At 40.2% G+C, this 67971-nt stretch overlaps 3 long non-coding RNA genes across 6 annotated transcripts; 1 reads left to right on the top strand and 2 right to left on the bottom strand.

The window, feature by feature from the left end:
• The first annotated feature begins 20528 nt into the window (after positions 1–20528).
• On the top strand, positions 20529–63481 carry LOC127353216 (uncharacterized). 4 transcript variants are annotated; one of them, XR_007881252.1, is made up of 6 exons: positions 20529–21020; positions 27066–27101; positions 45462–45752; positions 54250–54343; positions 60249–60337; positions 60946–63481. It is a non-coding gene; the product is annotated as an uncharacterized LOC127353216 (long non-coding RNA). The 4 variants fall into 4 exon arrangements; XR_007881250.1 differs by lacking the exon at positions 27066–27101 and having other exon boundaries at positions 20533–21020; XR_007881253.1 differs by lacking the exon at positions 27066–27101 and having other exon boundaries at positions 20539–21020; positions 45686–45752.
• Positions 21923–27127, bottom strand: LOC127353218 (uncharacterized). The gene is made up of 2 exons (XR_007881255.1): positions 25533–27127; positions 21923–22509 (listed from the first exon to the last, which is right to left on the bottom strand). It is a non-coding gene; the product is annotated as an uncharacterized LOC127353218 (long non-coding RNA).
• LOC127353217 (uncharacterized) lies at positions 36070–43063 on the bottom strand. The gene is made up of 2 exons (XR_007881254.1): positions 42698–43063; positions 36070–38375 (listed from the first exon to the last, which is right to left on the bottom strand). It is a non-coding gene; the product is annotated as an uncharacterized LOC127353217 (long non-coding RNA).
• Positions 63482–67971: the final 4490 nt, after the last annotated feature.

Genomic DNA, 67971 nt, shown 5'->3' with positions numbered 1-67971 from the left:
GTTGTAATAATGATGGCTTAAACTAAAATTACAGACATGAGCTATCTGAGCACATAGACTGCCAGGCTGTTGTTGACCACGAGAAACAGACAAAACCGCAGAGACCTTTGTTTCAAGACATCCCTGCATTGTGGTTTCAAGGCCTTTTCCTTCAAAACATGCCCATCAAAATTCCAGATGGATTTTAGAAATAATGAAAGTCAACATGCGGGCCCAGGGTGACATAAAAAAGACATGTATTTGATGTCTACCCTGTAACAGATGGTCTTGTTTGTCTTCAAATGTACATAGCTCATCGTCGAGGCCTGGGTGGGGATGGTCCTGTTTAGTTTAATTAAAATGTTCAAAGAGCCAACACTTTTTTATTAAAGCAGGATCAAGACCAGGGACAGTGTGCGTCAGCGTTATTTGTCACCCGCCATTGTCATTATAGACATGTCACACACATCCACGCTCGCTCGTTGTCGACGCACACATTCCTGTGCACGCTAACAAACATTATCTGTCTCTCTGCGTCCACACATACAGTAAGTATGCATACGGACACACAAATCAAACTGTAGACACAAGCACTGCGGACACACACAGAGACTCTCACACACACTGTAGCACTTGGGTGGTATGTGGAAGATCTTGTGACACACTGTTTATTTAACTTCAAAAAGCTGAGGCAGGGATGAGAGCATTTGGGTCAGCGAGGACATATCAATCTGAGTAAGTCATACGCCACATCACTACTTGTGCTTTATGCTGCATTACAGGCCATTGTATTTGAAATATTTCCTCTTAGAGTCTCCTGAAAGGCGGTCGCTGTCCTCCTTGCTCTGTACTTACACTCTTCTCAGTCTGCTCCATTACTTTAATGACTGTCAGGCAAACCTTTTTCAAGATTGCACCATTGTGTATCTGTTCCTTTTCATATGCATGTACTCTTCCCAAAAAGTAGAGGGGAAAATGTTGGGAAGAAAGGGGGGAAAAAAGGAGGGGATCGTATTTTGGCAAGCACTGGATAATATGTCGCACTGTCTTTTTGAATATTATTAAGTACTCTTGACCGACAACTAAATAAGAAAACCCACCGGTTGCCCATGTGTTTGCATAGGAGCTGGTTCAGCTGGAAACAGTGAGACGGCTGAAATGGAGAGCTTGCCAAACCATGGAGTGGCGTCTGGGGCTGGGTCCACCACATCTACACTGGGCCCCAGGCAAGAGGGGGGAAACGGCTATTATGCACTCGCAAAGTCCCCCTCTCTCCATCTCCATCAGCCATCTCCCTGTAACTCTCTGTTTTTCTTGATCTTAACACTTCCCTCAATTAACCGAGCTCAGATTTAGTTAGAGAACATGTCGCAGTGAAAGGAAGCAGCCCCAAAGGAAGGAAGAGGATTCACAGAGGTACGCTGAGAGAAAGTGACCTTTTAGACCTGGATGTCACATGTCTCCTCGTACATCTAACTGTGGGGTCAGAGGTTAAACCAACTCTACCAGTCCTCCCATCCTGACCAATGGGTTTGACCTTTTCCTCTCTCCTGTTCAGTCACAGCTGTGGATAGGGAAACAGGGTGTGATCTGATTAATTCCTCACCATGTTCACTGATACGTAAGATCCTTATTTGTGTGCATGTGTGTGTGTGTGTGCACACGCATGCGAGCAGATTTGCCAGGCTGGCTCCGTGTGTATCCTAGCCTGTTTGTTACCGAGTGATTAACCCAGGCTGAAATGCTGCACCATGCCCTCTCGATGGAAAGCAGGTTTTCTGTGGCCTGGCCTCACTAGGGTCCGATACCAATTGGGGAGCTTGTATAAAGTTTGAACTGAAACTCAAAGGGAGAGCAGTGTTTTTTCTCATGTTAAAACCTTTAAACACTAATTTGCAATGTTGCTATTTTAAATAGGGCTCGCTTCTTAGCAAGGCTGCTAGCCAAACTGTCATGGGAGTTTTTCTGATCAGGCCAGGGCTCCGAGACAGAACAGGGAGGTGGGATCAATTTACCAAAATCTGACAGTCTGGGACACCACGCCAAAGCTGTAGCCTCTATTCAAGAGCACACTCAGTAAAGTGAATGAAATGGCTTAGAGGAAAGAAAAGAGTCTAGTTTCAAGTTGGAGAGGCCTGAGAATGACAGAGATTAGGATTTGTTGCTACTGTGCCATGTGTCTAGACCTGGCTCTTGAGTATATGAGTGGGACTGTAGTTGGATATTTTCACTGAAGTAATATACACTTAATAATGACTGTATGTGATAGTTCAGCAGTAATAAATGCTGCTAGAACACGCCACCATTGGCAATCTTTGCTACATAAGACAACATAATTGATGTTTTGTTTTTCTGACTTTATGTCTTCTGCTAAAACACTTACAGGCTAATATTTGCTAATGAGCCGAAAGCACAATAAAGTACAATGTGAAAAATGTGTCTTTACAATAGGGATGCATTGGTTCCATTTTTTTCCCATTTGTTCAGACCAAGTACAATTACATACATTTGGATCCTTACCGATACCAAGTATCGATATGAGTACTTAATAATACCTTTACAGCTCTAACAATGACTTTTATTTTCATCAGATGTTCCTCATTTGTGTTAAAGGAGCTACTTTTCACCCCTCCCCATGACAGTTTAGCAGAGCATAGTTTGCAGTCTTCTATACTTTTGTCATTTTTTAAATCTTTTTTATTATATGGCTTTTTTATTATAATACGTCCAAACTGCTTACCTTAAAGCCGCAGAGATTAAAATAGCATTGCCATAAAGTGGTACTGGGTGCAGTGGTATAGAATAGGTTTATGATTACGATTGTGAGTACATGAGCATAGTATCAGACCCAGTACTTGATACTGGTATCCCTGCTGTACACTTCAAAACTTCATGTTAGTTTATTGAATATGTTAAAAAAAAACAAAAAAACAACAACATTTGATTCATCTTTGCAGCTTTTCCTTCCCAAATAACAGAAACAACAAACCGGAAGAACAGATTAGTTCTTTGACTTGGTGTGGAGGATTGCACGGAAATTGTATTACTTCCAGAGATCACAATATCATGGTTGTACCCACATCAAAACTTTGATATGTAAAAGACTCAAACTTATAGTCCCCTAAATCCCAATGAGAAAGTCATCTGCAATGTCAATGCTCCCATTTCATCCTCAAATCAGACTGGACTTGCCTGACTGCTCCAAAGAAGTGATTTGTATGCAGGTGCTTGAACTGAAATCAGATGGACAGGAATTGTGCCACAGTTTGCACATGAGCTTGTCAGTTTTAATAAGAGCGGGACATCCACAAAGGGCCATATGTGTTGTGTAAGGGTACGTTACTGCTGTTTTTAAAGTGTTATGAATACAGCCCAGTTTGACTTAGTAGAACACTAAATGCAGGAACAATGAATTTCATCACTAAAAAACAAAAAACAACAACAAAAAAGACTGATGATACAATAAAAAATACATAAACCACATTCAGTCTCCTTGGTCAGAGAATGGAACCCAGGCATTTACATTCACAATAAAATCTGACAGGCATATGGCTTGTGTCTGTACCAAAGGCCCCAGACCTTGTGTGCAGTGGAGCGAATATAAGCAATACTCTCTGTTGGCCTCTAATAAGCCCGAGGATATGAGAAAAGGTCTGAGAACAGACAGAGTCCACGTCAAGTTGGCACTTTGGATGGGATTTCATCTGAAATATTAATATCATGACATGTTCCCTATGTCCAGAAGCAACAATTCAACTGGATAATTGCTGTTTTGTTTTCAAAAAGGCAGCTTGACTATGAAAAAAAGACATTAATAAAGCATAAATGACATAAAACAGTAAGTTTGAGGTTCATTTTATGACATTTAGAGTGCTCTTAGCACTCCAACATGGCCTATAGTTCTTTAAATAACCATCTTGCATCACTGATTCCAGCGCACATTGGTCTCATTGGCTGAGAGCTATTAGTGAATGTTCTGAGCATGTTTTGCCTCAATAGGCAGGAATATAGACGAGATAACATTGCAAAACTGAATTAGGTATTAACTTTCCTCTCCTTTTGGGTAAACTTTGCGGATACATCAAATGCATGCTTTGGCGTTGGAGTTTACATACCTGTGAAAGTTAAACAGAGCGCATTGACTTAAGGTGTGGCCCCATATTTGGATCTGACCGCAGTTATGGACGGGCACAAGTGCATGGACAAGTGCACACACACACACACATACACACAAACCTCACTCTGAACAGCTGGGAGTGTTTGCAGTGTGAGTGGGTCATTCATTCTCCTCTCTGTCTCACACAATGACCCATGCACTGTCTGTGTTTGCGCTGCACCTAGCTCAAACAGCCTTCGTTCCTGTCCCCTCGCCATTCAAGCACACTCTGAGGCTTGCTTTTGTGAAGACACACACAAACCGGCAAGGCTTGGCCTCAGGTCGCACTGGGAAAACAGGGGCCAAGTTCATTGAGAAATCAACTAGAATTTCAGAAATGCACCTGATACATTTCGCTCCGTGTTTTCTCTTCCGGCAATTGATAATGTTTTGGCATTCCAATCAGGGTCACAGAGATATTAGTCGTGCACTATTTCATTTCCTTAACAATGGCAGTCACAAAGACAAACCTGCTTTCGGGAAGAAGCTGGTACACCAAGTTCACAAAGCCAGTGGAAGCTTGTCCTCACATTTTCTCTCTGCTCCGCTATAGAAAAGTTAATAAAAGACATGAACTCCATACTGTCTTTACAAAATGAACAAAGGCCATTTTCAAAAGAGCAATCTCTTTTATTGTCTTAAATCACATCATGCATTACATGTACAGTTAATTGTTTTGAAGTATGATCAGATTCAGTAAGAGCAGGCCCTTCTATTGCCTGCTTCTAATTTTCTCAGAATTTCATTATTCTGCTGATGAACCCAGCATAAATCACTCACTGGATGAGTGCATCAGCTAAATGTCTAAAACGTATTTGGCCATTCTCAATCGACTCCATCTCTGCATATGCCATTCCCCTCAATCCATCCATGCTGTTTATCTTCAGCATTACATTTGGCAGATTGGGGTTTCTATACCAATGGCCTGATATGTTTGGATATAAGAAAGCGGTTTTCCTGTTTTGGCACTGTCAGAGTGTCTTTTCATATACCATCCTGACATCAAACACCGGGTATGTAATATGTAAAGGCCATCTGTGGCATTCTCTCCTCCTCACGGATGGCTTGGCAGCTGTGTAGTGAGGCCTAATAACACTGGCCTGATAGACTGCGGTATAAAGAAATGGCACAAAAAAGTTTCCTTACAATGCAGCCTTTTTCACGAAGGCTGATGTGAAATGATATTCAACCTAGATTTGCTGTTGATATAAGGGAGCAATTAGCTCGGCCAATCATCCTTCAAATTGCATTGTGGCACATGCCCAAGATTTTGTGTTATGCAATGTTTAAATTTCTCCCTGCAGGTTTAAAGGACCAGTGTGTAGGGTTTAGTGACATCTAGCCACTGAAGTTGCAGATTGCAACCGACTGGATGACCGCTTGCCTTCCAAGTGTGTGAGAAACTACGGGACCCACAAATCTCCCTTCTTCCAGAGCTTTCAGTCGCATCTGGTCCTCAGCAGATGGAGTTTGCCCAGTTGTCCAACTTCGGTCATGTGTTAACAGGTGATATGTGAGAGAGATTGTAACCTTGAAATCATGTGACCAACCGTCCATCTGCTTAGGAAGACCATGAGCATGAGAGCTCTGGAATAAGCTAGTAAGGGTTGTGCATGAGCCACATCAGTGGTGGCTGTAATTGCTCTGGTAAGCACAGTGATTGTCTGCATTAAACAAGGATGATAGTAGTATTTAGAGTATGTGCAGTATGTGTGAAACTGAGCTACTGTCTGCAAGTTAGTAAATGTAACAGTCATCCTTAAGTTTGATTTTTTTGTAAAACTCCTTTCAAGGACAAGAATGAAATGTCAGTTTTGAAATGATATTGAAAATAGTAAATAAATAGTATCTTAACATCCAAAGTTTCAAATGAATTGTGCACTGGTTAGCAGAAGAAGAATAAAGGAAGATACTGCTAGAAGACACATTTTTTATCATTATAATGGTGTTATTTTCTCATTTCCAGGCTTTCTTTGGTTAAATTGTTAACTTCTGTTTATCTCACCAAACAAAATAATGCAGTGTCCTCAAGTTAAAAGATTAATAAAACAAAAAGGAGCTCATAATCTAAAGGATGAGTCCACTGTTTTGCTTCCAGACCAACATACATTGTTCAGTTTGAGCACCAAGTGGTACATCAAGTACCAGGAACTAAATACTAAAGTTTCTACATTATACATTATATAAAACATAATTATCTGTACTTTATTCATTCATCATCCCAAATGTATGCAGCTGTCATTAGCCCAGTTCTCTTTACCCTAGGCAAACTTATTGGACACATACAAATGTCTCACTTCCTTTGACCATCCATTTGAATTTCTCCCAACTGAATATCCCTGCAGTGACAAAGAATTACAGACTAACAACACAAAAGAGCAAACACAACATATGTCACAAGATTAGAAGTAGAAAGCAAACGAGTGGCCGCAATCACTCCATAAATTTGAGTCCATCCTGAACTTGTTATCTGTTTGTATGTCTGTGTCGTGTCTATGAGCTGGACATCTCAGGTGGTTTCAGAATGTCCTGGGCTTCTCTGGCAGCACTAGGTTGGGCCTGGCATGGGGCTGCTTGTCAAACACAGGTTCTCTTTGTTGTGTCAGCCACACACTGAACCTTGCAGGGGCCTCACATACACAAAGGAATGTTTGGATAGATCTGTTACACAGCCACACACACTGCTTGTTTGCCTGTTTGACTCCACAACAGTAATCTGACATCTAAATTGGGTCAGGGAGGTTCTTGTAGAGCTTAGACACTGGACAGTGGATAAGAAGGCAGCCAGAGGAGAGGAAATGCTAGTAAGACAGTTAAATTGTTCTGGGTCAGGAGGGTCACAGTCAGAATCACTTAAATTGTCAGGAACAATATATGAGACGTCGTCCTGGTGACATTGGTGTAAAGGCACTGACTATGAGTTTGCATACCAACACGGGTTGCAAAGGGCAACCAGACCGTACAGAGACTTGTATGAACAAAAATAGAAATTAACTCCTTATGATTACACTATCTAAGGCCATTTGTCTATTAAAACTGTTTACTTCAACTTCACTTCTTTCCAAGCTGCTTTAAGGACATGAATCCCACATAATTTGCATGTACAGTCAACACATACTCTGTTTCAACTCTCATCCTGCTCCTGGCCTCCGGTTAACCCTGCACTTTTCTCCCTGTGTGTTTGGGTCTGTAAAAGCCTACTTTGTTGTGTCTGAGCAGTGAAGCATCCCAGTGAGCAACGACTTCCTGTGAGAAGTGACTGCTATTTCAACTCCAGAGCGCTGGGCTGCCTGCGGTTTGTCTGTCTGTTGGTCTGGGTGTCTGCCCTCAAGCTTCCCCTCGGCGCATAGAGGAAGAAGACATTTCCGTGGAGACAGAGGAGTGACAGCCAGTGCTGCCAAATCCAGAGCACCCTGTCGGCAGGCTCAACTCCACTGGAACTGCAAACAGAGAGCATTCTGGGTTGTCTGACAGCAGAGGTCAAAGGGCACTTTAGCGTTCCATTGCACTTGGACTGTGGCCGCTCTGAGGGGGTTCCTCCTTTCTTCGTCTTCTTCTTCCTCTAAGTGTCTTCTTCACATCCTCCTTCGTTCTTCTGTCTGGTGTCAGGGTTTTGGATGAAGATGACAACAACGGCTGGCCAGAGCCATTACCTCAGCCGCCACCAGCATGACAATGATATTTTCAGTCATAGCATAAACCCTGTTATAAACTAAAGCTGTAGAGACATGAAAGGCTTCCCATTTGGTTTTATTTTGCTGCGGCACAACACTTTTTTACAACATGCACTCCCTCAGAGAATTAAAAGAACGTCTCCTTTGTTTGGACTGTCTTATGACAATTAGGCCAAGTGCAAGAGTCAAAGTCATTATCAGCTTCTGATGAGAGGCTGTTGTAAGCGTGGAATGGCAATGTAATGGTCTTATAAAAGGCATTTATATGGAAGCATGACTCTTAAAAATTCCCAGATGACATTGTAAGTTATAATTAGTTAATGAACAAATGTAACTGCTTCAATATCTAGCACTGATTTTTAGAGCTAATCAGAGGGGACAAAGAAGGCCCACATCTTCATAGCAGCACTTTCTAGTCTCTGTAACATAACCAAAAGTGACTATAAGAAAACAGAGAGAGAAATGTTCTTCCGTTCCCCACATGCTGTTCTTCTGCGTATTTATTTTATTCTTCACAGAATTTATTTGTTTTTGGTCAAATCGGCCACCTCCATATCTCCTGGAGCCAATATTACACTCGGGAGTGGTTGGCCTATGAGTGGATTAGGACTTTTCCATTGACCAGCGGTTTGCAGAGGTTATAATCTTGCACCCTAAAGACAGATTTCCCGTTAAGCCCAGGAAAGCTGTCTGACACCACTTACTGGAATCTTGTGGAATTTGTAGCAAACGCTTGCTGGCAGAGGCGCAGACGCACAGAAAGCTCACAGAAAGTGGCAGATAGTAAATGTGGACAAAGCAATTCCTCCTTTTCGACCAATGGTGCACGAGGGTAATAAATTTGTCTTTTCTTTATCTTCATTTAGCTTGAACAGAATAATGGCTCCCAAACGTACACAGTGCTGGCGCCGCATGCTGTCGGACAGATAAATCATTCATAACTAAGCGATTAAATATATTGAGGGATATATTGGTGGTTAATGGGTGGTTGGATCCTGGCAATCTTGTATGAAATTCAGACTTGACCGCTGTCATCAGGAATCCAGTCGAATGATGATGTCTTTGAGAATCAGTGCCCATCTGTTTGTGGTATCATACATTTGTCAAAGAATCAGCTCAGTACATTATACATGTATGTGTCTGAAACATTCTATTTAAAAAAGTCTTCTTTGAAATGTGATCTGTACATGAAACTACCTCCTGTAGTGTTGGACTTGTTGGAGGTACAGTAGATGATGCACAGATCACTTTCTGTTTGATGTGAAATATTGTGCCAAGTGCAATATTTGAAAATATTATTACATTATCTGCCAAACTTATGCTCCAAATTCTAATTTTCTTGTGTCCAGTTATTGTAAAATATCTACATTTTGATTCCTGGTGAATGTAATTAGCTGCCATTGGAAGACAGTGGAATAAACTTGGAAAACAAAGTGACAGCTGAATCCCCCCAGCAGATGGAGACAAAGTATGCGGCACGAAATGCAATACAATGAGCTTGTGCCATTTTGAAAGACAATCTTTTTTCTGTCTCACGTAGTTGAATATCAAATAAAAAAATGTTCCAAAAATGCATGAAGTTGGAGGTTTGGTAATTTTTTATTTGTAAATCTTTACAAACGCCAACAAGCTAAAACATAAGAAAGACTGGAAAAACATACTAGAAAGAGAGGTTGACCTTTTAGAAGTCTGATTAAACCGAGCTGCTCTGTGACTCAGCAATGTGAACACCCAGCAGAGGGAGTGGTTGGACAAGCAGTGAGGCAAGCAGTGCGAGGGAGGGTCTTACTTTAACAGCCACTGGTAGTGGAGCCAGTGGATCTGGCCCGCATGGAGCCGGGGTCTAACTGTCCCCCAGTTCCTCCGCCATCTTAATTGCTGCCATATTTGCAGTAGTGACTTACGACTCAAATTGATCACTGTGATAACAGTTCGGACAAAACTAGTCTGTGCTCAGGTGAACAGTAGTGATACAGTGTATTTGTGTTCTGTTAAGCATCCTGTATTAGAAGGTGTATGTACCATTATAGTTTTTGTCAAGTCAAACTAAACTGATCATAGCTTTCACTCATCAGTGTGTTAACTGTCCAAACAGCAGTTTAGTGCAATGGCTGAATCAGTAGTCTATTAATCTCTTAATCATATGCAGCATTTGCCTTATTGTTGAAGTGACCATTTTATTTCACATGTATAATTTTTTGTCTGCAGCATCTCTCTGTTTTTACTTGACAAAGCTCAGAGTGATACTTTCTTCCTCTCTTTACTTACCCGCTATATGAATCGCCATTAACTAAAATTAAGGCGGATCTACCAGCTGCTAGTGGAGGCCCAGTCCCCGCTTGCACGCCACTGCACATATGAATATCACTTCATTAGCACTTCCTGACTACAGCCAGCACTACAATGGTTTGGACTGCCAACTCCACTCTATGTGTGTGTGGGTGTGTGTGTAAGGAGGGGGGCTCTTGAATCTTGATTGCACACCACTTTGTAGATTCAGAGGAACACACATCTCCTCCAATTCCAGCCTTGCCCTGTGATTGAAACAGTGTCTGGCTCGGACACCCCACGGTCCCAGTCCCACCAGGCGTATCACTGTACAGTAACAGTACCCCTATTAAGATTCAAAAAGAGCTTGATCAAAGATAGACATTGTGCCCACTGCTCCGAGTCAAAGTGCATTATAGTGCCGGGGTCTGTTTTAGTATGTAACACAAAGCACTTAAACATCAAACATATGTAAATACTCTGTTTAACTGTACAATCAATCTCAACTGGAATGAATCGTCAAAACTGTCTCCTCTCATAGCGTGTGGATTGACGTTAAAAATCTGGAATATATAGTAGTGTACGTTACTTACACAAACTGAATAACAATCACAAACGCACTGAACGATCTGATTATTCCCCTGTGAGGAAATGTCATTCATGTCCATGATTGCATGGAGGAAACTTCTTAAACATTGCAGAGCAGCATGGTTTTTATCAGTGCCCTGCATTATTTAAGGGACTTCCCCAGTACAACCACTATTGGTCACTACATTATATTATATATATTATATACTGATTTACATTAACATCTATTTTTCTTATTGTCAACACTTCCTATGAAAAGACCAACACCAACATCAATCCTACTCACAAGTATTCCCTGTGAAAGTGTCTCATATAACATATTCCTCTGTGCTATAGACATTATTATCACAAATATATATATATATATATATATAAACATTGAGCCCACTGGTGAGCCAAATCTGTAGATGAAAATAGTCCCCATCAAATAAACTTTTTACTCCTGTTTGACTAACTTTAGCAATGAACAGTAGTGCCCAGCTTTTGTAGGAAATTATTTGTCTTCAATTGAAATGAGTGTATATATGCATGAGCTATATTTTAAAAATGTGTTTCAATAGTAACAAATTATCTTAGAGCTGAGTGCCGCAGACAGGATAGTGAAGTCAGAAAGGATTGGGGGTTGGGCTAACACATTTTGGTCTTTTCAAGGACCAAATATCAAAAATATAGTATATGTCTGTATAGACAATAACATAACTGTACTCACCAAATAGTTACTGAGATCTGGGAACATGAAGACATCTCTTTAAAAAAAAAGTCAGTTAGACATTTTTAAAATTTGATTTACCATACTTACTGTAGTTGTGCAGTTCATTGCTCAATTTCATTTTAACTTGCAAATAAATGTAATGTAGTTATACTGTTGGCTTGTTTGCAACCTGTGTGGTCGTCTGACTGTGTTTCTTGCCCCTATGGACTTCATAGAAGCACCATTTTCATTTCACTGGAGTTTATTTATTTCCCTTGTGTTGTAAAAGTTGACTCAAGGTTTCTCCATCTGGTATTCTTGCATGTGTCAGCAGGCATCCTGATGCAAACTACCAGAAAATATACTGCTATTAATGAGATTATCTTTTCCCAAATGCTTCAAAGATTTTGAGAAAGATAAAAATCAAGACTCAGTGACCCAGTTAATTATACTGACCGCATGTGCACCAGATTTCCTACCCCATATACAATCAATCTTTGCTGCGTCCAGACCAATTTTCACCTTTTAACAAAGCAGAGCCCAGAGCCATAAACTGCTCGACTCTGCCACTCACTGCACGTGTAAACTCTGCTGCTCGAGCTCCCTTCTAATCATACGGGTCAGATAAAAGTTCAGCGAGTAATATTCACAAGTGCCAATTTACACTGATCTCCTTCCTTTGCTTCATGTTTAGTTATCACGCAGGCTTAGAATTTACTCTTTGGCCATGTATTTCATCATGACAAATACTCTGTGGTCTTTACACAGCAAAAAGTGAATACAGATGTCTTTTAAATGTCAAAATGAGAACAAAAGCCAAAGAAACATTACAGAGAATCTCTATGAGCTCTGTATGATTTATTATTATGCCTGTTTTCCCTTAAATCTCAGTTGAGCAAAACTTTATTTTTTTCTAGTCTGTGATTCTTTCACTTGAGCCATCTCTGCTTTTTCACATTCAATTCCCGCCCACCCTGCCCCATCTGGCTCTGTCATTGGGGGAGATAGCTCTCTGTCTGTGATGCATCGGCCGGCTCACCAAAGCAAATTTGTGGTGATGCCACTGCAAAGCGACACTGGGGGGCCCAGTGCGCTGATTCAGCCTGTGTGGAGAAGGAGGGGTGAAGGGAAAGAAGGAGTGACACAGGGAGTGACAAAACTGTCTCCATGCAGAAGCACAAATATCATCAGCACAGCTCAGTGACAGGGGGAATGCTTGCTCACCAGACTTGTTAGCATTTTTGATCCAAAAACAAAATAGAGATACACAAGTAGGGGGCTTGATTTCAAGTGGTGATTATGGGTTTACAATAAATACTCTACAAATGCCTCTATTAATAGCCTTCTTGTGAATGAGTCCTATTTTTCTTTCCACACATATGTGCATTTTTTACAGTCCTCCAGTTCTTAAAGATCCTTGACCTTGCCTGACCCTTGAGCGTTCTACCACAAAGGATGTGATTGTTCTGGCCCTGGAGAAGGACAATGCATGTTTGTCATCTCTGGGAGCAGTCTGGGGGTTCAAGAGATATACAGTATTTGTATTGTGCAGTGACCAGCGTTGATTGCTTTATGATGTAAGTTCTTCGACGTCACTTAATGTAAGGGAAAAGAGCATGTTGTTCTGTGATAAATCCACAAGTCTGACCATTAATTATACTCATGTCTTTCCTGTTGTTTTCTCAGCTTTTTTACAGCACTGGCATGTAGTGAAGAATGTTGTATTTCATTGACTTTACAAATGAAACGTCCTCCTGCCTTTGAATTATAGCACTGCATGCCCACAAAACAGGTTTTGCAAGTGCAGAGCAGTCAATTGTGGATGATAATGGTGGTTTGTGGGCCAACATGGGCCAAAAAGTGTGAGGCCAACATGTTCGTTTCATAAACATAAAAGCAGCATTTGTCATGGCTGCTTTTGACAGCTCATGACAACATGTGATGAATAACACATGCCGTGTTGAGTAAGAGAACCACAGCAGGGCTATGGGGATGGCCCAACAGACAGTCTGAACCGGCAAAGATCTTCTGGGTCAGCTGAAGGAATAAAACCTTCAAGTGGAGACGATCCGAAAGCACTGACAGGGATCAGATGCGGTTATGTCCAGACAAACAACAGGACCAGGTCACATGAGGTAAACATTAGATGCCAAATGCAAAAGTCACTTGTGCACTGACACATGCAAACGTATCACACAGAGAAATCTATGCACGTAATGAATGCAAAACATAAATGTGCAGTACGTGTGTTTCAGCCACAGTTTTATTCATGCTGCATGTATAGCAACAAAACAAAATTCTTGCTATATTTTGATATTTGAATCTGCAGCCAACTGTTTTTCATTTTCACTGGCTGGGGTGAACGAGTGCATGGAGTCCCATGACCGAAAATACTCAGCTCATCTGTGTGTGTTATCAAGGCCTGCCCCACATCTTGTTAAGGCACGTCTGCCAGCCTATCTAAGCCTATCACTGTGCTCTGAGGGAAAACAAACAAGACCCACATACACAAACCTACAAAAACACTTGGCAGCATGCATGCTCATCCTTTCAGACTTGTCCTTAAAAAGCAGGTCACAGGTAAATCAAGGGGAGTCTCATGTTTTGTTTGTGTCACAGCATTTTCTGGCCATGTGTCAGTGTCAGGCTGACACTCTTCTTACAGAACACAGTATATGGGCCAGCTTTCTTCAACAATAATAGAATGAAGTGCCCTGAAGAGCCAGGAGAGCCCACGTGATCACGTTACCTGAGATGACCCTTCTCCACATCAACGTGACTCACACTACAGGGGTGTTGCTGCGGTTTTTACGCCTCCCACAATAAAGTAATCTAACCTACTGTGCACCTTAGACTAAACGACCAGCTGAATGATTTGCACTGGAGCTTAAAAAGATGGTCATTAGTTGTGCTCTGTTTTTTTAAGTTGTCATGACTATATTTGTCCCTGCCTATGAGATCTTTGCTTGAGATATTGGAGGCCTTTTTGTCAAAGAGAAGAGGAGTAAATTTAATTTAAAACTACTTCTTTAACTGGGTACACTGCTGAGTGCCCAGTATTTAAGTGAACTTTTGGTATGAATTAAATATTTACACAAAAGTTGAAGACTGGCAGCTAGAAATGTAATGTACAGGAAACATAACGCACAGGTTTAGTCACAGAGAACTAATTATTAAACCGTCTTGCAGTCAGATAATATATGTATGTACTAATATATCTATTAGTGACTTCAACTCATTGATTCCCCCCATAAAACCTCTGACACACATACTACTGTAGCATGGAAGAACTGTTTTGTAAAAAAAAAAAAAAACATAGCGGGATAAACAAGAGTGGGAAAAGTGGCTAAGGAGTTAATTTCCCACTCTCCTTGTTAGACCTATCTGGCTGTCACTAGGCTGTCATATAACCTTCACACCGACATGACGGCGTTATAGATCCCTATCAAAGACCCTATATTTCCTCACAGTTTAACAGTCTCCTGGCATTAGACCGTTATGAGTGACATACAGTACCAAAGCCAATAATTTCCAATGTAACTCCAAGCAGTGAGAACTAGTTCAACAAAATATTGAGTTCCTCTCCAAACACTGCTGTTTAATACAGACTCAGATGCAAGCCCCCAGAACTTGAGATGCCTGATGAAAGATAAATTATTAAAATGGAAAATGTTTTTGGGGTTCTCGGTATTGCAGAGTACTTGCATTATTACGATAAGCAAATATCATAGCACTATAATTTGATATTTGCATCACACATAATTCAGATTTTGCCTGAAAAGGGTGTATTATATGTGATCTTAGTATTCTTTTAAAATATAGTGTATCCAAAGAGTATTTAAAGGCTGCAGCACACCGTGTATGTGCATTAGTATTGTATTTCATCAAGTTGCTGAAGTGTTTTAAACCTCCAACCTGAGCTTTTGGAAACATCTTTCAGTCAAAGTAATTAACAGGTTTCCTTTTTTGTAATTGGAGACACACCTTCTGAAATGGAACAGAGTGCTGATTACTGTAAAGCATGCCTGTTATAAGGCTTTACCTCAGAGAGTCTAAGGTAGCTCCCGCAAAGTAACTTGAGCCATTAACTGAGATTGGTAGGCTGGTTATGTCTTTTCCATGTGCTATTTCTGTCTTGATTAGATATATCTAGTTTATCCTGTTTTTTTGTTTCGTTGTTTTGTTCATTTTTGTTTTTTTTGTCTTTGCAGTCATATTAGGATACAGCTCACAAGATTTTAATTTGCTTGTGATACATGGCAACATGAGTAAATGAACTTGAACTTAATCCCGACCAGCCTCATGAGTAAATAGTAACAGAATGTTTATCAAACATATTTTGGAGTGAAATGATGGAGCGCAGGTCATGTGTGCAACAACATGCCCAATAGGACACAGACAGGATAAAACAAACTTTCATATTTGTAATGTGTTTTAATGTGATTTTATGAATATAAGTACTAGTGTATCAAAAGAACCAATACTACAAAAAAGAAGTTGAATAGAAGAATAATTTGTATTATCTTGTGTAACAAATCTTATTTCTAACAACAAAAATACCACAAGTTCTAATTCTTATTAACTGTATTGTTGCCAAGATAAAATGATGGCGTTTCAAGCTAATTTCTCCTACCAGCTGATACTCAAGGATAACCAAAGTGATATAGCACATTCGTCAATACATTGGTGTGGTGATTATGAAGAAGCCGTGGGAAAGGTAGTGGCAGGTCCACCCAACACATCACCGTGAACTGAACTAATTGAAGATTATGGTGGGGAGTATGCCATGCCTCTGCCAGCAGATAATCCCTCATCAGCTGCCGTCTGGACTCAGAATGAGGAGTGCATTTCATGGAGGGACTCCCCCCATGGAGGTGCAGAAACTGAGAGGCAGCCCTGTTTAATTACTGGCCCCACTAACAGCACTCTGAGCTTGTGAAATACAGAGACTGGGGTGGGACAGCGGACTGAGGTTCTGGGAGTCTTATGGGGGTGGGGGGTGGGGGCGGGGATATGCCTAACCCCCTAACTGTGGAAAACAGGAACAATGAGATTTTGTTTAGACTGAAGGCTCTGCAGCTATGCCCCAGTTGCCATTGTCTCCCAGGCTTTTTCTTAAGCCCTTGCAGGTTACAAATCCAGACGCATATTGAGTCATTCATGCATCTGTCAATGACAGGGTGAAGCCCACGTAGGGACTCCTGCTGGGAATTTAATGAACATGTTTTCCTGAAGAGGTAGCTCTCAAGGTTAACAGACCAGCACAAGGGAGAATGTGAGAAAGTTAGCAACAGCCAAGAGTTTGATGTCAGGTGCCACTTTTGGTTTGGTTTTGATTTCATGCAGCATTTTCTACTGAGATCAACCATTACCTTTAAGTCACTCATTCACAGCGCTTGAAGCTCAATTTACTGATTAATGCACGCTTTATGCAAAAAAAAGTCCCATTTTCTCAATCCAGAGCAAATGGAGGCCTCTACTACAAATATACTCTATAGAAAGCAGAAATAGGGTCCAAACATCAGTGAGAATGCTCTCTTTGTGCAAAGTGGCCTTATTCAGAGGCTGGAGGGTGAGCGTGGAGAACTTCAGCAAAGCACTCTGTTTACAAATAAGCATGGCTTAGTGTGCAAGGAGGCCCCCAGACAGTCTGAAGTCAATGAGAATTCAAGCAAAACATCTCAGCAGTCACAGGCGACCTCAACGCTTTACTCCAAAGCAGGAATTCACATGCTTATGAATGATAGTAAGCTCTATTGAATTCTAGGAGAAGCAATGAGACGAGTAACTCGTAATCCATAATCTAAATATCAAGTGGTTTTGCATTTTCAAGCATGTTGTGTCTGGACTCTTGATCAACCAGCATAAGAGATTCATTGTCTGAAGCAAAGTATGGAACGGGGTAAGGATGTGTGCATTCAGGGTCCGTCGCACAATGGTTGGAGTGACTTTGAATCAAAAATCAAAATGTAGTCCGTTAACTTGCGTGCTGCTGCAGTGGGGGGAGAAAAACAAATCTTCCATACAATACTTAATATTTTATAAATCAGTACAATGACGTAAATCATATTTATCATGGCAACTGGAGCAAAAAAAAAAAAAAAAACTGTGTCAAAACTTGCAAATCAGCTGTTTGTAGCAATGTAGCCCTTTTTGCTAGGGTATTTGTGCTGAAAATGAGGACATGACATAACAAAAAAAAGTGTGCATTCTTTGAGCACTCAAATAGATCAGAACACGGGCATCAGGTCTATCTTGTGCAAACACAAAACCATCTCATGCTTTCAGTGTCGTAAATTGTGGCCTTTCTTCTCTGTACACTCCCTCGGGAAATGCCCTATGATGCAGTGTTAACGTTCTGCCTGACGTACACAACACTGATGATCCAGTGGTTAACATTTAATTCAAAGCATTGTGACTGAGCAGAAGCAGCTCCTGAACAGTTTAACATCAAGTCAACAAAAGTGATTTCATTTGACAAGCAGAATTATAGTTGTCTTTGTCCTTTCGTCTGTGTCTGGACCAGCAGGACGGGTGGGTGTTTAGGGTAAAACCTTGTGGTGCTTCCCGTGTGCAGCCAGTGTCAGTGGTCCGTGTGTGTGCTCTAGCCAACAACTGCTCTAAAGACCGATTTACAGGTCTCACAAGATCAAGCTTTAGATTGTTTTAAGAGATCACTATCTTTAAATATGTGATGCTGTTAAAATAGCTCTTTTTAAGGTAATTTGGCATTCAAAACACACATTCATGTCAATCCTAGAAAGTGCTGCATAGCAATTATATCAACGCAAAGACAAAAAAGACTTGCAGTCTTATTCACAATCGTTCTTTTGCTTTATGCTGACATTCAAACCACAGATGGTCTGTCCAAACAATAACTGTCTGATGTGACACATCACATATCATTTTCAGCTTCACAACTAGGACCACAAGTTAAGATTAATTTGCAGATTCATTTCTCAATTAATCATTTATTCATCTATATTCTATATCTATTTTTTTTTATATCTAAAAAATGTAAATGTATGTTTTGCAATAATGTGATACCTTCAGAATCACTTGTTTTGTTTGACCAACAGTATAAAACCCAAATATATTCAGTTTACACACCAATAAGTTAAGGGGAAAGCAGAAAACAACTGAAGAAGTTGAGTAAAAAATGACTTTAGCTACTTCATTACTTGATCGACTAATCAATTAATCAACTGATCATTTTGACTCATGACTATTAAGTTTGACACCAGACTTTTTAAACTTTGGAAACAACACTCAACAATAGTTTTTGCTAAATTAAAGAATAATAACTTCTTTCTTAACCTGCAATCTTATGTTACTCATACAGTATTATACATCCATTAAAACCATTAGCATACACTTCCAAATCAATCAGAGTACAAGTACAGTATAAGAGGCAAAGTTTTAATCCAATAGAATCGCAACTCAAAAGACATGCTGCATTTTGAGTAAGTGGTAGACCCTAACCCTACTGCTCATAACAAGCTGGCACAAAACAGGTTCACATCCTTCATCTGGTATTCCAGAAAATGCAGGAAATCCTAACAGAAGCAGAAAGATATTCAAAAAAATTTAAACAATTTAATTGGTGCTTGATATGGTCCGTTAAGAAACATTCATTAAAATGTGTAGATATAGCAAAGGAGGCTGACCTATCTGTCCCATGCATTAAAATAGGATTTACTTGATATCATTAAGGGGGAGGGAAATTCTTTCTGGGAACAGTCCCTGACGTTTTATGTCATTTCCTTTGGCACAAGCTTGTGAGGCCTAACCCTTGCCCTGAACTCGCTGCTCTGTGAACCCAATCACCCCGTCCAGTAATCCTCGCTCTCCTAACTGCTGTGATTTTGTCACTTGAACTACAGAGCCTGAAAGCTTTGCACACACAATCTGGAGAGGACACGTCACTAACGACGGTCACACTCATGCACAGCTAATCTCATTACCCTTGTCTCCATGCAGTATGGGGTCAACAGGGTTGCATTGCTTGTGCCACTGCGGTGCACTGGGCTCAAAATGATCATAAATTTCAGTGAGGCCTCACAGAAACATGAGTCACGTTAATGTGAGAGGTGGCGTTCATATTAATAGAGGCTATCAAGAGGCCTAAGTGGCCTGGATTTAGAGCACAAACATGTTGCTGGGTAAAAGTTGTTTGTGTGCTCAGGATGAAAAGTCAGAGCAGCCTGTGTTTAGTGTCTGTCAAGTCTGGTATTTTAGACCAGTTCATGCAACAGGTGCAACTTAAGATATAGTGAGAGGTATTCTGAGTGATAGCTCAAGTCACCATTAAAACATCCCTAAGGCCACTCAGTCTGTCTGAAAGGTTGCAGAGCGAGTAGCTTGACTTTTTAAGTGCACACTGCACAGAGGATGCTTGGAGCTTGACTGCTGTGTTAATTCCAAAAATCCTTTAAGAAACACTTGGGACACAACTCAATCAAAACAAACATACACAAAACCTTTGCTCAGATGTTCCAGTGTTTCTGACATATGGTTTATCAAAGAAACGTTAAAGTGTTCTCAGTGCACTCCGAATCAGGCATACAACTACTGAAATACAGTAGAAAGTATAATGATGAAGTTTAAAATTGCAGTTCACAGTAATTACTCTTCCATTTGTCAGTCTACACTGCATTGCCAAAGGCAGAATTTTGCACTGATCACAGAGCTATGCACATCTGTTTGAGAATTTGTTGTAACAACAGTAAGCCTTTATCACATGTGCATTTGTTTATGAGGAGGGGTACCAAAAATGTTCATTTCACAACTTTAATTTTATGACTTTGTAATTCCTGATATGTAAACCAATGCAGTCTAATCTTGTATCAAATAAAAAAATATATTAAGATATACTCCACCTTTAGAGTATGTCATGCTGATTAAGTATAATAATGACAATTTACAGATTGACACTCTGTAGATCAGTTCCTAACTTCTTCTCTAGGGCAGATGTGTGGTATTGATCAATCATCTAGCATCAAATATTAACTTTCATACGTCCTGCAGCCAGGATGTAGACCAAATCATATGACTCACACTGTGTGGGCATCACGACTCCAGAACCTCAAACTCTGCAAGTTTTTGTTCCCCAGCATTAAAGCCACTGCAGCCACATGCACATCAGACCTGATCCTGAGCCTGATCGTGCACAGACACAATTATCAAACACGAAACGAGGACAAATAAATGCTTTGTTTCCCCACAGAAGTTACCACTCAAAAGCCCCTATTGGCTTGCAGTCCTGCCTTAACGCACAGCGGAGTGTCACATTCGCCATGCAGTAGTGCGGAGATATTGGGGACAGCCTGCCCTGCGCAGCGGATGAAAGAGATGAAAAGCTTTCGCTGGGATGTGCATAATCCCGTCCTCACGACAGTCGTCAGACCACCCCGTAGATTATAACTCGGCCGAGGATCACTTTCTAGGCTATTTCAATTAAATGGAGGTGACACCCACAGTTCTTCAGCCGCACTCTTTCTGACAATTTCAAAAGCACCCATAACAACACGCAGCAGTAGCAGCTGGTGAGAATAACCTTAAAATGCCGCTTCTTTTTCGCTCGGTTCGTGAGCCTATTGCACGGTGGACGCACTAGGAGGAGACTTGAAGCTGACAAGCAACAAGCACATGGTGCGTTATTATGGTGAGTCCATTGCAACTTTTCTTTGTCCTACGACATGTTGTGACTTATTTTCGAAAATGTAAAAAAACAAACAAAAATAAATAAATGTAGACGTAAATAATTTCGCGTTTTTGCAAATAGGAGTAATCTGTGGGAAAGCTTGTAGTGTGTCCTTTGTGCTTGACATTGACTTTGTCTTTACGTTTTTCTCTGGTGCCAGAGTCACTTTCCAATAAAAGCCCTCTGGGTAGCACTGAAAAGAGTTTAGATTAACATACTTTCTTTCATTTCTCTATTATGTGGGATTTTAATTTTATTCTAACACTTTAAACTAGATGTTGCACTGGTGCTTTGGTGTAAAGTTGAATTCTGATGTGGTTCTGGTCTTGTAAGTTTATTTCCTGTTTGTACACAGTGCCCCTTGTTGGTAGGTGTCATGTGGTTTCAGGTTCACTGTCATGGAAAGTTTAAAAAAAAAATAGGCATAAAGCTTTTGGTGTAACTCACTGAACAGTGTTAAGGTTCAGTGTAATTTATGCAGCCGGTGAATGCAAAACTAAAGCACAGAGGAAGGAAATTCATGCAGCACAACAGTACTTAGGTTTCTGTTTAAACTCTTCGGTTTTGTAGTGATACTGGAACATACTAATATGAGAGATGCTGCAGTGTTAAGGAAACTGAGAATTGTTGGTTCGTTGTTTTAGCTCAGTAATTCTGAAGACTGTTCATGCAGCATAAAGACACAAGTCAGAGGTGCAGCTTCAGCTCCCTCTGAAAGGTCTGGCCCAAAGACTCCAGAGAAATATACAAAGATATAATTTGCTGAATTTAAATTACACTATTAGGTCAGAGAGAGAGGAAGAGCACCCAATAAGAAATTATTGAAAACATAAAACATAAGAGCAATAATTGTCAAAAGTCAGTACATATTAAAGTGACTTTAATGTGTGTTTAGTACCACATGATGCAATATCTAGTGTGGATCGGTAACATTTGAAGAACAGTATGTTTATTTACAAGGAGCCCTGAGTAAAAAAAACTAAAATAAAAGTGCATCTAATGAATTTTATGTTTCTAGGGCTGTTCTGTATGAGGCAAAAAAAATAAATACAAAAAAATCCTGCGATCCACTAGCACTGAACTTCACCTACTGTAAAGACCTGTTGTTGTCGCCTGCAGACTGCACGGCTTTCATGCTGTCTGTGGAATTCAGAAAAGAACTGAGATTTCTCATTTCATTATGAAAACATCTTTCATATCAGATATTTTGAACATGGAGGATGAGATAGGGATTTTTGGTCAGAGACTTATTTTCTCACAAAAAACAAACTCAGACTCTGAAACCCTTAAAACTGCACATTCAAACTGATAAAAATTATTGAAGTTCTTGTTGTTCCTCGTAAGGGACACCACCTCCAACCTCTGCAGTGGTCAGATGTCACAGATTGAGTGTCTTACTCAGAGACTCTTCAGCAACTCTGCAGTTCAGCTTCAGTCTCACTTGCCGTTCCTAAAGAGGAAATATAACTGTAAATTCTTTATTTATTGTTGTAGAATAGCAACGTATGGAACAGCATTAAGTCATTTATTCATTAAGTTGTAGTTCCCTTTATTCTACTCACAAAAACAAATGTTATTCACAAATATGATGTACAGTGGATGAATAAATAATAAGTCAAAATAATAATATTTAAACTTTTAAGAAGTTGAAATAAACTCCTGCTTTGTGCCATACACTCATATATAAGTCCTCGGTGACAAATTTGGCAGCCACTGCCATCACAATGCTCACTGTTCCTATTACCATTACCAAAGTAGTCATTTGACCCTTGTATCTGACATATTGCTGTCCGTCTCGTTATGTATTTGCATGTATTCTGTTTTCTGCAACAAGATTAGTGATTATATAACATCCCACAGCCTGCGTATTCTCCCTTCCAACCTCACTACCATCGTCCAGACGCATTCATGCATCCTGTCCAGATGTGTGTGTGTGCCTCTTAATGTTGCTGTTTTTCTGCTTGTAGAGCTCATCAGTTAAATAGCTGTCTGAAGCTCACTGAGCACTGGGTGGATGATTATTTATATTACAGCAGCTATTAAAGATTTTTTGAACATAATCTGATGAGTAAGCAAGGCCTCAACACATTTAGATTTAGTCTGGCAGTAAAAGAAACTTAACAATGTGATAACTTCCACACAATAGATTGGGGTTAATGCATTTTTTTAGTCTTTAATCTCTTCTTCTCTTCTTCTTTTGATCTAATATATGTTGCATATCACTAAGACACTACAAAACAGCTGCACAAATGTTTACTGTCATTGGTAGCAGCATAGTTATGAGTGCATAAAAGCTCCCGGCAAAACCTTACCGAAGGCTTTTATCTTTTCTATGTAACCTAATGCTTAATGTTTGCTTGCAAGATCTAATTTTATTGTGGGACTTAATGAGTGGATATTTAGAAATTGACCAGTACTCCTCCATCACAAGCTTTAGATATCATGTTATGCTGACATACAGAAGCAGGCTGCATTTTTTAAGCCTCGTTATATTTTTGGTTGTGAAAGGATTTTATTATTTTGTGACTTTTATTGATAAAAAGCTACTGCTTTAGGTATTCGTTTTAGCGTATTATTTTTTTTCGCATTTGTTTTTTAAAGGCAGTCTTTGTGTGTGATGGATAAATAGTGTCAAATAAGTTTTGAGCTCCCTGCTGTGCTGCAGCCGACTGTTGACTGTCATCCTACAGTGGGGAGGCAGGAACAGGTGAACACTGTCAGACAGCTGAGCCAGACAAGCCAATAAACCAGCCTCAGGACACTGCTGACTGATGCAAAACTTGCCTTTAGTCCTCCCTCATTCCTCAACTGTGCTGCTGCTGCACTGAAAACTGAGTACATGCAAAAAAAAAGCGTTTGTCTCATAGTTATAGTACAAGCTGTTAGTGTACAACACAGTACATGTAAAATGGCACTAACCCAGCTTGGCTGTTCTTATTTGGGGTTTTTCTTGCAAAGATCATGCATGTGGTTTTCCCCGGTGACTTTGAAAATGTCTTTTTAAAGTAGTTCGTGTTTATATGTGTGTCTGTGTTTGGGGCTTTCATGTGCATGACCTAATTCCACAGTGAGCAAAGAATCTGCAGTGATGGCTGTGTGGTCATGTGTATGTGTGTGTGCACACGCACGTCTTTGTGTGTGATTGAGTGTGCACACGTCTTCCCTCCCTCCCCAGCTTCCTTGTTAAAGCCGACAGAGAGCACACTAAGTTCATCTAAGGACAGGGAAATGCTTTTCTTTCCAGTGTGAATCATTTTGGAAAAATGAGCCTCTGGACTGAATTGCCCCAGCAATTTGGCATGTTTCTCCATTCTGCTTTATTGTCTATTTTGGCTGAACTTGCAGTTCTTCATTTCACTGCCAAGAAAACTTCAGGTCCTATACAAGAAGCAAAGCCAGTTACTGAGTCAACCACGGCCTTTAAGCAAATAAAATAAATCGCTGCAGAATACTGCCATACATAGCTTCCTGTTTAGCTGTGAATTCCAAATAGAAAAGAGCACGCCATGTCTGTACTGTAAATCCAGTGTTCCCTACACCTAAAAACAGTGTGGACAATACCCATCTGTAGGCTTTACACCTTAAAATAAAAATGAACAGGGAAAAGTACACAAGCCCACTTTTTATAGAGGCATTTTATATGTTTAGATTAAAACCCTTCCTCTTTTTAAAAGCCATTTTCTCTGTGCAATGTATCTGCTTTCGCACTCATGCAGTTTGGAGAACAAAACTCTGCAGTGCAGTGAAAAGAAAGTGTGAGTGGGAGCGGTTTTGGGATGTAGACAAGGAGGAAGGGAGGGAGATGGGGGGAGTTTTTAATTTTGCAGTCAGCCTGCCCCCCCCTCCCCCTATAATTCAGCTGGTCCCCCCATCAGAGGGAGTGGAGAGGGAGTGGCCTGTGTTGAGGTTTGGGTGAGCCAGGGGTGGGCTGTGGCAGCAGGCAGCTGGGCTCTCACTACCTATGTCCTGCAGCTCCAGCCTGAATTATGAAGGCTCGGGAATGGCAGCCAGCCTAATTACAATGACTGATTGCCCGTCCGTTGGCATTTCTCAGACGGTGATTGTCGTGTGTGTAGGATATGAGGGGAAGGAGGAGGGCCATTTCTTATTGGCCTTCCCCTCTCTTTCTTTGCATGAGAACAGCCACAGATTGAGATCTGATTGGTTGGAGAGAAAGAGATGTCTCATGATTTGGCGAGGCAGAGCTGGTGGAAAGGCAGAGACAGGTGATGTTACACTGATGGTGCATTGTAGCCTATTCAATCTTAGGCACAAAATCCATAAAAAAGGTGTGTGTTGCACCATGAAAGACACATTAAACATAGTTTTTTCTATTGTTTAGAAATAGTTTAATGCCTGAAATCCTTCCAAATGTTTTTGATGCTGACTAGAATCATGTCCTATGAAGAATATAGGAACCATTAGGTAACAGATCTCTAAATATGGCAAAACTTCAACCTGTTGACTTCTTACTGTGTATCTTGAGCGCTTCCTTCATCTATCCCACGGGCATTGTAAAAAAAAAAAAAGAAAAAGGAAAAAGAAGAGGTCTTGAATTGGCCATTTGTATGTCAGCAGAGCACTCAGAGGTGTGATGTGTGTGTTAAGTGGGAGCTGGTTTGAGTTGGTCTGCCCTGCTTTGTCCAGTGCTTTGGCTTTTGTTCCTCCAGTAATGAATTGTGGAAGCCTTGGCTTCAGCTGGAGTGTCTCATAGCAACTGAAAAAAGAGAGGGAGAGCTGGTAAATGGAGAAAAGGCCAGGGGAGATCATGTGTTTCTTTCAAAAGGGCAAGACAGACCAACTGGATGATTCTTCTCGTACCCAGCGCATCATTATTTATTGCCTTTATTTCAGATGACAGTGTTTTGGGGCCTGGGATAGCAGCATGTGTTCCTCGAAATGTTTCTATTTTTTAAAATATGTATTTAAGGAGTGCCTAGACTGTACATGTAATATAATGCAATAATGGAGTAATGTAATGAGACCATAATATTTATAAAAGAAAATTCTCAGAGGCAGAGAGAGTGCTCTGGTGGCAAAGACCATCCTGTGAAAGAAAAATCAGCTTCTGTTATAGGTTAATACGTTCCCTCCCTACCTGCTCTATCCATCGTCCCTTCTGGTGAGTGAATATAAGGATGATTCATTTTTGTGTCCGAGACTAAATGTAAAGTAATGAATTACTTTACAAATGTTTTACTATTTCAAAAACTAGGAATAATTTTTTGGCCCTTTTTACCATTCACGGTCCCTGTGACTCATTGGGTGTTTTAGCCATCTTGAATATCCACTGCCACTGTTGATTACCTGAAATCCAGTACGGCTCTGTGGTCGTATCAGTTCTCAGGTCAGCTGGTAGCTTTCACCTGAACCTGCATGTGTGAGTTTCTGTAAGAGTGCATATGTTTATGTGGGTACACGTACGTTCACGTTTGAATTTCTGTTTGCCTGTATGCGTGTGCATTCACACCACGCTCGTTTTTTATTAACCGACGGCCAATGCTGAAGCCTGGCCATGTTTGCCCTGTGACCCAGACACTACCTGTCTGCTGCCATGGTTACAGGGACAGAGCAGGTTTAGTGGCCTGACTCTAGGGATTACTTTCCCTTGTCTTAACAATCGGGCCTGTGCCCCAGTGGCTGTAAAATGGACCAAACTGCACCCTAACAGTTAAGGGAGCTCCACACTGTGCCCTGGTGGCCTTTAAAACTGCCCTAAGTGCTGTGTAAGGGATTAGACCTGTACAACGTAATTGCTCTGGTGTCAGTGACTGTCCCTTTGTGATCTGGTTCACTTGTAGTGATTAGCTCTCATAAATGAAAGCGCTAACAGCGCACACTGGATACAGGTCTGAAAGTGTTCTAAAACACGTTGATCCAATTTTCTTTGTCTTTGAGAGCTAAAGATTTTGCCACCAGACACAATTTCATTTTTTCCCCCACACACTGACAATGTTTTTTTGTTTTTGTTTTTGTTTTTGTTTTTGTTTTTTCTTTACCCAACAGATCAATGAATCAAAAGAAAAAAGGCCCTGAAACACTGTGAGTACTTTATATGAACACAATAACCTGACAATCTGTGAAATATAACAACCATGCAAAACAGTATTCGAAATCTCTGTGTCAGAGAACTGTTTGTTTTATGATAAAACATTACAGTATAATGTAGTGAAAGCCAAAAAGACACCATCTATTATCTCAAGTTAAAAAGGTTTTTAAGACCTGAAGCAGTTCTGAATCCCTTTCTCTTTATACTCCAGAGATAAAAGTGAGATTAAAAAGTGCACAAGTAGTTGTGACTTGTTTTTGCTCTGTCAAACAACTAAACATGGCAGGACTTGATTTGCTGCCCACCCCAAGAACCTGAGGGCTGTACTACAAAGCCTATCTATCCAGATAACTTAGGGAGTAACTCTGTGACATCAGGTGTAACCTCCAGGCTAACTCATGCCGCTAAAGGTGGATAGGTTTTACCCAAGGTATGTTTTCATGGCAATTTACGATCCTTGTCTAAACTGCTCCAAGCTGGTTATCTTCATGGTTAACTCAATGTTACCTTATAAACCACCTCTCCTCTGTACACAATCTTGTGGAGGGTGGAGGGCGGAGGGCGAGGGTGTTAAGAGACTGTCAAAATCCCCATTTGCCCTGATGTTCTCTCTAAAAGATATCAGTTCTCATCTGAGGGAATTCACTATCTCTGCCAGCTTCTAGGGCCAGAAGGCATCTGTTATGTTCCCATTCAATTGTTATAATGATCAAAGAGGCTTTTTATGCAGTCGCAGGTAATTCACAATATAGAAATACTTTAATATACATAGACTTGGCCTATATACAGAACACTTTATTTCCAGAGGAATCCAATCCAGTGAATTGGTGTGACTGACTGTACACTTATTCTAACAGCAGAATTACATTCACACAGGTGGCCCTTCAGCCTCTGTGCTTTAGGGAGTAGATTTTAATTCAGGGCTTCAAGTTCTCAGGCACCATGACTGATTTCAGGCATAGAGCAGTTTTAAATTAATTTACTTCATTCAATATATTGTAAATTTTTCCCCGGATAACTCACTTTCTTGCTTTAATCCGTGTTAATAAATTAACGGGTCAATTTCTGAGATATTTATTCCTTCAATTTACCTCTTAAATCATGGAAAATTCCCACAACCGCATTGAATCATACCACAAAGTCTGTAAGAGAGAAATAGAGAACCTACGACATGAACACTGTAATGTTACTTGTGAATTTACTCTGACAATGTGCTGCCAACAAGCCTCCCTGCCTTTGTTGGCCCGCACTGCAGTGAGATTAGTCCCAGTTAACTTTTCTTTAAACTCCTTATATCCTGATATTATCATTGTACATTCCTCTGGGAACAAATATGGAGCACGAGCCATTATGAAAAAACTTTTCCTGCACTGCTGAACACGCCCCTGTTCATGCAAACGCAGACAACCTCAGATTTAGTTGACACCGACTCAACTAACTAACATCTTCTACCGTCATACACGGACTTCCCTTGATAACCCAGAGTTTAATCTGAGTAGGTTATTTTCTTTTCCTACTACAGCCCTCTGGTCTTGTGTGGCTGACCAGATTGGTGTTGAAATTTTATTGCCATTTGCTGACTGTTCGTCATTTATGCTGCTTTTGATTTAGTGATCGAACACTGAGGTTAAATACCCTACATGGCTGCCGTTCTGAAAGCTTCGGAACTGGCTGGAGCACTAAGGGTCAGTATTCTCTGGCCCAGATTTTTGGTGACTTAGCAGAATCACAAAGGCCTCTCTTATTCACTCCAGTGACTTGCAGTCTTACAGGTGTCCACCAGATGCTGCAGGCAGGCTGTACTGTCCCTTGCATGTCATCCAGTAGAGATGTAATATCCAGAAAAAGAGTTGGAACCGTTTCCATGGTGTTAGGATTAAATGTAATTTAGCTGTGCAACATAGAAAATAGGTCCCATTTTGGGTTATTAAGTAGCTTTGATGATGCATCTGTTATAGAAAGTGGACTGAGGGCAGTGTGATTGAAGACATGTCCTTAATTCCAGTGGTTTAATTCAAGTATTTGGAGAGATGAAAGAAGACATTTCATATAAAACATTATTATATGTCAGCTGTAACCACTGGACGTTTTTTCAACCCCAACTTTCAAATACTGGTCATGCATCAAAAGTTGTAAGAGATTCTTGAAATAATAATAAATATTGGTATAATGAGAGACAGTGCATGTGAAAATGTCATTCTTCTAACAGTATATTAACCGACGCATCTCATGTAAACCTGGTAAGAGTGAAACAGAGCCTGTGACTCATGTTGAGCAGAGGAACTTCACAGTTAACTTTGTGAACAAAGCCAGCCCCGCCACAAGGCATGCTGGGAAGTTTGGCTGCTGGGGAAAGTGCCTGCCAATGTCCAGAGAGCGGCTCTGAAAATCTTTGCAAGGGCTGAAAATGAAGTTTGAAAGTAGAAATAAGAGGAGCAGCAAAGCAGAGAGCTCTCACAGCTGTAAGCTCGGCCTTCTCTTAAAGAGATATCGCCAAAACATTCCTCAGTCATGGACGCTGAAGTGGAGCTGTACAATGAAGTGCTGTTTAAAACGTACTGTATATCAACCACGTTAAGTTATGGCCAGATCTGGATTTTAAAAAGTATGTGTGGACTTATTTGACTTATTTGAGTCCCACAATTTTCAGCATCAATTATAGAGTTTTTAAAATTGTAAATATGTTGTTGAATTGATATTAACAATAAGCAGAGAGAAGCAAAGAGAAAAGTGCTTAGGAAGAATGTTACATTAGATACGTTTGTTTTCTCAGCTGTTAGTATAAAAAAAATACTAATCCGAATTTACTGCAATAATTATGACTTTAGAGAATTCAATTTGGAGAGGAATAATGACTGAAGTAATGTAATTTAGTTGTTAAATAACACTAGCACTGTATCTATATACTGTAGTATAAATAGTGTGTTATTTAAGCTATAATTATTTTCAAGATTATGTGATTTAACCATTTTTGTCTTCTACTTTATCTACATTGGTGCTCAGACATTTCAAAAAGCAATAACAGAAAACTTTTTACGGTACAAAGGTGACATGTGCACTGAGAAAATGGAGAAAGGAATCAATCCATATTTCTAAAGGACTGTTTGTAGCATTACAATCTCCTGTTTTCATTTAGTATATCTACTTCAACAGGTTGCATGGCTGATGACTGACAGGAATTAAACCTATTTACTGTCAGATTTGTTGTGTAACCATGGGACACATGTGTAAGGAGGTTGCAGCTAAACCTTTTGTTTAAGGACCTGCTTTATAGTGAGTTGTTTCAGGTCAGAAAGCGACTTTTTATTCTTAATTCATCCAGAAGGGATTGACTGAGAACAGTTGCTATTTTTCAGTGCTGCCCTGTTTTACAGGAAGCTCACTAACCTTGAAAATACACTTTCTACACATTAGAATTTTATGGGGGTTATGTGCCTATCTTATTGATGTGTCCACATTAGTTTTTAATGTTAAAATTATTAATATTAGTAATTTCTGATTTAAATTTCCATTTAATTAAGTTTTCCTTGTGAGCTCAGGCCTGTGATGCAGTGTAAGCCAGGCATTTTCCGAGCAGAGGACTGTTGGTGGTGGTCAGCTTTGTAGCAGCCGAGGTTCAGCCCAACAGTGCTAGGCGGTCTGGTGGGTCTTGAGCCTTCACTTCACAGCTCCCCTGTTTGGCTCACACACATTGTGCCATTCAGAGCTCAGACCGTCTATTCACCCTGCTCTGGGCACCCCACCATTGTGAGAGTGAGTTCATTTGAAAAGCCTTCAGGATTTTTTGGTGCGAGCAAGTCAGCGCTATTTGCATTTGTTCCAGTCTCGAAGATTTTACAGGTCAATTGAGACAGGCGGATATCGAACATGCCAAAGAGAGTTTTCCTCTTCATCCCTATCTTCGTCATGCTCTCGTCTTTGTTTTGTTCTGACTCTATTTTCCCAAATTTCCCAAGTGTGTCACCAGTCTTGATTCAGTAAAGTGCAATATATTAGGACTGTCTATCTGCTTTCTGTGAGAAACAGCCAGATCAAATAGATCCAGGAGAAGATATGAGCATGTATTGATTTCACTTAGTAAATTCACTTAAGTCATGAAATGAAGATTAAATGGGGAAAAAATGTTTAATAAACATTTTAAGGCACTAATTTGGCTCAAACATATCCAGTTTAATATTAGAAAAATAATCTTAATGCTTAATACTATTGTGATTTTAAGCCCTACTGCCTTACTCTGCCTGTCTGTTGATTAGGGGCAGAAATACCTTTGTTGGCATCTAGGGTAGCAACAGGGGATCAGATACAGGAGAGAAGGGTAAGTGCCAGCCTTTCATTCCTGGCCTCCTGGCAGGCAGACTGCAGGCTGGCTGGGCATGGGTTAGGCCAGAGCCAGGAAACCAAGACGGTACTCAGACAAAAACACCTAATCACTTTAATTAGCCTAAGCCTACTTTGTTGGGCTCGCCATCAGGTTGGCTTGTGTGTGTGTGTGTGAGAGAGAGAGAGTGTGTGTAAGTGAGATAAAACGAGACAGCAGAGTAAAGATGTTGGTGAGTCATAAAGTGCACATCCAAGTCCAGTCTCAGATTCTTCAGTTCAACTCTACATAACGGGTCAGACTACACAGTATGGCTATATGAACGTGTTACTACATACATTACTAGTACTATTAAGTAGTCCATGGGGGTATGTAGGGACCAAAAATGTGATAATTAAAATAAATAAATAAATAAATAAGCAAAAAACATATTTGAAAACTGTATTTTTATGCGTATTGAAATGTAAAATGTATTTATTTATTACATTTAGCTTAGTGTTATGTTGTTGTGGCTAACATGTTGTGGCTAACGGGTTATTTACATAACTAGCATAACAGAACAACACAGGAATCCATTTGGACACCTCTTGGACCACGTGTTGAATTTAAGGCCAATAATTACTGGTGTATAAGCTCTGTTTGGTATGAGGAAAATATCTTGTCTCTTCGGTTTGCTAAACATTTGTATTTCTCCACCAAGCATAACTTAGATAATTTACTCTGCCATGTCACCATTCCCACTAGGCAGGTAATGTAAGGATACACTTCGCCTGTGTTAGCTTCTTCATTGGGAGTGGCTGTCCATGGTTTTATACAAAGCAGCATTGTTATGGTTTTGACAGCTTGGCTGACAAAACAAAACAGTGAAATTGGCTGACGTTGGCATAACTGCTAAGTGGTGAGTTTTCTGTGGCATAAGCCTCAAGTCATTTGATTAGTTAAATGTCAATGTAAAGAATATTCCTTAATGTTAAAGAGGCTAGCTGTAACAGTCCTTTAACGGACAACAAGAGCAGCATATTCTAATATTTTGTGTTATTTGGCTAGAGGGCAAAGGAAATCTTATAGGTTTGTTATATTAGGTTAGCTAGAAGGCTACAATTGTTGGTAGCTTATTGGAAGCTAGTTAACATTGGCGAAATCCTTATTTCAGGCCCTTAATACGCGGAGACCGATACATCTGTTTTTATAATGGTCAGGGCTCGAAATTGACCAGCTGCCAAATGTAGGTTTGAAGTGACCTCGTAGGTTAAAACTGTGAACACCTTGTACCACCAGTGTCAAAAAACACACACTTAGTTTCATTTAAAGGCAACTGAATTGCATTATGGTGGGGAAAAACTGTTTATTCCCTTACTAGCTTACTATTGTGAACTAATGAGCTAACTAGCTAGCTAACATTAATTCATTCGTTATCAGGCGTGTTAGTTTATGCATCCCCAGACAGATCTCAGTAACCAAACTCCAATGTTTTCCATATTCCTTTCCATTTGAATGTCAAAGCAACATTATTAGTATTATTTTAGATCTAGCACCCCCAGTTTCATATTGCAATTGACTTATACACAGCTGTCGTAAATATTAACAGCTGTACGTGTGCATTTGTTCTGATTACATTACTTATGATCTTGAAACCTTGAGAGTCAACAACTTTGCTAACTCAGCACCCACACAACACACAACAAGCTAGCTAATATTACTCACTAGTCTAACAGCAAGGCTAGTTCGGTGTCTGTCTTGCAGCCTTTTATTTCACAAAGCCAACGACTGAAAGCCAGTGCAAGATTTATTCTTGCCTTTCGCTTGGTTCTCGCTTTCTACGTCCTTTTTGGTCTCTATGCCTCTGCTGAGCCCAGCTCCAGTGCTGGTGCATTCCCCCTGTCCCGGGCCTAAAAACCTCAAAAACACAAACACTTCCCACGTTCTCTGAGGTCTCAGTCCGGGCCACACGGCTAACTAACTGCGCTAGCTAGCAAAAAGAAACTATCCAGAAACTCACTAAGAATTTGACCATATTTTAGTGACATAGTTGCCGTACCCAGAGACCAGAGTAGTGCAAGAACAGGCGTAATGTTGTTTTAACAATTCTCAGCTCAGTGCAAGTGTATCAGCAGCTTCAGCCTTATGTGAAGGGGTTAACTTGGGAGGTGTTGTCCATCTGTCCACTGGTGGAAACGACCATATCACTTGGCACTGAGCTGTTACCTGGCAGTCTTGTCTAGAGATTGATAGATTACACGCATAACACAGACAATGCAAGGGTCAAAGCAACAGTATTTGCATGATCAGTTCAATTAGTAGTTCAACAAATACAACTGTGGCTAAGTGACGCTTATGTTTGCTTGTTTAACCTGTTAGGAATAGGGGTGCACAATTGATCAAAATATTATCAAAATCCCATCATGGCCAAGTGCAATATCCAGGTTGCAGAAGCTGCATTTTTTGCTAAAGGTCAAATGTATGGCAAAACAGCATTATAATGAAGCACTGTAGTGGTGCAAAGATGACCGGGCCTACCTCGCAATCACAACATCTGTCAGAATAATCACAATATTATATATTTATAATATATTTTTTACCATATCGTGCAGTCCTAGTTAGGAGTAATGTGATAGTTGGCATTAAAAGTAGGTTAAGCTTTTCTAACCCTGTAATCCTTAGTTATCAGAAAAGTTTGACATTCTTTCCTGTACTCGTCTAAACTCTCTGGCACTACACGTGGCAAATCATGTTTTCCCAAGCTTTTAAAAGCAAACAATGGAGATTATTTGCAAATAATATTTGACCCTGGTCCACTCGTTAGACTGTAGATGGGGCTCTCTCTGTGGTCACACCATGGGGTTACCAGTTATCAGTATCCTCTTACCAAGCCTTATGGCCCCTCCTCCCTAATATATGAACCTGGCAGGACCAGGACGGCTTGGTTCTCCTTTTCTGTGCCCCCTCCCCCCCCACCAGACACAGTGATGGCACTCAGTGCCAGAGACACCCCTCCCCTCCCTTCCCTTCACCAACACTCTTCTCCCCTCTCCTCCCTCCCTTCCCTCTCCGCCGCAGGCAGACCCAGGCATGGGATCTCCATCTGTGCACAAAGGAGCCTCCTCTATCTGCATACGCTGCACATAAAAGGGCCTTTTGTCATGAGCTCTGCACACATGACCGTCCGCCTTTCACCCCGCTGGAAAAAAAGATCACTCTCTCCAGCAATCCAACCCCACCCCCAACACCAGACTCAACCCCCGTCCCCCGACCCCCACCCCACCAGATTTTCGTCTGCAGAAGAGAGAGGGAGAGAGAGAGAGAGAGAGAGAGAGAGAGGGAGACAGATCCACTCTGAACTTTGTCGAATAGAGACAACCATCAGATGGAGCTGCTTCCATCACTGCTGCAAAGCCCCTTTTTTTCTCTTTCTCATTTCCCGTTTTTCATGTCTGTCTTCTCTTTTTCTCTCTCCTGGTGTCCTCGTGTGCACTCAGTGTGAGACATCAACGCATTATAGCATCTGCCATACTGAAATATGAATGTGCTCTCGTTTTTGCTGTCTCCCTTGCTTTCTGCAGTCTCTGACATTTAAGGGGCATTAGTGGCTGGTTCTGTGCCAGGTCATTGCCCCCCACCACACCCCTCCCCACACCACCACCACCATTACAGAGGCAAGGCTCAATTGACAGCAGTCCGAGAGCTGATGCTTTCCTTTCCCTCTCATTTCGGTGCCTCCTGCCTTTTAACCCCTCGGCCCTGCGCCGCTTAGCAGAGCTGGAGGCAGGGTGGGAAATTACCACCAGCCAAATGAAATATGGTGAAATATGGAAGTAGCTGGTAGGTTTCAGACTTCAGACAAATTAATGTCCCACCCTGGCTGGTGATGTTTGTAAACCAAAAAATGTCCATACACGTGAGAACCATATCAAGATGAGACAAGGAAGAATTCTTCGCTGAGACAAATGGGCTGTATGACATTTTGGCTAACAAAGATGACAGATATTGGTGCTGAGGGATATTGAGTCAGGGTTGGGACGGAGCAAAGACACAGAGGCAGGCTAATACACACTGTCAAGTGCAGGGGTGCTGCTACAAAAACGCTTTCCTCAGCGTTTCCTTTGAAATACACACGGCCCTGATGCCTTGCTCCCAGCCAAACGAGTGTGGATTTTGGAAAGCCCACTTGCTCATCTTGCTGTCGCTGCACACAGGCCTGTGGCGGAACGGAAGGATAAGATTGACTTCTCCCTCCACCACCATGTCCTCTGTATGACCCTCTGCCTCTCTAAGCTGGTGTGAAAGGTCAGGGGCTGTCATATCGCACTTTCTCGCATGCTGTCCACACCTTTAGTCTGATAATGACGATGATGATGATTGGCAAACCAGAGATTTCTTACTCACCATCTAGTCAGCACAGTCTAGCATAAGGAGTGCATGTGATTTACACACAGGGACACTGAATCACAAAAAGTAGCAATATAGTAATGTAGCACCAATAAACTAATGTTTACCCTGTAAGCTCTTTTATGTGTCTGCAGCCATAATCACGAGGAGCAAGGCTGCCTGTTCCCTCAATCACATTAAAATAACATGAGAAATAATGATTATGATAATGACAACAGTAATAATAATAATAAATTGTTTTCATTACACACTTCAGATGAGATGCAACTCAAATGGTTTTATATGAAAAACAGACAAAAGTCATTGCACATTTAAATAAGAAAGACAACAGACAACTTCAATTTCAACTGCATATTCATTTTCTGTACCCAGTAGCCCAGTATATCCAGTATACCGTGTAAGAGCAAAAAAAAACTCTGCATGAAGCACACAGATCAACCAGTTGTCGACCCCTGTGTACCCAGAAACAGCACCTTTGCAGAATGTGCATGTCATCTTTAGTGCCTGTACTTGCTCCTCTAATACCATAATACAGAGTAATAGAAAAAGTCACAGTATCTGTGCGGACGAATGTGTCCACTTACAGGACACTGGCCAATTATTATCTGGCAGGAAACAAAGTACTGTACCATAAAGGGTAATATTTACAATAATGTCTCTTAACATTATGTCCTCAGAGGATCATTACTTTCAACGTCTGCGTACTGTAAAATGTGAACAACCACACGAAGCAAAAGACAGAGTAGAAGTAATAAATATAATTTTAAAAATATGTGCAATGTACAGTTTTAGACATGTACAGTTTCTGCCCCAAATTAGTTTTCTTTGAAATTTGAACCATGTCTTTTGGTCATCTTAAAGATAATATTTAACTTAAATTGAAATAGCCACTAAATTTGCAGAAATAGCCCACAGAGTAATAAAACCTCTGTTTTCGCAGCTGTCCTATGAAGTGCTGCTTTTCTCCCACATAGATAAATATCCCTCTGCTAATAACATTACACCCATCATTTACAGCCCCTCAGCCCAAGTGGAATTTACCTAATCAGTGTTTTTATCCTTGCCACTTCTAAATCAGTATCAGTACCATGTCCCCTTTTAAAGGACAACACAGATTTTGTTTTAATGTGCAGAAAGTTAGAAACGGTTATAAAGCTCATTAAATGGCATTGCCGAATTGGGAAATGGATGAGCATTTATTTATCTATTTTGTGACTGAGCTAACTTTACGGTGGTAATCAGAGGAGAGAAAGTGCTGTGAAGTGACTCAGGAAGGGAAGGCTCAGTGGGTCAGTGTTGGAGATGGAAAGAGGAGTTTATGAAATGGATAAAGTGTATTAGGTGCCTGTTATGCTGTTCTCAGTAGAGCAAGGATGTTAGAGAGAGCATGTAAGACAACAAAACAGCACACATAAAGTGTTTGTTGAGGCAATGACCCGCTGAGTGTGTATGGCTCGGCTGTTGGACTCCTTGCAGCCCTGCGGCGCAGACACAGGCGTTGTGACGTGGCCCCAAAAATGCCAGGCCTGTGCACTCCTGGCTTAGTGTTGAAGGAGAATAAAACAAAATGGCCAAGACTGTTTAAAGTAGGTATTAACTACCCTCAGGGGAAAACTGCAAAGGGAGAGTTCTGTCATGTAGGTGCAGGCAAGTAAAGTGGACAAAAAAGGATCATTTTCTTTTTAATTATAACCCATCATTGACTTTTGAGAATTTGTCCCTGTGCCTTAGCTCAGTATTTTTACAGTGCAGTTTAACTAACACTATAATAATAATAACCATTATTTATGCTGCTGAAATTATACAAGTGTACTTTGAAATATCTGTCATAATGTAAAGGTAAAGGTATTACAATTAATAAATTCCAACTCTATTTAAAGGAATCCTTGAATTAATATGATGTTTTTTTTTTTATATCAAATGATTACATTACAATTACAACAAAGTACAACATTTTGTACTAACTTCCGCAATATTGTAGTTTTGTTTTGTATAGTCTCAACTGGAAACGTGGCTCTTCGGACAGTATGGTTGAATCAGTATACCATATTGTATCAGGCTTCGATTTTGGTCTTGTAATATGACAGGAATAAAAAACGTATGTGTACAGGTGGGTTATATATGATAATATTTAATAGAAAAATCTTAGTTTAATCTGCCTTCTCGCTAGTCTCTATCACCTTAACATATTTAAAGTTGAACAAATGATGAGAAGTGGTTCTAGTTTACAGCCCAATCTATATCTCATTAAAAAGCCCATTCATTTAGCTTTAATGCATTGTTATCAACATTTAAATACCATTATTGATTCTGTAGTTTGATGTGGATTTCTTTTCTAAGCTGCCCTAGTTTGATGCTGCCATACGAAAGCTGCCCTGATCCAGGACAATATGTTTGGCTGTTGAAGGGCTGCCAGAAGTAGTTGTTAGTTACAGTTAGGGCGCGTCCCTCTTTGGATAGGTTGTCCACTCTGAGGTCTGATATCGAATAGGTCCGTAATTTCCAGCTTGTTCCCAGGAGAAACTCTTCTTTGCTCTTTTCCTCCTCTTCTTCTTTCAGAAGCCTGTGAGAAGCAGCAAGGTGAGTTAATTCCTGCTTAAAAAAGGATTTTATGTCTGTTTTCTTGTTAAGAGGATTTGGTCCACTGCACTTGACCTTTCTACAAAAGTAGTTTCTTTAGAATAAGTCTTTAAAATCATTTAAAACACTGTTCATAACATGATTTCTTCTGATGTTATATTTTTGATTTATTGAATATGACTAACTGATAGGCGTTTGGCACATGCAAAAATCGATGCACTCCTTTGCGCTTTGAGATTAGAAGACTGTAATAGAGCACATTTTAAAACATTTCAGGAAAAGTCCATTGAATTCATTTCTAATAAAATAATCAAGTGCAATAATTCACGCATTTACAACCAATGATTTAATTTTAAATATGCCATGTTTTCAAATGTGTCACTAAATGATCAGAGATATTCCTTGAGGAAAAAAGTATTGCCTTTATTAGATTAATTTACTGTATAAATTTAAATCCCATTCAGAATGCTAATTTTTATGTTTACAGATGGAAAATTGTAATTTACTCAGAGGTTTATCTTTCAAAATTGAACACGTGTTTACATAGTTTGCTGTTTTCTTTAGTTTTCACATAAAAACGAACTTTTGAAAGTTTTGTGAAGCACAAGTTTGTGCTGTGTATCTCTGCACAGGAAACAGAAACATTTGGCTTGTTTTATATGTATATATGTGCTACAGTGTAATTATGGTTTTGAAAATTCAAAATTAAATAAGATAATACAAATGTGATGGGTTTTATACATCAAACCCATACATTTCATACATTATTAAATATTTGCCAAGTCAAAATCAGTATCCTTGACATTTTAGTTTTTTATAATAAATGTCCTCTTAGACATTACAATAAAGCTAACATAAAGGGGGAAAAGAGCGACACATTATTATTATTATTAGTAGTAGTATTATTATGATAATGATTATTATTATTATTATTATTATTATTATTATATATTAAACTCAAATACCACACTTTTGCATTATTTTTCCTTGACCTACTTCCAATAAATAATTATTTAGCATTGGCTTTAATCTTATTTATTTTTCTTATAAATTAGGGCAGCACTCACTGAGAGAGCAAGCAGACAGCAATTTATATCTTAATCAGCTTTTTAAGCCAATAGCAAATTCAAAAATAACATATATTTCATATGATTAATGTGATAATGATTCATATATTAATTTAGTAAATAAGTCAATCAAGTATAGTAAATCAAATAAATGCTTTTTCATGAGGAGACAACTTTTACATTCTTTGAACAAGCATGAACTTGACCTTGGGGGAACACTCCAGGGGAAAAAATCACTTATCCTGATATTCTTCTGGCTCAATTAAATTGATATTACCATGGTATTATATTTTATGAGTGACAAGCACAAACGATCTAATCACAAGCAGTAATTTCGAAGATGGTGTGCGTGATTTATGTCTCATTTTAAGGTATTATTGGCTTGCTCTTTCTGGACACACAGGGTTAAGTATGCTCAGCACGACATTTTAGTTTTACCTCTCTGCTGATGCAAAAGTAGTAGTTTGAGTAGCATGGCAGAAAGAATTTGTGACGAAATTGTCCCTTTCTTGCCTTTCATCACATGATCATCTGGAACATCAATACTGCGCATGACTTGTGTCCACCATTTTGTGATGAGAACTTCATTGCACATGCTCCCATTTTATGAACTTCGGTAGTACACGTGCTTTAAATTCAGAGGCCTTGAAAACAATTTATTTGAATCAATCATGTTTAATTACGAAGTTGTGCTTTTTTCGAAATATTATGAGTATTTACGGATGCACACATGATGTACAGCCTGCTAATGCAAGCCAAATGTTCGTCATTTTCGAACAGGAGTGCTTCACCACTGGAAAAACAGTGATAATGTTGTATCATTTGTTCATGTTTGTCCAGACAAATTGTTTTTTCAAGCTGTGCCGCACCTTGCAGCGATACTCTTCATTTATTGTGTGTGTGTGTGTGTGTGTGTGTGTGTGTGTGTGTGTGTGTGTGTGGTGGTGTGGGCGAACAGAGAGCAGAGTGTGGTGGTCACAGTCGGCTGCATGAGGTGACTGGTGGGGTCAAAGACTAGGTTGTGTTAATAAGACGTGATGTGCTGCCCTGGGACCTCAGTCCCATGAGGGATAACCCCCTAATCGGCGTTAGTTAATGTGTTAGTAATCTTTACCTTCTCAAAGCAAACAACACTGGAGTCTTCAATGGGCCCGCTTGGCCTACCGTGTAACGCTTTTGACCTAGGGGTCATAGCCTTTGTTCCCCGCTCGATGGGGAGTGCCCTCAAAGGTCTCGGGTGTAATAGAGAAGTTGTTTAGACACGTGCAGGGCTTAAGCAAGACCACCTCATAGACTCTGCTCCTGCTCCTGGAGAGTATAAAGTATTCCCTAGTAGTGTAGGGATACTTCTGTGGTTAGCTTTTATCCCCTTGAATAAGTCCATTAGAATATACATGTGTTTTTATGTGCCACATATCATGTCTGCTCTGTTAATGTAGTGGGGGTTGCTGACCAAGCACAGAACCCAACCCCCCCGATGTTTGCAAATGACTAAGTACAAATATTGTTAGTCTTTGCAGATGCAGTGTTCACTGCAATTTCATATTCCTCCAGCTCTCCTCAGCCATAGAAAAACAGCATATATATTCATAATGTGTGTCCTTGTCCTTTCCCCTTATCTGAACTTTCGGTAATACCAAGTGTTACACTTCAATATATGTTTAGTGTGTTTTCCTGACTGCAGCAGACCACAGCACACTGATAGAATATGAGGCTGAGGGCTCAATCAGTGTGAGACAGGAAATTTATTCGAGGCCCAATTATTTGATTTTTTTATATGAATTTTGTGATAATAGCCCAAATCTAATTATTATTACAAAAGTTGGATATATATGTGCAATGTTTATATTGCTATTCAAGTTATACGTTTAAAACATATATTTATTCCACTGTGTAGTATAATTATTATGCTTTTGGGGTGTGTTTTTATAAGATTCAAAACATAGACATTTTAATATGACTAATTAAAGTAGTGACCTTGTGTTTTTTTTCATAATCAGTTTGCAATTTAGAGAGCAAGTTGTTTTTTTTTTTTCTTCTAAAAATTATACTCAAATGATTTCGGTCAGAATCCATAACATGGCGGCATCTGCCATTTTGTTTCACATCGTGTCATCAATTGGCCTGATTGAACAATTCTGTATCACACAGATGTTGCAGCCATGTAGTCCAGATGAAAAGCTGTCACCTTTCTCATCTTATTTCCTCTAAGTACGTGAATCAAAGAGCAGTTGCACATTTTTGTCATTATTAAGATGCTAAAAACGTTTATATATAATATATAATTTGATAACTTAATCTGCTATAAATATTAGTAGTAGTAAGAAGTAGAAATAGTACAGGTTTGCACCTTCAACAGTGCATTTCTTCGGAAACAGATTTATTTAATCATTTTTAAAAGTTTGTATTGCTAAAATATTCTAAATTATGACTGTAAAATTAAAACATGATCAATTACTGGCAAATGCAGCAGAGAAACAATGTTTAGCAGCACTGTGGTTACGAGCTGGCAGGCAACCCAAAACCAAAACTGTATCCTCAAATGAACTTTATGCCATTCAAAGTGCTGTACGCTCACTGAGCATAAATACACAAAGTGTGCCTCTCTAAAACTGCTACGTTTAATGCTCGGACCGGAAAATATTCTGTTTTATGATCTACATTATTTTTCAGGCCTCTTAACGTATTGACATTGCAGCTTTATACATTGAAGCCATAATGAAGTCATGGGTTTCTCAATTGGTTAAAACACATGGCGAGATGTGACGTACAGCTGCACTCCTTCTAACAGGATTCTATAGCTCATGCCAATGCAGACGCCTGAACCAAGCTCGTATCTCATTTAGGGAAGGAGGACAGGGAATAAACAAAATGCAGTCCAGCCTTTTCCTGCACAAAGTTGGTGTAAATAATCATTTTGCTCTGACTGTCTGCACTTTGTGTTTGGCCACCTGTGTTTTTTTTGTTGTTGTTTTTTTATTGAAACTTGTGGAGCAAAGAGAAGTGCAGAGGGGAAAACAGAATCTAGTTTCTGTGCTGCTATAGTGAGAAACAGAGCCGGCGAGGAACGGGGTGGTGGCTGTGCTATGAAAGCAGCCCTCACAAACTGTGCAGCCTGAAGCAGTAGCAGCCATGTTCGACAAATCTGCGTGAGCTTGAGCCCCACTAATAATGCAGTGCCCTCCAAAACCAACAGAGAGTTTTCACAGAGTAAAAGTAAGAAAAGTTTAACCCCCACCTTTTTCATTGTCTCTGCAAGGCATGTAGTCCCCTCTTGCCCTCTTTAATTCTCAGCAGTTTATAAAGTAGAAATGCAATGAAAATAGTTCCTCAGTAACAGACACACACATATCTCCTTCCTTCTTTTCTTTCCTTATAGAGCTCCTGTAGTTCAAGGCCGAGGGGAAAAAGTTGAAGCCACCAGCTCTGCCTTTACAGTTTTTAGAACCAGAGCCAAAAGAGGCAGGAAGTTGTTGTACAATAGCGTTACAGTAATCTGCCACAAATGGAAAAAGCCAAATGCTGATCGCAGAGTAGAGAAGGTGGCAGAACAGAGGCAGAAAGAGGGAGGGAGGGACAGAAAGGGAGAGAAAAAGAGCTAGCGTGTGTGAGAGAGACAGACGTTACAGCAAAGAATAATCAATACAATCTAAGATGGTGGAAACAGCCATTCTGTTTTGGTTCTCTCCTTCTGGTTAACTCTCTGGCTTGCTTACTCTGCATGTAAATCTCCTCTATTTTAAGCAGGACGAATCAGCATCTCTGGGGGTGGGTGCGGGGTTCTCGAAATTTTTTCTCTGAACTGTTGAATGCGCTTTACCGGGCAAGTGGCAGCTGTTTTTCCTCAAGGAAAAGCAGCAAAGTCTCACCCAAAAATGCTTATCAGCCTTCTGGCTTTGTGCCAAAATAGCTGCAACGATTCAGCTGCAGCGTTCAGCTCGCTTTGTGACAGAGTCGGAGCGAGGAGGAGGGTCCTAGTCGTGCGTTCTTTGCACATGTTACTGAAATAAACACTGGAAGCTTATCTTTTTTCCTATGTGTGTGTTTGCCCGTGTCTGGTCTATTCTGTGCATTCACGCTGGTAACTGTGGCATGCTGAAGAGTTAATGCACTTGGAGAGTGTGTGTGTGTGTGTGTGTGTGTGTGTGTGTGTGTGTGTGTGTGTGTGTGTGTGTGTGTGTGTGTGTGTGTGTGTGTGTGTGTGCTCCCAAGACAGTTGCAGCGACAAGAGCCCCGCTACAGTAAGAGATAAGGTTAATAATTCAACCAGCTCTCAGAAGTGTTGCATATTTTAAGGATCCTTCAGTGGGGCAGTCCATTCTGAATGACTGTGTATCCTCCTTTTCCCCGCTTTTCTTTTCACTAGTTGATATAGTAGCTGAGGTACTGTATAGTGTATCCCAGTATGGCGTGTAAGTGTGTGGACTGCGTCTGCGCAGTGCTGGAGGAGTGGATTTCTGTGTCATTCTTCCTCCTCCACCCCTCCCACATGGAGTGCTTTCCACCCTCCCACTCTACCTCTCTCTCTTTCCTTCTGTGTCTCTGTCTCCCACCCATCTTATGCTCCCTCCCTCCCCTCCTCCCTCCTTCTCCCCCGTCTCCAGTGCAAATCCTTGCCGTGTTGGACATGTGATGAAAAAGTGACTGGTTTGCGCGCTCCGCCGCACCTCCTATTTCATCATCAGCGGAGCATTTCTCCCCTTCACTGTGCGCTTGCTGTCTCCTCCTCTCTTCCTCTCTCTCTCTCTCTCTTCTTTTCCTCTCTCTGTTTCGCTTGCTCCCCTCTTTCTGCTCCAGCCACACGCAAGGGGGAGACTTAAGCTCTGTGAGGGGGAAAAAAAAGAAAAAAAGTCTGCTGCTATTTCTACAGTCAGGGCCTCCCCACAGCCCGCCCTTCCATAGACGGAGCTTTTTTTTCACTCACTACTAGCTGGATTTTAACCCTCTGCCTCCAACTAGCTGCACAGCAGCTCTGCAAAACCTGGCAACAAGTTGCTTTTTAGGGGCCTTTTCTTACTTTTGGCGCATTTATTTTTGCATCACTTTGGATTTTGCCGCTGTTTCTTCTGTTCTTCTGTATTTTGTTTTCTAAAAATGTATCGCGTCTTCTTATTTTTTCCTCTGCTGATGGGTTTCTAGCAGTATTTATTTAGTTTCTCTCTTTTTGGATGGAAATTCGTCAAGGTGGTGTTTCGCCATGTGATGGGCCTTGTTCCACCTGGAGTGCCGGGGCGCCATTTCTGACGAGTAACCTGTGGTGGGCTCTTGGTCTGGATGACCACTATGGATGACAAACAGAGAATGTTACCAGTATCTTAGCATGGTACACATCTGTGTTTTAAAGACATGTCCTTCATCAGCGCCAGCGACTGGCGTGAAGTACCGCACCTCCTTCATCTTTACTCTCTGTCTCTTCTGTTTCCTTCCCATGTCCTCTCTCTCTGTGTCTCTGTCTCTCGCTCTCCCTTGTTCTCTCTCTTTCACACTGACTCGATCTCCTAACAGGGGAGAGAGTGGTGTGCTGAGCCGGAGCTCTTTCTGGGACAGGTGCCAACTGCAAACAAAAGACATTAAAAGGCAATAAGAGAAAATATTTAGTAATTGCCAAATTTTGAATTGTTAAGGCGGAATGTCAGAAGTAGGCCTGCATGTTGTGTCTCCACATGGCCACTTTGTGCTATTATTGCATGTTTGTATGAAGTATTAAAACGGATTTTTGTGACCAAGGCTGTTGGTAAAGCAGAGGTTTGAATACTTTACCACACTTATTCTAGTGAAGGCATTTCATTTGGGAAGAGGGAGGGAGCAATGTGGGAGAGCAGCATATAGACTGCTGAATTATTCATGTGCCCAGCCAAGGCTGTGACTGGACTGGTTGTGCTATTTGCATGCATCAGACATGCTGTTTGTCTGTTTGCTAACATTCCTCATTCAAAGACTTAACTAGCAGACGGGCTTAGCTGGAGCCTTGCAGACAGCCTCATGGCCTCCTATTGTTTCAGGTCTCACCAGACCTGGACCCAGCCAGTGGCAGGCAAGCCATGCAGCCCTGAGTTTGGGGCTCAGACTGTGGCTGGAAGAGGGAGTGAGCCTGGAGCTGAGATTGAGGCTGAGACTCAGGCTGGAGCTGGGGCTGAGGCCCAGCTGTGACGGGAACAATCTGAGGGAAATCAGTCTTGCAAGAACCACCAAACAGGAGCTTATGGCTTTCTCCTCTCCTTGACAGAGATGTGGATCAAAACAGGAAGAGCTGCCGAATTTCGCATCCCGACCGGACTTGCTTTGAAAAATTGGTGAGTAATATCTATGTTAATATGTGTACACTTGCATGCATTTGATGGAAGTCTACTTGTGTGTTTACATCTTTTAACATTCAATGTTTAACAGGGACCCTGTACTTTGATGCACTTGAGGTTCTTACACAAGTTTCATTTTACTTGAGTGCGCATTAATACGTCTGAATCTAAACGACTACATGCCCATGTAGTTTAGGAGCATAGCACATATAAGAGCGACAGAGCTATTCCTTTGACTCTGAGAATGCTTTTCCATAACTTTTTCCAGGCTTCCACAAAAACCTAGTTGTAATTTAGTAATATAAAACCAAAAGTTATTAATAGCACTTTGATTGCTGCCAGGATAATCCTACTTCATGGTAATCAGTGGATGAGTGGAAGGCCACGATTGTGGAGGTATTTCATATGAGTGATGTGGTCCGGGCTTTGTATGTGCTGGATGAAGAGAAGTACGTGGTGTACTGATCGTTTTGATTGTCAGCTTAATTTCAATGAGAATATTCTCAATTTCTTTGAATTTGAAGTTTCGCGTCAAGTATTTGCCAAACTTGTATTTCACTGAAGAAGAAATAAAAGAGTCCATCACTTTTCCATTTGGAAGGTATTTGTCACTAAACACCTAATTCTAATGTTGATCACATAATTTCCTGATTTACTTATTTATTTATTTAGTGGATCTATGCCTAACACAGGATTTCACAGGATTTCTGCTTTGCATAGTAACATTTATGACGTGTATGACGTAAGTGTAAAGACTCCTCAAAATGAAAATTATCAAAATTATATTGATGTAAAACATTCCCTCGTTTTCATTCGAAGAACAAACTTGAATGGGCAATAAACCTGTGTTAGCAGTCATGAAGTAATTTCACAAAAACGACTGCGAAATGTTGAATTTGACAATAGATGTTTTTTTTTAAATAAAATGTTAATTTATTTAGTCTCATTTGGTTCTTTGTCAGGTACTTGGGAGTTAACTTAATCAAATTAATGGAAAATTCAGGTTGCATTAGCGAATGAGACATTTATGTGTAAATTTACAAACCCCAGGTCTAAATAGTATTTAATTTGTGGTATTGCCTGTAAGGGCAACCAAATACATCGTAATCACTGTTTTCTAATTACTTTTTTTTAAAACTGGAATTATTAGCAGTTGATTCTTGAAAATCTTCAATTTTTTGGTCTACTTTAGGCTATGGATTTCTAATATCGGCTCAGATGTTCAGCTGCTTATCAGTGTTCATATAAAAGAAGACTGAAGGGCAAAGCCAACCTGATCTTACTCACAACTTTCAGGTGATTCAAGATTCAGGTTCAGCTTTTCCAAAAAGTTATGTTCATTCATATGATGATAACCTCTGCCTAACTAGCAGTGGACACATGGTTTTGGCTGCCAGAGAATCACACTACTCCACCCCTAAGGCCTTTTTAGCAGTGGATGGCAGGAGTCCAGGGGAAGGTTGCATGTTGAGAGGCAGATGGCAGGGTGGTGAGGGTTTGCAGTATTTTCTCTCTCTGTAAAAGTATACCTGACCAATCCAACAGCCTGGTATTGCCCACAATGAGGCATTCTGTGCACTGAGGCAAATTTCAGCTTTACTGCAGCTACATAGCAATTACAGCAAAGCCAGTAATGGAACACACACACACGCACACACACACACACACATACACACACACACGTTAATACAAGTAGCCAACACAATTAAACGTACATATTTGCATGTATAATTTAAGAACTTTCTTTCTGTGGGATGTAAGATATTTACCAATAGTGAACATATTTTTATATTTGTCTCAGACTTGACACCATGAAATGGTGTGTTCAAAGTGTTAATTCTTTTAAACCTGTACAACAGTCGAAAATGTTTTTTTAATAGATTTTATCAGTCAGTATATTTCATATAGTTTCTATAGATTTTTTTTATTTTATTTTATATTCAGAGGTACTAGTGTTTCATGAATATACTGCAAAAGCAGAGTTAAAGGAAACTGTAGGCCACAGCCAGAACAACAAGTTCCCAAACTTGAACTTGACAGCAGCCTTGAACTTGAATGAGACATTCTGTATTTTTAATGACATTTTTTTTTTAATTAGTATTTTCCTTAGAATATACTAGTTACTGTAAAGTACTATATGTTTTTGCAAAGGTGCCAAAAATGTAAAGTGACAACAACTCAAAACTTCAGTGCTTATAGGTATGAACCAAAAAATGCCAAAATGAACACGATAAATTATACATTGTGTGAAACTATTGTTCTTCAGTGTTCACAATAATTGTAACTAATTATTATTATATGTAATTAAGGCATTAAAAAATACTTTTTTATTATTTTTAGTTTACCTTTAATGTTTGTTTAATTTGTATTAGATTTGAGCTTCACATAAAAAAATATGATGACGTATATCAAGAGAAAAGGATTAAATGTTGCAAAATAACATACTCCCTTATTTTTAAATGTAAAGAAAAAAACTCTTACAGAATTTTTAAAAATCTGCCATAAAGTGCTTGCAGAGTGAAATATATATATATATAAATAAATATATATAACGGAAAGCATAAAACAAAATAACTGTATATAATAAGAAGAATGTATATCATTTTATAGCATGGATTTTAGTGCACAGATTATATTATTGTTTCCTGAATACACAGCCTCAGCATATCTTGCTGATGATTTTGAGTGTGTGTGTGTGTGTGTGTGTGTGTGTGTGTGTGTGTGTGTGTGTGTGTGTGTGTGAACAACAATGCATGCATACGCGTGCTTGTTTGTGTGTCCTCCAGTTGGTTGCTGGATTACTTGCTGGTGATTTTTGTAAATCCTTATGGATTTTTTATAATATTGAGGTTACTGCAATATTGCCAGTTTTTTTTCGTCTTTGACATACACAAATCCACCCAGTGTCTTATTATTATTCTTTGACTTATCAAGGGTCATCATAAAACATTTTTCTCTGCATTTAGTTTTTCTTGATACTTATATATGCAATGGATAAGTATTAGAAAAAATATGCCCTCAGACTAGTATCGAAAAAAGTATACCAAGGCAGCTGTACGTGAACTTATTTAATTTAGGATGATCCCAGTTGCACCAAGAATTCCATTATTTGTTATTCTCAATAATGTTGTAAGACTAAAAAAGTATATGCATGTACATAAGAGACATTGTCCCACGTCTGAGTTAAGCATACTTTATATAAAAAATCTGTAACACAATTTCACATGTTAACTCGTGGAATTAACAGTTCATGGGTTTAATATTAGTGTTCAGTTGTGTTATATAAATAGAGATGAAAGATGATTTTGATCTTTATAAAACTTTTTGAATAAGATATTTGCTGTTGTACATTTGAATGGTCATGTGCAGTGTAGCAGCACTGTATAGGCTACTATATGTCTCCGGATCTGAGTATTTCTGCCAGATACTTTTGAAGTGTTGAGTATGTGGTTTAGGTCATGTGCCAGTGCTCAGTTTATCCTTACTAGTGCAACACACAGTGAAAATGAGTCATTCACCAGTACAACACAGCAATAAGCCACAAATACACTGCTTCATTTGTTAAGTGGATAAATTGGTATTTAAGATTATGTGATTTTGTTTCATTTATGAGCTTGCTGTGATGTTGTGAATTCCATCCAATTTCCTTCTGGCTAATATGAAATCCAGATTGGAGTGGTGAATGGGGGCCAAGTGAGCACTCACTGTAAATATATTTTTCTGCCATAATAATGAAGCCCCTTTTATTTCTCCCGCTAAAACGGTTTCAGTGTGTGTTTTAAGTACAATAAAACTGAGAAGCCCACCATAATGAAAGTTATATTGTATGTCTGAGCACTCTGGAGGACTGTCAGGCTTAGGAATTTGATTGACATACAGTACTGCCTGGGTTGCCAGTACTAAAAATGTAATGTAGTCCTGCAAAAGGATTTTGATGTTGTGAGCAATTCACTGACATTTTATTTTTTATATATTTAACAATATGGCAATGTGTATTCATTGTTAACAATACGGTAATAGACTTTTTGAAATAAATACATTTAATTTGAAATTCCGTTTTTATTTAATTTCAAAGAAATTAGCCTTTTCTGATCACAAGACAATATTAAAGCAGAAGCAACCACATTTTCCAAGTTCAAGTGGATACTCATTTACTTTCAAGGACATGGTAAATAAAATCTGACATGATATTTTACAGGTTGAAATTTTTTTTATATGGGGTATCAATATGACAACTTTACAGTTCCGCCGTAGATAGATGTTAAACAGTGGTACAAAGTAACTAACACTATGCAACAGGTTAGCACAAGTAAGTCATTGCAAATGCAGCAGGGTTTAAATTTCCCACTTTGGCAGCCTGGCACACCTAGGGTCAGTGCATTGTTCAAAAACCTGTGAGACAGATTCTTTTACATTTTACTAGGGCTATCCCGAATACTAATTTTTGGGCATCGAAGTTTCAGTGAGAACGACCGAAGCTTCTACCAAGGGGGGCCACTCTGGTCTGGAGTTCATATCACAAAAATAATCGTCTGCAGGGGTTGATGACAGGAATGCAAAGCACACAACACCTCTGTCTCTCTTTCTCTCTCTCTGCCCCATCCCTCCTTGTATGTTTTATAATTTTATTTTTACACCAGTAGGTGAGCCTTGTGTCGAGGAGTCTTGTTGTTGATGACGTTGCCAATCTAAATGCTGTAACTGGTCCATGCTTGTAAAATATCCTTGTCCATATACTACCAGATAACGTCTCTCACTCATGCAAAATTCCTAAATGGGTCGCCAGCCGTTAATATACTTCGGTAGTCTTGAGTAATTATACACAGATTTGTACATCGATTATATTGCTCAAATGTTTGAAGCATAGAAAATTGTGTCTCTGTTATGGAACACCAAATGTGTCCAAATTTTCTTGATTTTAGCAACATCAGTTGTTTTATAAGAGCGGTGTTAAATAAATACATGATCATGTTGGGATATATGTCCCAGTAGTATAATTGATAAGGCAACTTTCTTTTATGACAGTCACTGGTTCAAGAATCAGTGTCAAGAAAGTGATCTGTTTGTCATTCAATTGTTGGTTAAATCTATTCAGAATAAATTATATTATGAATCTTATTGCTAATCTTCAATCAATTTATATCATAAAAAAACAGTATTAAAGTTTGAAATATGTTTTTAGTTCTATACATTTTAAAGTACCCCTCCAGTCAGAACTATGTTGTTGTTCCTACAGTTGGGTGTTTGAGCTCCACTGTGCAGAATCATTTATGTGCAGAGTTTGACACTAGAAGGATGATTTCACATTCACATTCACAATTTCTCTATGTTAGTTGAAAATCAGATTTTCAAGGTGCAGAGCCTATGAGCATGATTTTTGAGATCATTCCTGGTCCAGTATGCAACTTATACAACTGTGGTGTAGAAAGTTGAAGCCACCAGTGTGCACATACACTGTAAATGGACTTTAAAGTGAAGTAGGAGACATCTTGTGCCTGGCAGGCAAATAGATTCTAAAAAATGTTATGAGGTAAAATGAGTAGATGCCTTTTTAAGGATTTTAATGTCGAAATCATACTTTTTTGTAGAAAAAACATATCAGACACACTTTATTGTTCCAAGTAGACAATTTTTATATTTGTCCTAATACATATCTAGAGGAGATTTTTAAACAAAAACCCATACAAAACGTGTAATTTAACTTTGGAAGAAGAACTTAACTTCTCTATGTTGCAAATGCTGTAAACCAGTAAAACTTTATGGTTGTGTGGTCTTCATAGCTCTTCAAAATTCAGCTCAATTACACAGTGGATTTAACAGCTCTGGCACCGCTTAGCCTGATAGCACTTTAAAATGGCCTGACGGTACTAAAACCAGGTGAATTTTGACCCATCTGACTTTCCATACTCTTGGGATGAAGCTGGTCAGGCTCCCTGTTGCTGCCCTCCTGTACTGTGAATGTGAGAGGGCAGATGAATGGATCTACAGTGGCCACTGCAGGCTGTGGTGCACTCGCACAGGATCAGCACTACAGTACAGTAAGAAGTAGGCCAGGCCTGAAAAGAGAGGAGAGAGCCTGGACAAAGAGGCTGAGACCCTGATACACATATACATGGTGTTGTATGCAAGTGCCAAAATTATTGCACAAAAGCACACATTACAGTCTCAATACACAAAATAATTAACAGACACAGATGCTGATGCACTCACACACATATCACACTCCTCACTTCTCTCGCCATACATGGAAGCCATTAGTCCAGTATCCCGTTGACTACTGAGGAGTGGGGGCCATTTTATTCACTATGTATTAATCAAGATGTCAGCTGGGAGTGTCATATGTAATTTATCTACAAAACCACAGCAACTCCACAGAGACGGTGAGCACAGTCATAATGACATAATATTGGACTGGGGGAGAGGTTTTTTTTGGGGGGGGTGACAGATGATGTAGATTTTCCTCCCATGTGCCTCCCCCTCTTTTCCTCCAGACATTTTGAAACAAGACCTGTGCCAAGTTCACCTGGTTGCTTTACATCATGGGCCCTTTAGCTGAGGTCAAGGTGTTTTTTTTTCTTACCCAATGAAAAGTCTTTCTCACGGGAATTTGTCTAAATTTTCTTTCACCCAACTAAATTAATATTTATAATTATTTAAGTAAAACTTTTGTTGACCACTCTATGTATCTAATATGTGTTTTAGAGACTCTTTAGTCTGAGGTCTACAGCATCACGTGTGAGTGTCCTGCAGCACTCGTCGAGATAGATACTTGTTTTATGTACCTGCCAGGAAAAGCGATATTCCAGATAACGCTTGCGCCCACCCAACTTTTCTTTTCCAACACCCATATATTTCTTCAGCTTTTGGCCTCTGCTGTCGCCAAGGTAATTTAGTCATAGAAAAACTGTAGAATCAGCAAAATCGTTCCACTTGGAGGTAGAGTTGGAAGTGTTGAAAGGCCCCGCCTGCAACTCTCCAACTATCAAAATACTGCAAATCCCTTCCCTTACCTCACCCCCACCTCATCACTTTCTTACTGTTCATCAGTGCTGAGCTAAATTACTCCACACTTAGTGTTACGCTGGCTCGAGCTGTCTTTGTTACTCATTTCGGTACGGTAAAAATGAATATTAAATATACTATATGATTTGATATGTCGTTACTTACATTTTCTTTTACTGGTTTGACTGCAATTTCTACGACTGTAGTAATGCTTTGTAGTACTGTGTAATTCAGCACTCCAGTATTGTTTATATATTCAGGTTTCCTTGTTTAGACTGCTATGTAATGGCAGGGTGACCAAACATTTCAGGATTTGGAATCAAAAACCACACAAGTCGCCCTACCTAACAGACAACCTCGAAAATATTTTGTAATTGGGATCAGTTTAAAAGATATATACATTATATATCTATACATAGTGGGGTTTTTCCTAATACTTGCAGCGATCCATGTGGAATATACTAATATACTGTGGATCTCCTCTGCACAAACTCGCCCAGGCTTCATGAGTCATCAACATGCATATACACACAAAAAACACACACCCTCACACACAGAGTGCAGTGAGTGCACAGCTCGGACATGAATCTCCTTCCATGGGCTGGAGGAGTTGGGTTACTCATGAGCCCATAAACATGTGCTGGCGGCGACCAAGGCACTGAACTGTAATTACAAACGTTAGAAACAATATATAAAGACCCTTCCCCGGCAAGGCCGTGTCCTGCGCTGCAATTGTACAGAATTATCACCCTTTAGCAGCCGCCGCCACACTGAATGGGGGCCCTTTTAATTGGCAGTGTCCTCCTTGGTCTGCTAGAGGAGAGCCCTCACGTCTCTCTTTATCTCGGTCGCCCTTTTTATTTTTCCGCAATCTGAGATTTGACTAATGATGACTAACTACCTCTGTTTTCCTTTGTGCCATATTACCTCCACACAGATGGTCCTGGCATCACACGCCTACGTATGCACAAGATAACACAGGCACATGTCAGAAGCCGCCTCGTACAGTAACGCCATGCAGTCTTTACAGTACATGGCCTCATGTGTGAACATGAACATACTGTGCCGCATCTTTAGAAAATCACTTGTTATGCTTGCATATGCACCACTTCACCCACACACATGACACTGTAGGCTTTCAGTAATACAGCATGCCAAAGTGTGAGCATGTATGCAGCGAGTGGGTGCTACTGGGCAAGGCCAAGGCCACGGCGGAGCTTGTGTGTTGGTGTTGGGTGAGCATGCGGCAGTGAGAGTTGGCCGCTGTACAGGCCAGCAGAGAGGGTGCGGTGTGTTACATGTTCCACTAATGAGTTTCCTTGGCCAGGCAAGACCGTGGGGCGAGCTTATTAGTAAACAGGCTACAGAGAGGAGCCCCTACAGCCCTCTGTTACTGCTGCTGCTGTTGGCTCTCCAACTGATCACTCTCTCTGTTTCTGCTTCTCTCTATTGTTTTTTTCTTCCTCTCTCTATCCCTCTCTACCTCTTGTAGGCAGTAAGACTGGTTTTGAATTCAGCCACAGGCACAAACAATTTGGTCAACAAGTGAAATCACGGACAGACAGACTGGCGATCTCGGCAGCATTGTAAGTACCATAATGCATTGTAAATGTAATATGTTGTTATTTAATGATGTATTGTAATGCGGTTGTATTGTCTTGCATTTCATTTAATGAGATAAAGTCTGTAATAAGATGCTGCATAAGTTTCATTTGTTATATGCATGGCATGTAACTTGCTCTGGCTACATCTATTTTTTTTTTTCTCTTTGTGAGACTTATAATGTGAGCCTGCATTAGATTAAATCATAATGGCTGTATAGTGTGCCTTTATCCCATTTAAAAGGCCAAGTGGTCCCAATGGCTTGTTAGTGCAGTAGATTAAAAAAACAAAAACAAACATAATCTTTAGTGCACACTCGGGGTGTACCCTTAATTGTCCACTAGGCATAGAAAGTCTTGACTCTCTCTGTGTCGGGGCCTGGGTCTGTTAGAAAATGGCTTCCACTTTCTGCCTTCCAGCTCTCAGCTCTCCGCCGCCATTTTGTGTATCGCTGCCAAAGTAGTCAGGTAGCAGGATAAGAGGGACAGAGGAAAGTGGGGGAGAAAAAGTGGGTGCAACTGGATGCTGGGTTAAGAAGCAAATTAAAATAAACAGAGAGGAACTGGAGAAAAGAGGTGCTCCATTGTACAATGATAGAATACTTAATATGTCTTTTTTTGATATGTGATTTTTATTTGTTGCCGAGTGCATACAAACAAGCAGCCTCCCCTCTGGACCCTTCCCAGCTCTTCTTCTCAAAGGGCTGACCTTGGGTGGACGCCATAAACGGTTCTTTTCCTTTGGGGCAAATGTGCTGGCAGGGCCCACAGCTTCATGACTCCCTTCCACCCTCCATCAGTCCTCCCTCTCTCCTCCACCCCACCCATAGCAACTGCTCTAGAGCCAGAGTGCATGGGTAAAGCTTTAACCTCTGCTCATGTACCTGTCTCCACCCTCACCACAGTGCACTGTTAGCTGTAGCTTCAAACCCCACTGTGCCTGTATCATATGCACTTAGTAACCCTCCCCTACCACCTCTAGCTACAGTAGCTTGCTGCGTGCAGCTCTGAAATTCTGCATGTGCCAGGCATTTGATTACATGTGCAGATGTTATTAAAATCCTCCTCTCCATCTGACCCCAAGACCACAAATAATACATCGAGCTTCCAGTAGGTGTCTGCTGCTGCTTTTCTTTTGAAAAGAATCATCCCATTGCTAAACTTCACACAAAGTCACACAAAATCCTCCAGTATTTTAGCATACACTATGATGAGTGATAGTGAAAAGAGTGACGTAAAGAGTGAAAACTGACATCTCAGGAACTTTATTTGTCATTTGTGTTTCATGAGAATGAAATAATTTACTCACTATAAACTATGATAATGAGTGTATATATGGGTACTTTATCTGTATCTGCTTGAGGGTGATGCTGTAAAAATGTACTGTCAGTGTGTATCATTGCTGGCATGTAACTGATTTAGACTCTAGGTGCAAAATATAGCAGAGGTCCCTCCAGCAGTAAGACCTGGCCTATTTAGGCCTGTCACAGACAAGCTGTCATTGAGACAGATGGACAGTCAATGGTTTTGCTAACAGTTAAGAATGCACTCTGTCCCCTTTGGCTCCCCACTCCTTAATCTGGCCATGTGTTTGCATATGGGACAGAGTGGCCTCCATATTGTGTTTGTGGAATGAATTATGAATGCTATTGCATAACCATGGCCTGTTTCTAGGGCATATCTCTACAGCATCTACCCAGAGACCAAAGCATGAATACATTTACCCGGCCTAGACCTCTTGGAAATGATACTGTGAAGCTGGCCTGCCTGCGTTTGTTTACGGTTATATATAGCAGATGGCCATGCAACATGGTCACATATCACACACTGACTGCCTCGCTGGCACTGCCACACACACAAATGCTTATAGGCAGAAATGTAGGACTATTTGAAGGGGATTCAAATCCACAGAAATTCATTCATTATTATAACTCACAGAGGGAAAAGTACTAAATCTCTATATCGAAATACATTACCGTATATTCTCCCTCATGTTGGCAGCAGTCCTGGAACTATAGGCACTGGCTCTAATAACTGCTGCCAAATCCAGCTTTTCAATGCTAACTGTGGTCAACTGTGCTGTATTTACAGCCTTAGCGTTCTGCTGTAACTGCTAACCACTGTAGTGAGTGTGACTACAGTCAGCTGTAGCCTGGGGCTAACAAGCTCTTCAAGGTTACAAACTGTGCAGATTCCTGTCTGCCTACTCTGGCCTTCTGTCTGTCAGCTGAAGTTCATATCCAGGGAGAAAGGTATTTGTCCCACCCTCTAAATATAGCTGGCGACAGATGCAGCTCGATGGGGCACTGCCCAAGCTGAAAGGGGCCCTGCAGACAGGCCAGAGCAGAGCTGGGCATGCAGACGTGTCAGGACTATAGACTTCTCCTAATAGACAGGGGCCCTACAGGTCATCAGCAGCCACATGGCAATGCACGTTTCACCAGCTTCCATTAGCATGGTGGCACAAGGACTGAGCCTGTGAATCTTTACATGAGTAAAAAATACACAATATTTGATGTATTTCTATGACATGCACAGTATATTGTGTGAAAATATCACAGTACACTGAGACAGAAAAGCTGAAATTAGAACATGAAAACAACATCTTCTAATGGACTTGTTGAATGTGACTTCTAATTCGCCATATCCAGTTTATCATAACCTTATACAATGCTATTAACCATGTAACCCTAAAGTCATAAGTCATGTTGGCCATTTTTAAACTTCCTATGATTCATGTGGATTAACAGATTATAAATGTGGGGCCGGTTCATCTCACAGTCTGACAGGCAGACACACATATTATGCACATAGGCATGTTTAGGCTCGCGGGGAGGAGGGAGGGGTGGGGGGGGGCCGTTCATCTCACAGTCTGACAGGACCCTACACAGCGAGTACATACAGACCCCACACACATGTATGCATACATTGATCCACACACACATACACAAGTGCATACAGTACACATGCATTAATGCATACCGATAGGCTTATACCGTATATACACCCATAAACTCCCTCTTCTTTCACTCTCCTCACACACACTCACACAAGGTTTGCAAGCTCAATATCTGCCTCATGCAGAGGTGACGAGGAGGTCAGCCTGTCTGACTTTGAGCAGAATCCCCCTGTGGCTTGCCCCAGCCATCCCCCCTGGCATGTGTAACAAGACCTGCCCATGCAGCCTCTCCTGTTCCCCTGCTCCTGTCCTCCCCCCCCCTGGCCCTGGTATAAATAGATGGGTCATGCCTGCTGTGCTACCCAAAGGGGCTGCGGGGGGGCACTGAAGCCATGCTTCCCTTTATAAATGCTCCACCGTGTCTATCTAGATTCCTTCTGTCTGTGCCCAGACACCACTTCACTTGTAGCAGGGCACACATGTAGATGTATACAGACAGGAGGAAAATACATACACACAAGCATAAACACAAGGACTAATGAGTACATATAGTGTGCATAAACATACTTGCAACCTAACCATAAGTACTAAATATAATCTTGATGCCACAAGGGATCAACAAAGGTTAGGCTGAAGAGAAGGGTAAATCTGAGAGTCTGAAGTGCTGAAACTCACCAAGTTGCCTAACTAAAGATGACCAGTGAGCCACAGTGTAGCAGACTTTTCTACAGTGAATCCTACATTTGAATTGTTCCATATTGGTGCCAATATCAAACCTTGGTACCGATTGCTTACAGTACCTTCAGGAATATAAAGGTATGTTTCTACAAAACCCTTAAACACGAAGTACAAGTGACTTGACAATAGGGCTGTGTTCGACAAGAATTGGGCGATATGATACATATCACACAGGGGTTATGATTCACTATATTGTGATACTGTAAGCAAGATGATATATTGCCATTTTTGTCTAATTTGAGCAAAACTGTCATAGTATAAAATGAGTTTGGAACATCAAAGTCCCCAGTTTACAACAAAACGTAACGTTTCTTATTTTCAGGTGATTATACACTAATGAAAACATAGTTATGCATTTTATGTCCTATTTCTGACAGTAGATCATCTTAGCTGTTACACATCAGACCTGTAATTGTAATGTTTTTAATTATAGCGTGGAGTGTGAGTATACATTTACAGAAAATTATATGGATTAGGGATGCATATTGTGTAAATGTCCATCTTCTTTTCCTGAATTACCTGCCACACTGAGTGACCACAGACCACCAGAACCCCAAAGATCTGGTTACAAGGTCACAGCACTCCACTCCATCTTACTATCACTGCAGTGAAACTTGGCTTCAGTATTGATTGATAGGCACTGTAGCACTTAGACTGAAGTGTGATTGAATTAAAGTGGCTTTTTAAGCAGTGTGTGCCTTTTGCTGTGAACGCTGTGTGAAAATGTGATGAGGTAAATGAATATCGTGTTTTGCCTTTTCCCTCCATTATTTCTCCCTCTAGTATTTTTTTTCATGTTTGTATGTGAATGTGCACATGTGCATGTATTCCAAACTGTGTCCTTGTACGCGTCTGTGTATCTGGTTATGCGTTGTCCCAAAGGGTATATGTTTGTGTGACAATATGAGACGATGAGGTGTAGAAAGTAGGACTTTGCACTCCACTAGCTAATGGAGGTGCTGAAAGCTGAAGCAGTGTATCAGTTATAGACGCTGTGCTTTCAAGTGAAGGAGCGCTTGCTGAGCTTGCACAATTTTAAGAAGGCTAGATTTTCAGGTGGGCAAGCTGTTAGTAAATGAGGTGTTTTTAGATTGTATTGTATAACTGTGTGAAGAGTCATAAACAAGTGTGTGTGTGCGTGTGTGTGTGTGTGCGTGCGTGCGTGCGTGTGTATGTGCGTGCACGTACGCGTGCGTCCTTGCATTGCATATCGTTCCTCTGCAGTATATGTGTGTGGGTGTTAGTGTGAATATTTCCCTGTCACTGGATGATAGCACCTGGCTTCACTTGAAAGCAATAGCTTTCCTGGACATGCACTCTGTTGGTCAGGACCCCAGAGCCATCTACTATATTAGATTGAAGTATGTCCAGTCAGCAGACTGAGAGGACAGTGTGCCTTGACCTTACCTTATGAAGTCTGGACCCCACACTGCTCAGCATTTTGCAGGGCTGCACAATGAGAATAGACTGTGATATGAATGGTGAAATGCTCTAATGCAGACAGTTTATATGTCATTACTGTTTAGGCCCCTTAAAATCAAGACTAAATGCTAAATTAAATTAAATGAATACTAAAGCTTAAACATTGCTTAGTTTGTATATATTCATAAGAACTTTTTATTTAAGAGTAAGTTAAGTCTCTGTAGGTATCCTTTCTTTGTGGCGCTGTTTGTCCATTTCTTTGTAATTGCAGTATTTATGTACATGTATGTGTGTTCTATACTGCATTTTTCCTTCTGTCTGCTTATCTCTGTGTGTGTGCTCCTCGTGTGTGTTTGTTACCCTGCAGGGGTGTGTGCTTGCATACTTCCAATCCACTCATCCACTGCTATGGTGTACTGTAAGTACGGCAGTGTTGAATAATGCAAAGAGCCTCAGACTTAACCACTGAGCAGACACAATGGGGCCTCGCAGCTCAAGAACACCATTCTGTATTGTGCTGTGCTGTACATTTGTGCCTTCACAGACAGAACAATATTACTGTAGAGGTACGTGCTGACAAAGATTACGCTGATATGACTTTGTTTCAGCAGATTGTGTGACAGTTAAACATGAGGATGGTGTGCTTTTCTTTCAGAACACACAAGTATGAGTTATACGGAATTTCTTACAAGCATACTGTAAATACGTACATACGCAAATTGCAAGCAAACCCAGAATCCATGTTTTCGTCCGAGAATCAAAAACCCTCTTGTAAAGACTGTCAGCCACTGTGGTGTTTGCGATTGATGTTCTCTGTTTCCTTTGTTGCAGAAGGCTACCTGACATGCTGCTGAAACCACAATGGAAGGAGGAGGCGATATGCCAGTGTTTCCCCCACTTCACTGCGTGTTACAGAGCAGGTGAGAAACATTAACAGCGGCAGCAGCTGCAGCCCTCTGCTTCGCACATGTGGGCCAGGATATGAGCTAGCTTGAGCTCGCCCACTGTCAACACTGGTCACTAATGTTAACACTCTCCTCTCTTAAGCACGCAAACAGTAGTGAGAAAAAAGGAAAAAATGGAATCAGTACAGATTAGGGCTGTACGATATATTGTTTCAGCATCGATATTGCGATGTGCGCATGTGCACTAGTCACACTGCAGGACTGGCGATGTCGAGTTCGGTAAATTAACTCAAACACTTTATGTTACAACTTTTGTGCTGCTTGATACAAAAGGAAAACTCACTAGGTCTCATTTTCCATGACTAATCTACAAGAAAAGCCCATCTGATATTACATCATTTAGTCCAATTTAATGGTTGTTGGATACAGGGAGATTGATGTCACAGATAATGTCACCTGGATGCTAGAGGCATGGTGTAGTTATGCAAGGCGGCTTTTGAGAGCGTGTATTTCCATTATCAGCGGCACAGTGTCCCAGTGCGGGGTAAAAGTTAAAAAGTTACTGCCAAGGAGCCGGTCCGTACCCTAACCCTACCTGTTCTCTCTCCACTTGTCCATGCCAGACCAGTGTCAGAGTCACCTACCATTCACCGAAAGTGAAGCTGATTTCTGGAGGGGTGGCAGAGGGCTGAACCAAGTGTGGTATAAGTAAGAGGGTGCTTTTGTTTTGTTTGAGGAGTATAGACTTTTAAAGTGCTCCAATTATGAAAATTATGATTATCATTCTGTACATGAATAACACACTGCAATGCATCCGATGAAATCTCCTGTATTTTTTCATATTGTAATATTTACTGCAGAAAAAACACAATATCGTAATTTTGCAGCACTAGTAAAGATTCTTTTGTAATGTTTATGTTTTCCAATTTATTGTATGTGAACAGAAATGCTATGTGGTAGTGGCAGTGGTTCCCAGTCTTCTTGGCTTGTGGCTCTTTAAAACAAAGCCATTTCTACACACAATCCCATGTCACAGGTTGCAAATAACTTGTACATTTTGTGTGAATTGCAAGCAGTTCTACCAAAGAGGGTTTTTCACATATTGTTCACAATACAAAAGTAAAGATCTGATTTCTAATCATTGCTTCATGTCTTTTGATAACCAATGCTGTAGCATGACAACAGCCTCATTTGCCAACCATCTTTCAGCACTGATTGTACCCAGACTGATATATGTTTTGGGTTTATTGAAACAATATTTAAAGCTGGGGTATGCGATTCTGGAGAAATCCAATACCATGATATATAGTGTGAACAATGACACAGCAAGTAATGTAACTAACATTAGCAAGCTGTTGCAAGTTGCTGCTGTGCAGATGTGGACAGAACGGTTTCCCAGAGCCGGCACACCAGCTCCACACGGTTATTTAAAGACAAGTCTCCTGCTACTACAGCTAGCATCACAATAACAGCATGTTTTGGAAAACTAGAACGTAAGCCGAATGTCCATGAGCAAGTAATGTAACATTACGTGACACAAAAATCCCAGAATAGCTTGAATAACAAGTTAATGTTGTGTGGCTCGGTCCACTCTGTTTGTGTTGTTTGTTTCCCATTTACAAAGCCAGGGCTGTCACCAGCTTTTACTTTTAGCACACACACACACAGTGAAAAGCTAGCAAACCATGAGGACTTATTTTCTGAATTTGAAAAATAAGTGTATCGGATTAGAATCACATTACCTAGAATCGCACACTCCACCTTTAATGAACAGAATGTTGCATTTTAATAGCTTATCCTTTAATGTCACAGTACCCTTCAAGTTATTTACAGGTCACATTTGAATATGGAAATATCTTGTCTATACAATTTGCTAGTGGGTAATGCACCTTCTGGGATCATTTGAATTTCGAGCCGTTAACCAATGACCCAGTCGTCACATTGTGTTCTGAACACACAGTCCAGTCACACTGGTGAGGTGTCCCAGAGGAGAGTGGCATGTGTATTTGTGTTTCTGTGAATCATAAACGCTGTTTTGTATTCATTGAGGTGTGTCAAAGCGGATTACCTGCATGAATGGGGACCTGAAACGACTTTGTTTTCAAAGACTGTCCTTTGGGGTGAGGTAGTAGGTTGTATAGTTTTAGGGTCATACCCTTCCTGTCAGATAACTATACAACTTACTGTCTTTCCTGAAGTGGCTGTAATGTCATCAGATGTCATTGTTGAAGCTTTTGGATCTGGATCAACATTGGAATGTGCATGTTTACCCGCTAAGATAACATAACTCATTTGCAGCATTTGATCGAGGTAGGTCTTTGTAGTTGCTTTGGGTAGTTTTCCATCTCATGATTTTCATGATTGCATTAAGACTTTGTGGTCAATAAAACTTATTCTTAAATATTATACAATATATTGTCTTCATATCTCATCAGACACTGTATATTGTGTAACCTTTTACACAAACCTGCTCTCATCTAATTGTCTTTCCTTAGCTCTTATTTCTGTTTTTTTTTTTTTTTGTATATGATCATAACAATAGTTTAGGGGTTCCATGGCTCTTCTCCTCAAACCGATTACTTCTGACTGCTTGTAATGTTAGTGTTTTTGAAATTAAATCGACTTATATGATATGAAGTGTGTTCTTCTTCAAAATCTGAAAATGTTTGAGGATGCATTTATTTACTATAAGAAAATGGACAGTGTTTATACATCACTATTGATATATATATATATATATATATATATATATATATATAAATTGATCTCCAGTACATGTTACACCAAAGCTTGCCAACATGTAGGACCTTTCTGATGTTCGAACGGGGTGAGGTAGTAGGTTGTGTGGTTTCAGGGTAGTGATTTTGCCCAATCAGGAGATAACTATACAACCTACTGCCTTCCCTGGAGGGCAGCAATACATCACCATAGAAACAACAGGGACCATCCTGCTCACAGAAAAACTTCCAGTATCAACAAACCAAACCAGGTCAACTATCTGGCCCTGAGCCACCCGTCCGCTTCTTACCTGGAACGTGGGCGTCCACAGTTAATCGTGGCAGCAGAGAGGACCAGCAGGTAAAGTCTGTTCAGTATGGGATTTGTCTTGGATTTGGTTTTTTTCTGCTTCAAACATTAATAAAAAAATAAGATGATGAATCAGTTTGTCTTTGGAATTTGTTCATTTTCTTTGATTTATACTCACTAAGTGTCAATTTAAATGTTTCACACTTTGAGGCTATTTGCAGTTGAACAGCTGCGTTGGTGCCAAATGGTTTACATACAGTATACTGCAGTAATGCTTGCTCTATTTATATAGAACGTAACATCAGCTACAAAAACAGCAGTTTATCCAGACCACTACTCTGCATCGAACATAACCAAACATCTTCATCACTGTCTGCTGAAGAAATATCTCAGAAAAACCCTGACATGGCTACCTTCATCCTTTCCTGTGATTAGCCAGCAGCCCAGACATGTCCTAAAACCCCAGAGCAGAGCAGATGGAAAGAAGAACCATGGCACAAGCTCACCTCCTGGGCTACAGTATGATTCATATGGCAGCAGATGATGGTTACAGTACTCTGTGTTTCTTCGGCCAACAGCACACATGGACACACAGACACACACACACACACACACACACACACACACACAGATAGATGACGAGGTGAGTGCCAGGAGGTATCAGGCCAACTTGGGGCATCAGACATCCGTCACTGTCTGAGACGGCCACCCTGTATCTCATAACAAGGTCAGACTTGGGGTTTTCATTAACAGCCCTCACATAGCCAATGATAAACTTTGTGTTAGTAACTTCTTATAAATACGCATTTTACTGTTAGTATGTATTTTTTTTATAATTCTACTGTACATACTTGCACCACCTCGGTTTGCACATATATTGTACTTAACTTCGCATGTCATGGTTTCACACAAAATGTGCTGAGCTAGTTACACCTTCACCAAATGTCTCAGAGACAATAAGAAGGATTATTTGACAGTACATCACTGGAGTAGCACATAACAAAGCAGAAACATTGCAGCGTGGGAAGAAATCTACCACTGTGATGTATCCCATGTGTCTAGACCAGTGTTGAATGTATTTGTATGTGGGCTGCACCCACTGCGTAGCTGTCCCCCTCCAGCCACCATATTGAATTGATTTGAGCCTTGGCCCTGGTGATGAGCTGAATACTAAGCCTGATGAGACAATGGCTCTGTGTGCATCATGTCTCTGGGGTTGCATCTCTAAAGGCCATCCTCCATCCTTCATCTCCTCCTGCTTCACCAAAAATACTGCAAAAAGCTTTGACATCCAGCCTCGGATTTTCTTTTCCCATGCAATAAGGAACTAATGAAAAGCTTTTGAGAGTCAGTCTGAAACATATCAGTCAGAATTCAATAATATACTGTTGTTTTATACAAAGTTGCCAGGAATTTGACAAGAATAACACTCACAGCGCTGCTTTTCTAAGCCTTCATATGATGTCATAGCTGTATTAATGGAAAAGTGTTATTGATTGAATGTAAGTGGATAGGGTTGAGGGCTCTGTGTGGGCAGCCCCCTCATATAAACCACTGAGCAGAGTCCATTTGCTGAAGTGAAGAAAAGCTAACTCTAGTACCTAAATAGATTCAGCCACATTATCTGTGCCATGGTGACTATGAAATGTAATATTCAGTCTAAAATGTAGGGCAAGGAAATGAAATTATTTGTTTCTTGGGCCAATACGCTTTGTCTATCTTCATATTTAGATTTTCTGCACATAGAAACAAACAATTTTAATATAATTAATCACCAATATTAAGAAAAGCAGTTACCAGGGCCTCACTCAGTTATAGATGTGGCACAAGCGCCACCTAGTGGAAGCTCATTTGATTTTCTCCATAGACAGTATGTTTGCACTTTACTTAACTAGTATTGTCATTCTCTTTCACCACATTGTAATCTTATTATTGTTATTTTTGCCTACTCTTAGGGCTGAAAACTTCTATTTTTTATAATTTGTTAATCTTATTTTCTCAATTAATCATTTGTTCCATGAAACAACCAAGAACAGTGAAATATGCCCATGACAGTTAACATAAAAACCAAAGTGATGTCATCAAATGTCCTGTGCGTTCAATACAATACTTTTACAATTACTGCAATAATTTAAGACCAGGAAAACAAGCAAATTCTTTCATTTTAGAAACTAGGACCAATTTTTGGCATTTCTGTTTAAAAATGTGTCCATTTAAACAATTTATATACAATCAAAATAGTTGCAAATTAATTTTCTGTTGACCAGCAAATTGATTAATCAACTAGTCACTGCAGTTCCACCTATATTACATTGATTTTAGGTCTGCCCATCATCCTGGAAGAGGGATAGCAACAAAGCTATTCAACCATTCAAAAAATCAAATTTACAGATCGAAGGTGTTGTCAAGCCAAATTTGTGATTTTGGTCTGTATAAATACAATTCACTTGATATGGGAAAAAATACAGCATTAATTAACTGATCAAACATCTACTCTGTTGTAGGTATTTAACTAAATTGTCCAAAGTTTACAGTGTCATTAGCCTGTTTCTTGAATGAAAATCTAAAGCTGTAGTTGGTTTGCTTAAAAACTGGATCAAGACTGTGCAGGTGAAGTAACCTACACAGTCAACGCCATGTGCAGTCTCTGAGCAGCAGATGGCAGCAGAGCTCTGGCTGCTGTTACCCCTCAATATTGACCCACTTACTGTATTTCAGTGGGTCATCACAGGGCTGTCCGAGCCAATAATCGGCCTTTGGGGTGGCATAGGGCCCCACGGCCAGCAGAGGGCACCCTATAGACAGAGAGAGAGATATGCAGTATCTCTGTATGAAACATCATAATAAACATAGTGGTTATTAATTCAGTTGTTTATTATAGTAAACTCGCTGTCCTGGCAGCTGAGTCGGTGTGTATGTGTGCCAGTGACAGTGTGCGTCATAGGGTCATTCAGGTGTCACTGTTTACAACTTCCATGAGAAGCGGAAGTATGTGGTCACAAAAAGCATGAAACCATCATGAGAGTGAATTGAGGGAACAGCAGTCAGGTAAACTAGAGTTCTGCCCAGGTTCTCTCTCTCTACCCTGCCTGTATTACTAACCGCTGCCAGTGCCAGTGCTTCTCTTGGTCTGTCTGTGTCCTCCAGGGCTGTTCTGTGACTTTGGGCGTGACAGAAGTGAGAGTGAAATACAACCATGTATCAGGTTTGATGAACGCCAACAGGCCACAGTGTTTATACCCTGCAGCTCGGAAGGAAATAACCTTAGTGCGCATTAACGTGCGTTTACAGGCAATGGTGTAGACCGGTCCAGACAATCCTCATAGGCCCACGTCATAAAATAAGGCAATGATTATGTAGTCTCTCAGCCAGGGTTTAGTTGCAGCTCAGTAAAGCAAGATGGAAAGCAATGGATTGACATTGACTATTGATTTAATATTGGATTGAAATAGCTGATTTATGGATGCACTGCTACAGAACCAATAACCATCAAGTATACAACCACGCCATGGTATAAGTATTTTATATTTGAAAATGAATGGAAGGAAATCTGGGCTATATTGATACTTAAAGCTGCAGCAATAATCTATAGGCTTATGTTTACATTATATAACCAAAGCTAATTGTAAAATATTGTGAGGACTGCAGTAATTACTAGGCAGCAGAGATTATATTTTATTATTTTCTACATTTTATATTACAATTTCTTATTTTTGTTAATGTTAATAATAACATATCTTAAAGGTCCAGTGTGTAACATTTATTAGAATATATTGTCAGAAATGGAATATAATATTCCTAGGTATGTTTTTATTAGTTTATAATCACATGAATATAGGAATCGTGTTTTCGTTACCTTAGAATGAGCCGTTTTTATCTACAGATGCTGCGTGTTGCCTTCTATGGAGTCCCCCGTGTTCAACCACTGTGTTTCTACAGTAGCCCAGAACGGACAAACCAAACACTGGCTTTTTGTTGTTTTTTTTATGTCTCATGGCCATCATAGTTTATTCTACACACTTCACAGCCCGTTCTCATTCAGGTTTATCATTACATGGCACATGGGTTACGTAGAGGGGCCTATTAGCAGAATTTTGGAAGGGAGTCAGGACCGGCTCTGGGTCATCATATCAACCCTTGTCAAACATCTAGTTCCCCAAATACCTCAAACTTATTCTATTAAAAGCCACATTTTGGCTAAATTGTATTAAATGTAATACACAATTAATGTGCATTCATACTTTTACCAGAGAATAAAACACAAAAGTGTTTCACAAACTGACAATCACATTTACATTCTTGTTCATTTCATTTCATTTCAACAAAAACGGCTACAGTTTCAAAAACAGGCAAGTTAAGCTGGACGGAGGAGCAGTCAGTCTTCCCTTAAACTGTAGTTCTAAGGATGGGTGCCATTTCATAACCATACATTACTTCATCAAATGTTTGTTTCTTCACAGTCTGTTTTATTACAGCTCGGTTCAGTCCAGGGACAGCCATGTTGTAAGCAAATGTGGCAGTTGGCATTATATTATCTAGATGTGGAAAGCAGTCTGAGTCTCTCTTTAATTGGGAAACCAGCTGTTGTCCAGACAGATTGTTTTGACCGTAGCCCATTACTG

This window comes from Dicentrarchus labrax, unplaced genomic scaffold (assembly GCF_905237075.1).
Source record: "Dicentrarchus labrax unplaced genomic scaffold, dlabrax2021, whole genome shotgun sequence".
Classification (NCBI taxonomy): Eukaryota; Metazoa; Chordata; class Actinopteri; family Moronidae; genus Dicentrarchus; species Dicentrarchus labrax.
Note: the sequence above shows the minus strand (reverse complement) of the source record. Positions and strands in the feature narration are given on the sequence as shown.